This window comes from Periplaneta americana, chromosome 4 (assembly GCF_040183065.1).
Source record: "Periplaneta americana isolate PAMFEO1 chromosome 4, P.americana_PAMFEO1_priV1, whole genome shotgun sequence".
NCBI lineage: Eukaryota > Metazoa > Arthropoda > Insecta > Blattodea > Blattidae > Periplaneta > Periplaneta americana.
This window is the reverse complement of record NC_091120.1, coordinates 142440966-142513054: the sequence shown is the minus strand read 5'-3', so window position 1 is coordinate 142513054 and position 72089 is coordinate 142440966. Positions and strand designations below refer to the sequence as shown.

Genomic DNA, 72089 nt, shown 5'->3' with positions numbered 1-72089 from the left:
GTACATACTGAGTATGCGCAGAGTGTTGTAACTGTAACTTAGGATACTGAGCATTCGCAGTGTGTTGTAACTCTAACTAAGGACACTGAAATGCGCAGTGTGTTGTATCTGTAAGTTAGGATACTGAGCATTCGCAGTGTGTTGTAACTCTAACTAAGGACACTGAAATGCGCAGTGTGTTGTATCTGTAAGTTAGGATACTGAGCATTCGCAGTGTGTTGTAACTCTAACTAAGGACACTGAAATGCGCAGTGTGTTGTATCTGTAAGTTAGGATACTGAGCATTCGCAGTGTGTTGTAACTCTAACTAAGGACACTGAAATGCGCAGTGTGTTGTATCTGTAAGTTAGGATACTGAGCATTCGCAGTGTGTTGTAACTCTAACTAAGGACACTGAAATGCGCAGTGTGTTGTATCTGTAAGTTAGGATACTGAGCATTCGCAGTGTGTTGTAACTCTAACTAAGGACACAGAAATGCGCAGTGTGTTGTATCTGTAAGTTAGGATACTGAGCATGCGCAATGTATTATAACTGTAACATAGGATACCGAGCATGCGCAGTGTGTTGTAACTGTAACTTAGGATACTGAGCATGCGCAGAGTGTTCAAACTGTGACTTACGATACTTAGCATGCGCAATATATTGTAACTGTAACATAATACTGAGCATGCGATTTGTTTTAACTGTAAATTAGGATACTGAGAAAGCGCAGTGTGTTATAACTGTAACTTAGGATCCTGAGCATGCGCAGTTTGTTGTAACTGTAACTTAGGATGCTGAGCATGCGCATTGTGTTTTGATTGTAATTTAGGAATCTAAGCATGCGCACTGTGCTATAAAGTACCTGAGCATGCGCAGTGTGTTATAAATGTACCTGATCATGCGCAGTGTGTTATAAATGTACCTGAGCGTGCGCAGTGTGTTATAAATGTACCTGAGCATGCGCAGTGTTATAAATGTACCTGAGCATGCGCAGTGTGTTATAAATGTATCTGATCATGCGCAGTGTGTTATAAATGTACCTGAGCATGCGCAGTGTGTTATAACTGTAACTTAGGATCCTGAGTATGCGCAGTTTGTTGTAACTGTAACTTAGGATACTGAGCATGCGCATTGTGTTTTGATTGTAATTTAGGAAACTAAGCATGCGCACTGTGTTATAAAGTACCTGAGCATGCGCAGTGTGTTATAAATGTACTTGATCATGCGCAGTGTGTTATAAATGTACCTGAGCATGGGCAGTGTGTTATAAATGTATCTGAGCATGCGCAGTGTGTTATAAATGTATCTGAGCATGCGCAGTATGTTATAAATGTACCTGAGCATGCGCAGTGTGTTATAAATGTACTTGAGCATGCGCAGTGTGTTATAAAAGTACCTGAGTATGCGCAGTATGTTATAAATGTACCTGAGCATGCGCAGTGTGTTATAAATGTACTTGAGCATGCGCAGTGTGTTATAAAAGTACCTGAGTATGCGCAGTATGTTATAAATGTACCTGAGCATGCGCAGTGTGTTATAAATGTACCTGAGCATGCGCAATGTGTTATAAATGTACCTCAGCATGAGCAGTATGTTATAAATGTACCTGAGCATGCGCAGTATGTTATAAATATACCTGAGCATGCGCAGTGTGTTACAAATGTAGCTGAGCATGCGCAGTGTGTTATAAATGTAACTGAGCATGCGCAGTGTGTTATAAATGTACCTGATCATGCGCAGTGTGTTATAAATGTACCTGAGCATGCGCAGTGTGTTATAAATGTATCTGAGCATGCGCAATGTGTTATAAATGTACCGGAGCATGCGCAGTATGTTATAAATGTACCTGAGCATGCGCAGTATGTTATAAATGTACCTGAGCATGAGCAGTGTGTTATAAATGTACCTGAGCATGCGCAGTGTATTATAAATGTACCGGATCATGCGCAGTGTGTTATAAATGTACCTGATCATGCGCAGTGTTATAACTGTAACATGAACTACTGATCATGCGCAGTGTGTTATAGCTGTAACTGATTTTGCGCAATGTGTTGTAACTGTAACATGAACTACTGATCATGCACAGTGTGTTATGATTGTAACTTGGAATACTGAGCATGCGCAGTGTGTTAGGCTATAGCTGTGGCTGAGCATGCGCAATATATTATAACTGTTACATGAACTACTGATCATGCGCAGTGTGTTGTAATTGTAACTTAGGATACTGAGCATGCGCAGTTTGTTATAACTGTAACTGAGCATGTGCAAAGTGGTATAACTGTAACATGAACTACTTAGCATGCGCAGTGTGTTGTAACAGTAACTTAGGATGCTGAGCACGCGCAGTTTGTTATAACTGTAACTGAGCATGTGCAATGTGGTATAACTGTAACATGAACTACTGAGCATGCGCAGTGTGTTGTAACTGTAACTTAGGATACTGAGCATGCGCAGTTTGTTATAACTGTAACTGAGCATGTGCAAAGTGGTATAACTGTAACATGAACTACTTAGCATGCGCAGTGTGTTGTAATTGTAACTTAGGATACTGAGCATGCGCAGTTTATTATAACTGTAACTGAGCATGTGCAAAGTGGTATAACTGTAACATGAACTACTTAGCATGCGCAGTGTGTTGTAACTGTAACTTAGGATACTGAGCATGCGCAGTTAGTTATAAGTGTAACTTAGCATGTGCAAAGTGGTATAACTGTAACATGAACTACTTAGCATGCGCAGTGTGTTGTAACTGTAACTTAGGATACTGAGCATGCGCAGTTTGTTATAACTGTAACGGAGCATGTGCAAAGTGGTATAACTGTAACATGAACTACTTAGCATGCGCAGTGTGTTGTAATTGTAACTTAGGATACTGAGCATGCGCAGTTTATTATAACTGTAACTGAGCATGTGCAAAGTGGTATAACTGTAACATGAACTACTTAGCATGCGCAGTGTGTTGTAACTGTAACTTAGGATACTGAGCATGCGCAGTTAGTTATAAGTGTAACTTAGCATGTGCAAAGTGGTATAACTGTAACATGAACTACTTAGCATGCGCAGTGTGTTGTAACTGTAACTTAGGATACTGAGCATGCGCAGTTTGTTATAACTGTAACTGAGCATGTGCAAAGTGGTATAACTGTAACATGAACTACTTAGCATGCGCAGTGTGTTGTAACTGCAACTTAGGATACTGAGCATGCGCAGTTATTATAACTGTAACTGAGCATGTGCAAAGTGGTATAACTGTAACATGAACTACTTAGCATGTGCAGTGTGTTGTAACTGTAACTTAGGATACTGAGCATGCGCAGTTTGTTATAACTGTAACTGAGCATGTGCAAAGTGGTATAACTGTAACATGAACTACTTAGCATGCGCAGTGTGTTGTAACTGTAACTTAGGATACTGAGCATGCGCAGTTTGTTATAACTGTAACTGAGCATGTGCAAAGTGGTATAACTGTAACATGAACTACTTAGCATGCGCAGTGTGTTGTAACTGTAACTTAGGATACTGAGCATGCGCAGTTTGTTATAACTGTAACTGAGCATGTGCAATGTGGTATAACTGTAACATGAAGTACTGAGCATGCGCAGTGTGTTGTAATTGTAACTTAGGATACTGAGCATGCGCAGTTTTTATAACTGTAACTGAGCACGGGCAATGTGGTATAACTGTAACATGAACTACTGAGCATGCGCAGTGTGTTGTAATTGTAACTTAGGATACTGAGCATGCGCAGTTTGTTATAACTGTAATTGAGCATGTGCAATGTGGTATAACTGTAACATGAACTACTGAGCATGCGCAGTGTGTTGTAAGTGTAACTTAGGATACTGAGCATGCGCAGTTTGTTATAACTGTAATTGAGCATGTGCAATGTGGTATAACTGTAACATGAACTACTGAGCATGCGCAGTATGTTGTAATTGTAACAGGATATTGAGCATGCGCAGTTTGTTATAACTGTAACTGAGCATGTGCAAAGTGGTATAACTGTAACATGAACTACTTAGCATGCGCAGTGTGTTGTAACTGTAACTTGGGATACTGAGCATTCGCAGTGTGTTTATACCGGAACTTTGACTACTAATCATGCGCAGTGTATTATGAATGTAACTTGAAATACTGAGTATTTGGATATTGTAGTACACTCCTTATCCGTTTCCCCTTTTCACCTCGTTCTTATGACCACTGACATACGTAATCAATTTGGATGCATACCTCTTGAGACAACCCGCGTAGCTCTGTTACCTGTGTTATATCCAAGTAGGTGAACACTGATTTTCTACTAAATCAACATAGCAATTGAGGGGCTTAGAACAAAAAGCAGGTAAGTGACCGAAACCTAGTTTTGAGAAAATTACAGTTAAAGTTCTACATGCAATGGAATATTATACACTAGTTTGGTGAAATGATGCCCATTTAGCAGCACTGCACAGTGTGATCACTTACCTGATTTTATCCCAAAGAAACATCCTTTTGGGCTATCACAACACGCACTTACCTCATTTTTTTAATAATGTCACTTACCTGCTCTTTGTTCTAAGCCCCTCAATTGTTGTTTAGTCAACTGTCCGAAGACAGGTCTGAACATCACAAGTGATACCAAGAAAGCACTAATTATGAGGCAACTAGGCCAAGAGATAATGAAGTAGGGGTGCCAGTTCCTTTCCCTCTGATGGAGCAGTGTGTAAGTAGAGAGAATCGGGGGGGATGACTATCGGAGAAAGGTGCTTATTTCTTTGTAGTTTCACATTATCCCAAAAGAGAATGCCACGCGCATGTCTTCATGATCACTGAGACAGTTGAATGTCTATAGAGTGGAAGCTAACTCATTTTGCCGCGTGTTCTTGTTTTGAGAAGAAAAGCAAGAAAACAGTTCATTTTTCTGCTATAAAATAATTGTAAAGATATGTGAAAATGTTAATACATGCTTGAATTCGTAATAACTGTCAAACATTTGTAATGGATATTGTAGTAAATGTTCTAAAGTTTGTATTGTTAACAACCAACGACCTTGTTACGCCATCTTAGTTTGCGTCACAGCACTAGGCATCTTACCACGATGCTTGGAGAAGATGATCACTTTTTTCGGGGTAAGATGGCAACTTGTTACTAGAGTTTCATTTTTTGTTTTATTGCAGGGAATGTGTAAGCATTAACTTAAGAAACCTCCGATAGAAGTCAGTGAATTGAGGACAGTCTTCAACTTGCGATGGAACATGTTATAACAGAGGGTATGAACTGTTTTAGATCATCGCAAGCATACGGGATTCCTTAAGATGAGCGTTCACTACATCGTATCGCACTCCTCGTACGAATCGCACGCAACGGATATTTTAAGTGCAGTGCGTTCACTGTAACGGCTCCACCTCATCGCCTCATTGGATTCCCCTATCAGCTGTTTAAAACATGACGTCGTACGATATTGACATTACTGAAAACAGAGGAGTTGAGGTTAGGTCTATTAATTACGTCTGTTAGCGAATAAGAATTTGTAATTGCTTCATGCGTCTTAATTGAAGAGGAAGAAACGAAAGAAATATTGGTTACATAATATATTTGCAAGAAACGACTTGATTACTGTAATGGGAACGCCTCAAATTATATAATTCTTCGCAATTTTCTACACGCGAAATAAGTTTTCCGTCTGCCATTTTGGCGCAACACTGAACATGGCACAACATAATAGTAACAGTTGACCAATTAAAATTGATTTATTAAAGAAGGCCATGATCGCACGCATCGGAAAAGTTTCCCATCCGAGAAACGTGGACGGACTTGCCGAGAGGCGATGCGTCCGATACGATGTAGTGAACGCGGTTATATAACAATTACAGCAAAGATAGTCTTTTTCCGATCCTTACGATTCGTCCGATTCGTGCGATACGATGTAGTGAACGCTTACCTTTACAGTACCCTTAGGGGAAGGAAAGGTATAGGCGCTCACCTAAGGAAAACCATTATTTGTTTTCAAAACAATGGTCAATCTTAATACTTTATTCACAAAATGCAGACATGAACTAGTTTTCTTTACATCTGAAATAGTGTTACTTAAGAAAGTATTATATTTAGGGAACTATTAGGAAAACAATGAAAATGAGTAATGAGCGGTATTGCCCGACACTGTAGGGCAATGGCGCTCAACATAGTAAATAACATTCACGCGTATTTAGGTGCAGTGATCGCATTTATAATTATGTGATCGATCAACTCCACTGCATTCCTTGTGTGTCCAGTTTGCACATACAGTACACCGAAACCACACTTCACCATCTTCACCGAATTCTCCATATAAAGCGCAAATCTCTTCTACTTTCAGAAGAAGTGTGTTTGGATTAATGTCATCTAATTCATATCGTCACACAAATCATCTTCATCCAGTTCACCTTCTGATGTACTTTCGATTAACTTTCTTTTTGTTTTTTTTTTTTTTAATTTTCTTTGCCCTGATCTTTGATAAAGGAGCAATGGTTGATTTTGGTTTTTCAGACTTCTTAGTCTTACGTTTGTCAGCTCTGCGCTTCTCTAAGACTTCTAGTTTTTCCTTCATTGGTGGTGCTGTAAGTATCTCAATATGCTGTTTGGTATTGCTGGATCTTCTTTTACTGGTGGTTCTTGAGGGGCCAGGAATAGGTGATATTTGGGTGATTGGTATTGATTTTCTATTTTGATTTGTTTCTAGTGCAGAAGGATGCGATGGAATTTCTTGAGAGGTCGTCGGCTGTATAGAAGATATTGTGGGTAAATTCTTGTGACATATTGGCTTCACACTGGTTGATAGTAGTTGCTGACTTGTTCCTTCAATCTGATTTTCGTCGTCAATTAATGAAATAACTGAACCTTCACCTGGTGGGCTCAAATTCATTGCAGCCATAAAATCTTCATCTGAGTAAACATTTGGGTTCAAGGGCCAAATGCCACTTCTTTTGAATCCATTGGTCGCTTTTTCCACAGAAGAAACTCTACCATATGCTTGATTGAAAAGCTTTGCAATGTCGTATAGAGTGATTTTTTGAGCTGCATGAGTCTTCAAGAAAGTTTCGCATTCTTTGTTGAACGCTGATTTTAATGGTCTACAGAAGGTGAGGTCAAGGGGCTGCAATCTGTGGGAGGTATTGAAATGATGTGGATGCCTTTCTCTTTCCAAAAGGAATAAGAAGAAAGTGATGTGTGACTGCTGTGGTTGTCCATTATAAGGATAACAGGCTTATCGATGGAAGCACTGGTTTCCTTTGCAAAGTGTTATAACCAGACTGTGAAAAGTTCAGACGGCTTCCACCCATTTTTAGAGCACTTGTACAGTGATCCTGCAGGTCCATCACACTGTAGCTGAGGTGACATTCGTTGGCGCGGGAAGATAAACATCGGGGCAAGGGCGTATTTTGCGGGCTACCGGGGCTACCGGCGGTAGCCCAAGGAAATTACAAAAGAAAAAGTTTATAATATAACATAATGTAATAATTTTGTATTATTAGTTTTACCATAATAATTAAAATTAAAGTAATTGTTAGATATATTTTGTGTAATAATAGGGTCAGCGGTATCCCAAACCCTTTAACCAGTATACGCCACTGATCGGGGGAATGTAGTGTCCCGCAAACCGTAATATTCTTGTCCCTCTCCCAGCTGGTAATGGCGCCAATTTGTTTCATCTCTTTAGATGCAATAATGCTCGAAGGAGTATGGACAGTTGAGGCCTCCGTCTCGTCTACATTGTAGATCCTCGTGGCTGGAAAGTTGAATTTTGAAAACAGTGACTCAAGATTTCTATAGACTCGTTGAATTTCATCCTTATTAAATGCCAGAATACGGTTAAAGCTTTTTGATTCAGGTTTCCTTAAGCTCAATTTTGGATGCCGTCTTAGGAAACCGTAAAACCAATCTTTTCCAGCTTCCCTTTTGTCTCTGGAAAAGTTGTTTTTAATTTCATGTTTTTCTGCATATTCAAAAACTATCTTTTTGAGTTCGGAAGCTGTAATACCAAAGTATAATCTAGAAATCGTCAAAACATACTCTTCAGTTTGATTTTCTTGTTCCTCACTGAAAACACATTTTGCACCTAAAGAGGGGGCATAAGGCTTTCCCGCTTTTACTCTGTCCTTAAGTGTGCTGAAAGGGATATTGAATTGCCGAGGTGCTTGTCGAATTGATGTTCCTGAAAAAACTCCTCTAAAAGCTGTTTTTCATGGACTCCATTGTTCATGCTGCCTTATTTGTACACCTTTCTCTTTTTTCGGCATCTGTTAATAGTCGAATTACGAAGTTAATTAATAATCGAATAAATAGAGATATCGCACGTCGTTAAAATAGAAAGCATAATAATATTTAACATATTGTGTGCTTTGAATAACATTTTATTGCAGTAATATAAGAATATATGCTTAAATGGACTGTTTTCTGCAAGGAAATAACCTCACTTGGAGGGTAATACCGCTCACTTGAGCGCCACAACCCTCCGTAGCAATATTGTAATTCTTAACATGTAGCGACGAAAGAAGCTTATTACAGATGTTTATAAATATATCAATGTGAAGCTGACTATATCCCCTACATAAACATATTAATTGTTAATAATGTAAAAGGATATTTGTTCACATATCTTCAGTTTGAAATATGCGCGTTATTATAACAAAATACTAACAAAAATATTCTCGCTCACAACAACGAATGTGCCTTCCCACGGTAACCATTCAACTACTATGCACTTAGTCCAGTGTCCGCAAAATAGCCTCACCTCCTGAGCTATTGAAAATTTAAACCAAGCAGATACGCGGCGTGTTCTTAAAGTAAGTTCCGTTTTCAATTATAGCCGTCGCATCGCTGCAATCGTTATTTTGCGCATGCGTGTTTTCTTCTTCAGTCCTCAGGCAAGCTGTGCATGTAGTTTCAGAGCTTCAGTCCGTATGTGTGATTACTGTTGTCACTAGAGTTGAGCTTAAACGATATTTTCAAGTATCTGTGACAACTGTGACTGTGACAATTAAATATCTGTGACTTTTATCGGTGATTTTGTCACACCGATATTTTATATCGCTAAGTAAGCACAATATGCATGAATTATACCGATATTTTGTCACACCGATAAAAATTAACAGGAAATATTGAAGAGCAGTGCAATGTGAATACGATGTCTCTATACACGCCACACTTCAGTGGTTTATATGGGAAAATCCAACAAATAAATCATGTACATGTACCATTAACAAATAAATACTAATCTAACTTAACAGTAACATGTAAAAAGTTAACCTCATTTACCAAGAGGTTATATCGTAGTTGATTGTAGATATGGAATCAGTCGATTTTAATGTAGTTCCGTACGGAGAAATTGAGGTTATGTGATTATCCTAATCGTTTTTATTGTATATAATAGCCTATAATGGATAAATTATTTTAAATCGTGCATTAACATTATAATATTGAGTCAGAATAAAAATTATCGAAACATAAGTATTCGGAAAAACAATAGAAAATAATTACAAAACAAAACAGCTGTTCAGACAGGATTTTACACAAGATAAAGTTTTGGTAACCAATGGTATTATTATTTAAATCGTGTAATCACTATATCATTTATAATAAGATGGTGAAACTAGCGCTGAAGTAGTTTCGGCGATTTCGGATGTGAAAATCATTGCATTTATAAGGATTTTTTTTTTTTTTTTTTTTTTTTTTTTTTTTTTTTTTTTTTTTTTTTTGGTGGAGAGACAGTTGCTCGGGTTAAACTAGCGCTGAGATAGTTTCGGTGATTTCGGAAGTGAAAATCGTTGAATTTGATTGTCTGTGGAGATGTAGTTGATCGTATATCCAAGGCATAACAAATCCTAAACTAACCAAACCTGAACTTTCACAGATTCGTATATGCAAGGTTTATAAGGGGAATACGAAGGAAACTACCTCAAGGTTAGTTTAGCCAAATAAGTTGCCCATCATATTAGCCAGTTTTGTCTCGTTCGGTTTTAATTCTACAGGTACTGTTGTCGGCTTGTGAGAAATGCTTCGAAAGTTCGGAAGAGCATAACGTTCAGTGACACGGAGTGAATTAACATGATTTACGTTTGATACCCCTTATTTTCAAATGTAATTAATTATCCTATTTATATGTAAGTGTAGGCCTATTTTGAAAGTGTGCAAGGGCAATGAGAACGATTTGATGGAGCAGTGTCTGCTAGATGTCAGATCTTTTTGGAATTTATAAAATTGACAATTTTTGCTAACTAACCCATTTTATTATATTTAAAAGTTGAAAATTACTTGCAAGTTGATGATTTTAACAATATCTAGATAAATATCACTAAATATCAAGTTTAGAACACTGATTAGACCTATTAATTGGGTTGAAATAACACCCCACACGAGTACCAATGTTAGCAAGCACTGTGCGATTTCCTAAGAGTTAATAACCATAAACAACATACCGGTAATGAACTTATTACAAATAATTTTATTTGAAGTATAATTATTTTAATTAATACTACCCTGCACTGTTCGTGTTAGAGCTATACATTAAAACTGGATCATGCATAAATGAGAGAAGTACAGGTAAAGTTATTAAAATAATGTAGGCTCCTGTAACTATTCTGTTTGTAATTAATAGTATAACTAAAAAAAATATTGTTACTGTGTAAAAATTGAGTGTAAAATACTTATACATTGATATAAATTCACATTTAATATGAAAATGTGAAGATCTCGGGGGAAGATATAAAATATTTATAAAACATATAGGCCTATACAGACTAAATATGAAAACAAAATGTCAGATTCATGATTATATTATTATAATGCCGCTAATAACTTTGCAACACATCATCACTTTGAAAAAAATAATATTGAACAAAATATCACGAAAAAGTAATCAAATACCACCGCCAGATTGCTGTTATTATATCATGCGCATGCGCAAACCCACGACATAGATGAGAAAATATCAGTCGCAGACGTTGCAACGGTCACGGAGTACTGAATACGGAGCAGATTTCGATAGCGATATTTTGTCACAGATATTTTGCGTCATCAGTCACAGGTTTATCTGTGACAAAAAAATACCTGTGACAAAATATCGGTTTGTAAAATATCGGCCATCTCTAGTTGTCACGCCAGGAGAAGGCGGCTGAAGTTCTTAGACGGGGCGGAGGGGAAACAGTCGCGCATGCGCACCGCGCTGTTCACTGCAATATTCCTGTTTCACAAACATCTACTACATGTGTCTATGAGTCTTTGCGACTTTGTGAAAATAATAGTGCGGTTTTTATTGTAGTGTTTTATTAGTTTCAACAAGACAATATACCGCAAATCTTTGTATTGCTTTAGTTATCCTTTGCTTTTCGTGTTAATAATAATATAGTTAATAGAATTTATGTTATTGCATACTGTTATTTAGGTTTATAGCAGTTTTTTGTTTATTGTAAATATGTCGACAAAGAGGAAACAAGGATTGACAATCTATAGCGAAGAAAGGAATATTATTAGAAGTACAAAATAATTCTGCGATGAAGAAAAAGAACAACAGTGCCTTTGCATTCCTCTTACGAAACCTACAGCAAAGGTAGAAAAGTACTCTAATCTATCCACAAGAACAATACAGCGTATAAGGAATGAAATGAAAGACTGCACAGAAGAAAGTGCGTTGTCGACACCTGAGGGAGAAAAAAAAAACGGAAAAGTCCAGACTAGCGAAACGCAAATGGAGATGACTTCGACGGGAGATTGACAAAAAAGATATAATTGAGAATTTTTATTTGAAAAAGAAAGAGGGCCACCGGCGTAGCTCAGGAGGTAGCGCGTATGCCTGCTGATCTGCAGTTGCGCTCGGGAGTGAGTTCGATTCCCGCTTGCGCTGACTACCTGGTTGGGTTTTTTCCGAGGTTTTCCCAAGCGAATGTCAGATAATCTATGGCGAATCCTTGGTTTCATTTCGCCAAATACCATCTCGCCATCATCAATTCAATCGACACTGAAGAAGCTAGTAGTTATTACAGTGTCGTTAAATAACAAAAAAAATAGTACCAAGCTGCAACAAACTTCTACCCTTTTACAAGAGAAAACTGATTTGAAATTAAAGACAATATTAAGACGAATATTGAAGAAAAGGGATTTCAGGTGGAAGAAGTGTGCAGGAAAAAAATTAGGAAAACACTGTAAATTAGAATACGTGAAGATATCTACGGCAAATAAGAAAGCTTAGGAAAGTGGAAAAACCGATTTTGTATCTGGACGAAATGCGGATAGATAGGCCTACCAATTTAACGTTTCCCAAGTGCTGGCACGATAAAAATGTTACGGGAGTTTTGACTACCATAAATGTGTCCAGAACCCTCATTGTCCATCAGGATGGGGGCGGTGGGGCTAATGGCTTTGTTGAGAGATTCGAATTAATATACACGGCTGGAACATAAACAGACGATTGTCATTTTGAAAAATGTGATGATAGTCATAGCGACAACACCGAAGATACGGAATATTTTATGTCTGACTCCGTTCCCTTGTAGCCAAGTAAGTGGACTGAAGTTTTCAGGTCAGAGTGTAGCGTAAAGTTCCCCCGTCCCGCCTATCTACTCTCCGCGCCAACTCGTAGCGCGAAAACAGCAGTTGTGATCAGTTGAAATGTTTGAAGTGATCGAAGACCCCGCCGACTGTGAGATGCAGTCTGTTACCGTTTCTTGAATGCGAGAAACATCAAATCAGCTGACATTCATCGTCAACTTTGTGAGGTGTATGGTGATGATGCCATTAGTGATGGAATGGTCAGGAGATGGGTTAGGAAGTTCAACGAGGACAGCGTCTCTGTGCATGACGAGCAGCGTACCGGTCGGCCACCTTTGATCAATGACGATTTGGTGCGTGCTGTCGATGAAAAAATTCATGAGAACAGGAGGTTTACAATTTCTTCGCTTTCCTTGAATTTTCCACAAATGTCGCGGAGTGTTCTCTACAAAATTGTGACAGATCGATTACGATATCGAAAATTGTGCTCACGATGGGTACCCAAGATGCTCACAGAGGAACACAAAACCAAACGAGCTTCCAGTGCATTGAGCTTTCTCACACTTTACAGTGAGCAAGGCGATGAGTTTCTTGACCATATCGTGACAAATGACGAGACTTGGGTGTCTCACATGACACCTGAATCGAAGCAGCAGTCCATGGAATGGAGGCACACTGCATGGCCAAGGAAAATGAAATTCAAACAAACCATGTCAACACGCAAGATCATGTGCACTGTTTTTTTTTTGGGACAGAAAAGAAGTCCTCCTCATCGAATTCTTGCCTTGGGGTGAAACCATTAATAGAGAAACCTATTGTCAGACCTTGAAGACGCTCCGTCGCGCAATTCAGAACAAGAGACGTGGGATGCTGACCGACGGAGTTGTGTTGCTTCATGAGAAACATATTGTCAGACCTTGAAGAAGCTCCGTCGCGCAATTCAGAACAAGAGACGTGGGATGCTGACCGACAGAGTTGTGTTGCTTCATGAGAAACATATTGTCAGACCTTGAAGACGCTCCGTCGCGCAATTCAGAACAAGAGACGTGGGATGCTGACCGACAGAGTTGTGTTGCTTCATGAGAAACATATTGTCAGACCTTGAAGAAGCTCCGTCGCGCAATTCAGAACAAGAGACGTGGGATGCTGACCGACAGAGTTGTGTTGCTTCATGAGAAACATATTGTCAGACCTTGAAGACGCTCCGTCGCGCAATTCAGAACAAGAGACGTGGGATGCTGACCGACAGAGTTGTGTTGCTTCATGAGAAACATATTGTCAGACCTTGAAGAAGCTCCGTCGCGCAATTCAGAACAAGAGACATGGGATGCTGACCGACAGAGTTGTGTTGCTTCATGACAACGCTCGGCCACACACAGCTCGTGACACCCAAAATCTCATCTCGAAATTTGGCTGGGAACAAATTGACCATCCCCCCCCCCCCTACAGTCCGGATTTGGCTCCGAGTGACTTTCATCTCTTCGTGCACCTCAAGAAGTTCCTCGGTGGTCAACGTCTTGATGGCGACGATGAAGTGAAAACAGCAGTGCGGGAGTGGTTCGCATCGCAGGCGGGCGAATTCTACAATGAGGGGATAGAAAGACTTGTGCCATGACTCGATAAATGCCTCAATAATGGTGGAGATTATGTTGAGAAGTAAATGAAGTGTGGGGAATACAAGGCAACAAAAATGGTTTGTAAATATCTTCCCGTTTACTTACTACACCTTTTTGGAACTTACTTTAAGAACACGCCTCGTATATTAGCATGAGCGCGATTGCCCTCTGAGCGGTACAAAAAGCCGCCTAAAAGAATGATGACAAAAAATATACTAGATTGAATTCATTGTGTGCGAGAAGTGATTTCACGAGCCTTGCACACGGCAATAAAATATTATGTGCAAATACTTTGTTGCTAAAAAGTTATAAATGAGTGAAAAAGTGTCCATGAGCTTTAAATTAAGTCAATTTTTTTATATACATGTATCAAACCAAGTTCAGGTAAAATACATATATCAGTAAATGTGTTAATTGCATTTGTCATCTTATCCGACTATCGGGGAAAGATGCCTACAGTGCAGGTAGTCTAAGGAGAAAATCTGTATCTGTATGTTTTCTGTTTTGTACCAAAAATATGGTATCAAAATACTTTCCATTCATTGATATTTCAATATGAAATTCAAAACTAAATGAAGAGTATCTTAAATTTTCAATCAAAGCAAAAGTCCGGCATCTTCCCCCGATCCACTCTATAATGTAAAATGGTGCACAAGTTCCTGTAAGTTTATATAGACATGGATAAAGCAACACAAATATCATTTTCTTTATAAACTACTTCATACATTAAGAAAAGGTAATAAGTACACGTTGTTTACTTCATTGCAGTGTGCAATATGAAATATTTCTCCAAATTTACTGCTGTAAATGAGAGACGTGTGTCAGATAAAACTTCTCCTTTATGAAAGGTAGTTTTTACTTTACACCTTTCATATTATCCATGGACTCCTGCAGTCATTTGCATATCTCAACTGATTGAATGTTTTATGCCTTTAAATTGAATTAACATACTTGATATGTATTATATTTTATAGCTCAACTGATGAAAAATCGTTTGGATGTGTAAATGTAATAATCTGATTGCCTATGTACTGTATATTTTCAGTAGAGCCATCGATGTAGCTCAGTCGGCAGACTCGCTGGCCTGCTGTTCCGGAGCTGCGCTCGGGGCAGGATCATCGACCATGTGAGATGACAGAGCCTTCTTTAGTTACAAGCCGGGGCATGGGTAGGTTTGGCAACGCAGGGTGGAGGCGGGAGATTTTAGAGTGATATTGTGTTTGCTCATTGCTTTCGTTACACGTAACGCGTATTTTTTCAATATTACTTCATGCACAAAGGTAAGATCAAGATTCAGAGTAGTGATGTAAATTATTACGGGTTCGAAAATAGTGTTTTATTGCAATCAATTAGCTATACTTCAGAATATGGCGTAAGTAGGCTACTTACATACAAAGGCTGCCACTTAAAATAATTACAAAAAAACATGTTTTTATTGATAGTACGAAGGTAAATAAATAAAAAAGATATTCCTTACACCGAAAATAATAAAATCAATAATGCAATTAAGACGTAAATTCCTACGCAGTACTCTTAAGTTCCATTCAGTTAACAAATTTGTGGCTAGCAAATTGACAATGTTTTGCGACTTAATGGTGTTTCATCTGTGAAAGATTTAGGATATATTTTAATATTATCTTATGCGATTATCTATCGTGTTTTTCTACAAATATTTCAGATGCCTAGAAAGTGCTGTGTGCCTATGTGTCGTAGCAACTACACTTATAATTAAAAAAAAATAAATAAAAACATACTTGTTTTTTTTATTGATGGTACAAGAGATAATAAATAAATACTTAAAGAAATGTTACTTGTACCAAAAATAAATAAAATTTATTTTATTTTATTTATTTATTTATTTAATAATAACATATACATAAAAACGCTACATTAAAATACCCCGAAAGAGCAAAGCTCGTGTTCGGGGACAGTTCCGTTACATAGATACACATACTTTGTAGACAAAATACTTAAGAAAAAAGCTCACATAAAGATTGTAATAAAATTAGTAAATAATAATACTAATAATAACTGAGTGAAAAAAGAGACGATGTTTAGATTGATGGATTAATATTAAATTATTATTAGTAGTATAATTAGTGCAGGTCATGTTGACATAGTAACCAAGATAAAATAGAAAAATACACTTAGGATAGAAATAAACTTGTTTTACAATACATGGTACATAATATATATACAGGGAAGTCTGTCATATAAATTTTTTAATTCTGGATCTGAAAATTTCATTGCTTAAAGTAGTCAATTCTGGATGAAATTTTATTATCGAATTATATAGCCGTGGACCATAATTTGTACTGTGTAGTAAAGCAGCAGATGTGAAATATTTAGGTTCAACTAATTTAAGAATTTCATTTCGTCTCGTATTATGAGCATGTGGCTGAGCTACAAATTTCGTTCTATTTTTATGATAGAATTTCATTAAAGAGTATTCATAAATTTGGTCAATTCTAAAAACATTCAATTCAGAATGGATCAAATTTGTTGGATAATCCAGTCGCCTTTTCAAACAAATTTTGATTATACGTTTTTGCAACATAATTAGAGGAAAAAGAGCAGTTTTTGTAATGCCTCCCCATCCAATTATACCATATTGGATAACAGATTCAACTAGAGCCAAATAAACCAAACGTAATACGTGAGTAGGCAAGTAATGGCGAAGGTTTACAAATTTGTAAATTGTTTTACGTATTCTGTTACATAAAAAGGTGATTTGTCTATCCCATTTCAAGTGCTGATCAACAATAATTCCCAGGTATTTCACATCTACAGATTCTTTCAGGCAAGGGCATTTACAGGTTGTAGAGAGTTTACAAAATGAGTTGTGGATTATTAATTTTAAATGAGAAAGTGATTTCAATTTGTTCAATCCAGAGACTGTTAAAGAAAATGGCACCAAAGTAGTTTTAGTTATATTTAGAGATAGCAAATTTGCATCAAGCCAGTTTTTGATAAAATTTATACCTACATTGGCATGTTTATAAGTGTCCTCCCAAGTTAAACCACTGAAAATCACCACCGTATCATCAGCGTAAGAATAACAGGAGCCATTATGTACTTTCAAATCAATGTTTAATAAATCATTAATATATATTAAAAATAGAATAGGACCTAAAATTGTTCCCTGAGGGACACCTATATCAATATTTACATTTTCACTGATATTATCATCAATTTTGGTTACCTGAGTTCTTTTGTTTAAGTATGATTGAAATAACTTATGCGCAATACCCCTGACTCCTATATCAAATAATTTGTCCAGAAGTAAACGATGGTTCACCGTGTCAAAAGCTTTCCTTAAATCTAAGAAAATCCCTAAACATTTAGAACCGTTATCCAACTCCTGCATAATTTTACCAGTGACTTCAATAATTGCGTCATCCGTAGATAATTTATTTCTGAAGCCATACTGATGTTTGGAGAGAATTTCATTTTTCTCTAAGTAATTTACTAATCTGTTTTTTAAACATTTTTCTAATATCTTTGAGAAGCTAGAGAGCAAGGATATAGGTCTATAGTTATTCAGACATTTTCTTTCCCCTGACTTATGGACCGGTACAACTACAGCATTTTTCAGAGATTCTGGGAAAACTCCTTGGGTGAGACATAGATTGAATACATAAACAAGCGGTTTTAATATATGTTTAATGATAATCTTTAATGTGTTATTTGTAATTTTGTCGATTCCCGGTGAGACATTATTTTTTAAGGATTTAACAATATTATAAATTTCTTCTTCGGTTACTGGTGATAAAAACATGGAGGAAGATGCGTGCTTATTATGGCCACTGCAATAATTTTTCGTGTTAAATGCCGATTTGTTGATGTTCGATGCAATGCTATGTCCTACTTTTGAGAAATATTTATTAAATTCATTAGCTATGTCTTTTTTGTTTTTAAATATTTCTCCCTCTTCATTTAAAATCTCTGATATGATACTATTTTGGTTCACATTTACGTCTGTGGCTTCATTAATAGTTTGCCAAAATTTCCTAGGATTATTTCGATACTTCTGAAATTGAGATTGATAATACTGAGTTTTCATGTTTCTTATAATAAGAGTTAAAGTATTTCTGTATTTTTTGTAATAATTTATTAGATTTATATTATCAGGTTCTTTTCTAATATTTCTGGCTAATTTGTCTCTTATACGGATTGACTTAATGATACCTGTGGTGATCCAGGGTTTTATTTTTCTTAATTTAGAAGATACTTTAAAGTAAGATACATCTGTGCTTATGTCTATATAATTAGATATTAAATTTTGGAATACTTGAAAGCACAATTCAGCATTTTCACAGTTAAGCACGGAATCCCAATTTTCTTTTTCTATAAGCGAAATTAGCTTATTGTAATTTATGTTTCTTTTTATATGGAGAGGATACTGAGATGTATTAGAGTTTTTAATTCCAATTTCGAATAATGCAATAACTGCATAGTGGTCGGTAATAGCACTACACAAAACAGCAGGTACAAATTTCCAGTTACTCTTTGTTTTAAAAAATATGTGATCAAGGCAAGACTTAGAATCAGGCCGAGTGATAGAGTGTAAAAATTTGACAAAACCATATTCGTGTAAGATATTCATGTACCTATTGCCAGTACTGTCTAATTTGTCTTCTAGAATTTGTATGTTAATGTCTCCAACAATGATTTGATTGCTTGTGTCTTTAGAATTAAACAAAAATAGTTCAAAATTGTCTAAAAATTCATTTATACAATTGTTTGGGGATCTATATATCGCCACAATGGAGAATGGAGTATTATTACATATAAAATTAAGATGAATAGAATTACATTGTGGGATATCTACATGTACTATTGTGACATCAATATTATTTTTGCAGTAGACAACTAAACTATCGCATTTATTATATTTATTCGTTTTGACAAACTTTTTATAACCTGGTAAATCATAGCCAGAGTCATGATTTAACCAAGCCTCCGTCAATATAATGAAGTCGAAAGGATTATTAAAATTTTGCATAGTGGCACAGAATTCCAGGAAATGTTTATTTAAGCTGCGTATATTTAAGTGAAATAATTTAAAATCGTGTAAATTGTTACCAATGTAACTGTTGCAAGAGTTAAAGTCTTCCAAAACTGCTGTGCGAGTGTTATTATTAGCGGAATAATAATTTAGCTCATTTATTAGACAATCCATTGTTTAGAAATATTAACATTAAAAAGGATAACAAAAATCAGACAGTAAGACAATTACAATGTAATTAAGTCTTGGAAAGAATTTATCTTATAAGCAGGGCTCGTTTCATCCTTACGAATAAATACCTTGCAATCTCTCGTCCATACAAAACGGTACCCTTTCTGATTAGCTGCCTCTCTTGTTTTGTTTAGTAGGTCACGGGTGGCAATTGTCAAATGTTCACCAGCAGTCAGCCTCCCATCAGGTAGCAAAGGGTTGATCCTTTGTAGCGGAATTCCTGGGCCTTCTGGGTGTTTCCGTACTTTCGCAATACCCTATTCCAATCAATTAACCATTATGTGGCTAGTAAATTGACAATGTTTTGCCGCTTAATGTTGTTTCACCTCTGACATGAAAGGTGTAGGATATCATATGCATTTTAATTTCATGTGATTATGTCGTGCTTTTCTATAAATATTTCAGATGTCCAGGAAGCCAATTTTAGCTTGAACCTGGCCAGTCACCATAACAATACTGTTATCCTAAATTATTTGTTATAAACTTTTTAAAATATAATTTTAAATAAATATAACTACAGAAAACAAGCTAAGAATGTGAATTATGCAAATAGGCCTAAAATAAAATGTAAACAGAAGAAACTATTGACATTCCTATTATAATAAAAGTATGAGGATGTAAATACAGTTAAGCCAAGTAAAACAATCTATGAAAAAATGAAAACACATCCCTTCAACATAATACGCAACAAAACGCAACATTATCTATTAAGTACATGTATGTATCAATTAGCGTAAACTCAGTGGACTTTAAATCCTGTAAATACCAAGTGGGTGAATGTAGAGTATCCAACGCCCACTGAACGAATATTTCACTTTTATCACTGCCAATGTTGCGCTATAATCGTATATGCAAGGTAGGCTATAACAAAAACCTAAACTAACCAAACCTAACCTGTCAAAGAAACAACAAGTTATACTAAATATGTGTAAAATTGGCCTATGTCTCTATAGTGGGCGGGACATAAGTAACATTGACCAAACCAACAAAGTGATTATATGCATATACAAATTATAGATATTTCTGACGTATAGCAGGCATTCCGAATCTTCAACAAAACTGCAACATTTATGGGATCACAAAACAGCTGTTTACAATGGACTTTGAAAACCAACGGCGTAACTTTATTGATATAGCAGGCGAGACCCAACAATTTGACTAGAATTCTGATACACACAAATCACAAATAAGAATATAAAAATGTGGTTATACAATATTTAATAGAATAGTCAATTACTTTGTCATCCATAACCGTAAAAATTCCCAAACACTGCAACCATTTTATTTTCATTTATTGTCTTGTTTTTTTATCACCAACACGCATTTAGTTTATAATACATCAACAATTAACGTTTGGTACGACCGCAAACATAATTCCATCGACACACACTTATATTGTAACATTAATTTACATTGGAAATCGGCATTAGCACAAACACGTGTACTGTACGGTCAGCCTCCGGGTGACAGATAATTACAGTGTTGCCGACGTATGGCCCCGGCTTGTAACTAAAGAAGGCTCTGGAGATGATCAAGAGCAGGGAGCATGCGCGGCCAACTCAAGCACTGCCATTTATACTGTGTTGCCAACAGGACGGAAATTACGTCAGCGGACGGGTAAAAATTGGCTTTGACGGGTGACGGATTTTCTGGTGAAAATTACGATTTACATCGTATTCTGACTTTTTTTAGTTGCTGTCATTTTTAATTGTTTAATTTTTGAGGGAGCGTAGACGAACCCAGCACATCAACTGTAGAACAAGAGGCAGACGAGGTGGATGTATTATAATTATTTTAATTAAGATTGGTAAGGAAGTTGCGTTAATATTTGCTTTTATTTGTATATAGATATATTCAGTGAGTCTTATTTCTTTTTAATTTTGACTGATTCTGACGGATTTTCAGGTATTTAGACTTACTTACGGGGATACAGTATATGTGTTGGCAACACTGGAATCATATCTTATTCATGCGAGTAACTGGAATGCAGTGTTGCCAACTGGACGGAAATTCCGTCGAAACTGACGGAATTTCAACGTAACGGAAGGGAAAAAAATGGCTTTGACGGGTGACGGATTTTATGACGGAAATTACGATTTACATCGTCTTTTGACTTTTTTCGCTGCTGTCATTTTAATTACTTAATTTTTGAGGGAACGCAGACCAACCCAGTACATCAAGTGCAGAAATAGAGACAGAAGATGTGGATGAATTATTATTTCAATCAAGATTGGTAAGTAAGTTGTGTTAAAATTTGCTTTTTATTTGTATATAGATATGAATGGATACATATATTTTTTTATTTTGACGGATTCTGACTGATTTTCAAGTGTTAGACTGACGGGGATACAATGTATGTGTTGGCAACACTGCTGGGATGTTGTTATTCGAAATTCGTATTCTGTTTGTGTATATTTAAGTGTGAATATAAGAATATGGTACGCAAATGTTGCGTACCTGTCTCTAAAAGCAATTATTTAACTGGTTCGAAAGTCAGTGTATTTTTATTCCCTAAGGACGAAGATTTACGCCGGAAATTAACACGGCGCTACATCGAGATAATTTTCTCCAAAGTAAATGTGAGGTAAGTATGTAGGATTAGCTGGTGATTAATGTACGAGTAAATATAATAAGTATAAGTAATGTCAGATGCGTATATAATATTGTACAAACATAATTTAAAACACCTATCTTGTAAATAATAGTATTTCAGTATGTATCGCCAACCTCTAAATTAGTTAAGAGGTTATGTAACATCAAGACGTGATATATTGTATTTTGAAACCCAGAATATTGAAAACAAGCATCAGTGTATGATTCGAAAACTGGGAGATTATGAACAACAATTACCTATAACGTCCCCGCCTTAAGAAAGGTAAGTTGCAGTTTGTACAAAAAGACACTAATTAGGCTAGATAAGCTATAATAGATTAATTTGTTAGTACAGTATTGTGACTTGCTTACATTCTCAAAGATTCAAAATTATCGTTTTGCTCCAGATTTGAGTTATGACCTCAACACTAATGAGACACATTATTTACTGTTGTTAATGTTGCTTACATTCTATAAACCATCAATAAATAGCAATAGCATAAGTTCTTTAGACCATTTCTCCCCTTCGTCCCAATGCTGCAATTTTTGCACACAATTGTATATAAACAATGTCGCCAACATAAGAAACAACTCGTCAAAAGTAATGCTAATATGTAATAATCAGGGAACGGATTTATATGGACTAAAAATATATGAAATATGTAAATATATATGTAGTTATTTTTACCAAAATATGGAATTAAATATGGATTTTTACCAAAATATGGAATTAAATATGGACTTAAAATTATAAAAAAATGACTATGTACGTTAAATATTGGTACATTTTAATCAAACTAAACAAAAAATATAATGGACGTACCTTATCTTCCAATGTAGTTTCAACAAAACACAATTTTTATTGTCTGTTACCATAACAATAGGTTACAAACATTTCTTTCAAGTGCTGAAAAGTGAATCTTCTTCTATTGTCTCTGAGGATAGATTTATACTGACTAAAAGAGCGTTCGACGTCACAAGAAGTAACTGGTACATAATTCAATTTCACAATGTCTGCTGGGGATAAGTCCAAGTTAATCTTCACTGTTGATTCACCACTCATCACAGCAACAACCTTTTGTAGTTCTTCATATCCAGGGTTTTTTGAAAGTACAGTGTCCACCTTAGCTCTTACTGCATCTGCAACTTTACCTCTACCACGATTCAGTTGTTCCACAGTACTATTTATAATTTCAAAACTTTCAGATAGTGAAAGGTGCCTATTTTGGAGACTTTTGAGCGTTTTTATGATGCATGAAAATGTATGCTGAATGTGAGCTAAGTCATTCTTCACACTTATGTCACAGGTAACTGTTTTCGCAGTATCAATTGAGACTGCATCTTCAGAGTCCAATGCAAGGAGAACATTGTTAATAGAGTCTATATGTTCGGCATAATATTCAACTGCTTCTAGCCATGTACCCCATCTAGTTAAAATTGGCTTTGGTGGCAATGGAATTTCAGGGTACATTTCTTTCAACACGTTAACTCTACTGGGAGCTTTGAGAAATACTTTTTTCACTGATGAAATCAACAAATCTACTTTAGGGAAATTGTCTCTGACCACTTCTGCCACACGATGAAATGCATGCGCCACACAAGTAAAATGAGTCAATTTAGGATATACAACAGATAATGCTTGTCCAGCTTTGACCATATAAGGGGCAGCATCGCTAATAAAGAATAACACATTATCGTACATAATACCCTTTGGCCACAGGATACCCATAGCTTCGTTGAACAGTTTAACTATAGTTTTGTTATTGCACTTTTCTAGAACATCACAATGTAAAAGAATTCGTTCAGAATATTGTTCACTTAACAAACCGATAACTACATTACCAACAAGTCTACCTTCTTTGTCGGGAGTCTCATCAATGGAAACCCAAATTGAACTATCTTTAATTTCATCTCTTATCTTCTGTATTGTCTCATCGTAGATGGATGGAGCATACGTCTTCCTAAGTGTTGACTCATCCGGGATTGTATGTTGAGTATATTTTTCAAGGAATTCCCTGAAGACCTTATTCTTTAGTTTGTAGAGAGGAATATCAGCAGAGATGAGAGAACGGCACAGGTCGATGTTAAACTCAGATCTTACATTCGATGTTGTTGGTTGTGTTAAAAACAATTGTCTCTGCTTGGAATTTAGTTGTTTGTTGGCCTGATGTTTACTAGTTGTAATGTGTTGTTGCACCAGGAACTTTTGTGTAGATGATACTGCACACTGACACAAATTACAAAATAATATTTTATTGTCAGTTGATAAACCATCTTCTTTAAATTCTGAAATGTAACTTGTTAGTTTTGATTTTAAATTGACTGAATGACGTACTTTTGGCATATTTACCGTCTTTATAGTATGATTTACAAAACTGAACCTATGTGTACTCTGACTGGTATTTAACTGTTGAGCTGCACAACTGAAGTCTGTTAAAAATTTTAAATTAAATTAATACAGTTTTGTAACTTACTTTCCCATTGTTGATAGGACTGCTAATTTTCAAATAACTCTGATGTTAAAGGGATTACTGAACATGTGTTTAAATCTCTATTGTTGAAATGTATTTTTAAAAGTTAATGGAATTTTGTTTTGTTTTATTGTTAAACCTAATATAATATGGACTGTTTTATATGAAATATGGAAAATATATGGAAATTAACGAAAATATGTACTAAACTCTAAAATATGGAAAAATATGGAAAATAAAAGTAGGATTTTTCAACCCTACACATTGTGAAACATAAAGATAATGCAAAATATAAATTATATTAGCTTTATAAGTAAATATGTATTTACATATAAATCCTTTCCCTGGTAATAATCCTCTAAATACTAAATTCGGTAGGAAACGAAGGTTTAGATTTGTTTGTTATGGTTTTTAGAGCTTGTTCTCATTCGAATAATCTGATAACAAGTAATGATAGATGAATTATAGGAATTTTTTCCGCGCCCTACATTAATTTCAAACTGGCATGGTATAGTTGCTTCTGTTAGTAACGCACGAAAAGGCAACATGGCGGATGTCAGTGGGAAATGGTCTAGATTTTCTCCAAAGGCTTCACCATAATCTGACATAGTTTTCATATGAAAAATTTATTTCAGACGCTGCGCCTTGAAAACTTCCTGACTGTCCTTGATATATTTCTGAAGCAATATCATCCAGGGAGAATCCTGATGATCCTAGGGAACGTCTAGAAAACAATTTCCTTAAAGCTTCAATGGAGGAGAGTTTGATTATAATAAACAAATGGAAATGATATTGTTTAATTATTTAAATGAACTTACTTTTAAATTGAAATTGGACAGTGGGGTATTTGTGAGGAAAGATACCTATCTGTGCTTGTTATTATGTGTCCGTGTGGACACTAGCCTTCTCTGCCAAACATCTCCAATTATCACCCTTTCAAACAATGCCTTACCATCCCATTTTATTACATTAAGATCAGACTCTGCATAATAATGTATATCAATCTTCACCGAAAATGTTAGCCGTATTGAATTGAATAGGCCACGTGAAACTATTATTTGTTGATGGTGTGGCATTAGAATAGTATGGAGACTTAAGATGGAAATTACAGCCCTGTGAATGTGTTGCAGGAGTTGGGAAGTCATCCAGGGAGGCCAGACTTGGAAGCAGAGGATATTCACAAGAAAGCCACGAAGAATTTAGAATAAACAAGAAGATAAGAAGAAAGATTATGGAGGTACTTATAATCCAGAAAGCAATAAGAAAATGTTTTCAGTGTGTGGTTATGTTTAGCATAATATAAAATTTCAAGGCAATTTTTATTTATTTCTATTGTGAGTGTGACATTAATTTTTCATCATATTGTTCTTTTTTGGCTCTATTGCCTGGTGATTGGGACAATTTACCTGAATCACTTTTTTTCGTGGTTTTCCCTCAACCCATTACAAGCAAATACAGGGTAATTTCGCTGCTGGTCTCTAGACTCATTTTGCTGGCATTGTCACCTTCATTTTACTCAGACTTATATGAACATCACAGTTGATAAAGGATAACAAAGTAAACCATTTTTTGAAAAAAATGTACTGGCTGGGTGGACCTTAGCATTTTCTATTATACACCTCCAATTATTATTCTTGCACTTTGTGTCTTACCACCCTGTTTTATAACAGAAAACGTGATTCTACACAGTACATCCATCTTTACGGAACATGTTGTTGTTGTTTTCTAATGCCAGGCATTTGACAAAGTCATTTGACCTCTTGCACTCCAATATTTTTCAAAGATATTATCATGACCAGCCACTGAAGCACAGATTTTGAGGCTCTTTATGGAACATTTGAGCAGTGTTGAATGCAATAGGACACCTTAAACTATTAATTGTTGGTGGAGAGGCAGCAGAATAGAATGGTGACTTAAGCTGGAAATTACAGCGGTGTGAATATGTTGCAGGACTTGGGAAATCATCCAGGGAGGCCAAACTTGGAAGCAGAGAATGCTTACAAGAAAGCCACGGATAAGAAGAAAGATTCTGGAGGTGCTGATGATCCAGAATACGAGAACAAAATGTTTTCTCCGTGTAGTTGTGAGAACTATAAAACTTGAACACAATTTCTTTAATTTTCGTTGTAGCTTATCTACTTGTAACTGTGAAATTAATTTTCGTTTTTCATTATTCTTCTCTATGTCTACTGTGCATGTGTACCGTAGCTTCCCCTGCCATATGCTTCGAATTACCCCTCTTCTAAGCCTTCTCTCACCATTCTGTTTTATTACAGCAGGACAAGTTTCCAAAACAGTACTGAATGCAAAGAACCCTTGAGACTATTAATTAATTTATATTCATTCATTCATTCACTCACTTATTTCTTTATTTATTTACTTATTTATTCATTCATTCATTGTCTTATTTATTTCTTTATTGACTGATTTATTTATTTATTTATTTATTTATTCATTCATTCATTCTCTTATTTATTTCTTTATTGACTGATTTGTTTATTTATTCATTCATCCATTGATTCACCCACCCATCACCATCCATCGATTCACCCATACATCTATTTATTTGTTCGGCTGGTAGAGTTATGGTCTTCAGGCCTACTCTTCCACTCAAGCAGAACTAAGTAGTACAAATAATATAATAAACTAATATAAATACAATGAAACGATTATTGTAATGGCACAAAAAGATTCAAGTGAAGCATTTAACATAAGATATAAGCTACACAAAGAAGTAAATAATATTATTCAGTAATTGACTATACTGAGCCTACTAATTACACACAAATAGTAAAATTAATAGAGAAAAGAGATACGCCCCTTTATCAGTGAATAAGCCACAGAAGGAATTTTTTACGAAGCATACAAAATGTCAAGACATCTTACTGCCTATACTACATCCTAAATAATGTTATGCATGTTCTAATTGAATTGCTCATTACCAACACAATCTTTAATCTGTGCCATGACAACATAAAAGAAAAATTACTATTCTTTCTTTCGTGGAATCTGTGCTGATAAAAAAATCATGATCAGTCCGTATTGAACAACCCTCGTATGTATATATGTGTGTGTGTATGGATTATAATGTACGATGATAAACCTAGAACATTCATATCATTACTGTTATTCCATAACTTCCTAAATCCGAACACTACTGAAATCGAGGTTATAGGCTTAATGGTTGCAAAATATCGATCCTCAATGGTTATAGAAAACGAACAATATATTTTCCGCAAATGATAAAATACAAAACTAAGTACCATGGCAGCGGAAGAAGCTGAATTATCTCATACGATTAGTCAAGACAAATCTTGAACAACATCGCCTGCAGTCGTATCAGTTTTACTTATCATCTCTATCTGAAGCTGATAATACTCTTTGGTACGCTACAAAGCGTATTCTACGCGAGCCAACAGTCATCCCGACACTTCGTTTAGACTATCAAATAGCCACAGACACAGAGTCGAAATGTAATTTGCTTGCATCTCGTTATGAACATGTATTCATCCCAAACGAGAATAAAAATGAACAGACTACCTCTGAATTAGAAAAAGAACTTATAGAAAATATTAATAAACCGACTGTGCCAGAGAAAATTTCCTATACTACTCCACAAGAATTGTCTCACTTCATTCAAAGGCTTCCAAATAAAAAATCTCCAGGCCATGATCTTATACCCAACATTGTACTAAAGAAGCTCGCCAACAAAGCTCTTACTTACTTGATGATGATTTTCAATGCTGCCCTTTTAATTGGGTACTTTCCTCGAGCCTGGAAGCTTGCTGAAATCATTGTTTTTCATAAGCCTAACAAACCTAAGCACTTGTCATCAAGTTATCGACCTATTAGCTTACTGCCCACGCTATCGAAATTGTTTGAGAAGGTTATTCATCATCGCATTTGTAAATTCACGTTCCAAAACAAGATAATACCAGATTTTCAGTTTGGCTTTCGTCCAAAACATTCTACAACACACCAATTGCAAAGAATCACTGAATCCATTATAAAAGGCTTTGAAGAAAAACAGTATACTGCCGCTGTGTTTCTGGATATTGCCCAAGCATTTGATACTGTTTGGCATGATGGTTTAATGCTAAAATTATATAGAATTGGCTTTCCTGACTATCTCACACGCATCGTAAAAAGTTTTTTATCTGAGCGTCATTTCTCAGTACGTATAGATGGCATTAAATCAATGCTTCGTCCAGTTTTAGCCGGAGTACCACAAGGATCTATACTGTCACCACTTCTCTTCAATATCTTCACATATGACATTCCAAGTTTACAACCGTCACATATAGCTATGTATGCTGATGATACAGTTCTCTTTTATTCTCATAGTAACCTAAATACTGCAATCAGCACTCTTCAGACATCCTTACAGGAGCTGTCTAAATGGTTCTCTGACTGGAGATTACTACTCAACATTACCAAGACAGAAGCTAAAATCTTCTCTTTAAGACCTATTCATAATCCACCTCCTTTGGTTCTTCTAAATGAACAAGTTACATGGCTCTCTAGTCAAGAAGCTGTCAAATATTTGGGAATATTATTAGACACGAAACTTACATGGAATGCCCATATAACTCGCATTGTTACACTAACCTCTTCTAGAATTCGAAAATTATACCCTTTGGTTAATAGACGTTCACAAATTGGATTGGACTGTTCAATGCTACTCTACACCTCGCTTGTACGACCTCTTTTAACTTATGCAGCGCCAGTATGGGGGACTGCAAATAAGACTCACATGCATCGCCTACAAGTTCTCTGAACAAGTTCCTGCGTACTGCAACAAATGCCCCCTGGTTTGTAAGAAATCAACAACTGCATCAAGAATTGGGAATTCTTCCACTAGAACAGTACATCCATTCAATGTCAAAATCTTTCTTCAACAAACTTCCTGGTGTTCCTGGAGCTGTGACATATAACATTGGAGCAAGATCTTGTCAGCCATCTCGACTTAAAAGGAAACTCCCTCAAGACATCCTTCTTAGTGATACTGACGACTCTTCATAAATTTAACACAGAAAATCATCATATTTTTATTCACAGAATTCACAAAATTAATTAGAGGAGCCTTTAGAGCCAACCTCAGCATGATATTCTGCATGTGATATTCCATACCAGTGGTCTGTATAGCAAGTTTGCTGGTCGACCAATATTAAACATAAAAAAAAAACTAAGTACAATACCGTACATTCGAATGATAGACATCTGTTAACAAAACCTCGTATAATTAATGTTTAGGTATACAAGAGTTTTGGTGCTTTAGTCTGTTAACACAAATCTGGTAAATGGTCACTGCGAGGTTCTGGCAGTTATATTTTGTGAAGCATTTGTTTACGATCCGTTAATATTTTTGTTCTTACTGAAAAGCATGTTTTGTGAAGTTACGAGGTTTTGGAATATCAGCGACGATATGGACTTACTGTACTACTCCCAGAATTGCAGTTAGACGTGAGCGGTGAATGGCCAGCACGTTTTGTCTATAGTCTTCTCATCCAGGAACAGGTTTGTCGTATATCTAAGACAAAGGCTTCCTGGGTTTACTTCTCTTCTGAAGGAAGCCATGCTCAGGACTTGATCACACTTACCTTCATCCAGGTTTGAACCTGCAAGTCTCAGATTCAGTGGCAGGCAAGGTAACTGCTAGCAAAATTATATATGAGGAGGCGAGACCTGACATGTGGACAGTGAGAGAAAGAAAAGAATGAGATATCAGAAAGAGAGTTTGTTTCAGGATGGTTAATATTATACGAATCTATTGACACGGAAGTTTATCTCAGACTGAAACCTGTCTTCCCCCTCCGTACCCATTGGTGACATAGCCACGGTGAATGATAAGATCACAGGACAGGTCTTGCCTCCTCTGCTGTACCTGAACAGAAAACCAGAGTGAATGAAGTGAGCAGAAATAGATGGACAGAATTAAACAAGTTCAGCTGGACATGGGCGTGGTTCAGAGTATTTACGCTGTTATTTTCCGTTTTATCCAATAGTTCACAGTAGGCTCTGGCCTAAGGAGACGGTTTTATATTTCCAGTTTCATTTGAAAAGACTTGAGCTAGACATTCCAGGGGTTCAGGATCGTGCAAAAGTGCTACTAACTTGATACCCAAGTGATCTGAAAGATTTCCTTGTCGATGAATGCCTTCACTAAAGGTATGATCACACATCGCTACTTTTGCAGCGCTGCAGTACAAAAAACTGCGCAACTCTTGTACTGCGACGTGTGAACAACGGTGCAACCCAAAAAGTAGTGGCTGCCGAACCTGCTGCCTGCTACTTTTACATGCTGCGTGCAACTTAAAAGTAGCGACGTGTGAACAGGGTTCTCAGGGTTACAGTCGCAGCATTTTTGATATCAGTTTTGTTGAAACTTTTGCTGCAGTTGCAACCAGTGTTACCACCCAAATGTGACAATGATACTTTTATTGCTTGGATATATTTTAATGTTAAATGTGATGAAAATAAATTATTTGTAACAGTTATTAAATACACAACACAGTCTGAGCATAATTGGTGACGATATAATTCATTTTTTAAATTTTCCGTAGCGTCGTTCCAAACAGGAGGGTTGCCAACATTAATTACGTGCATATGCTGTTGGTTATCATTTAAGTATATAGGCATTTTTAAAAGCTTTATAGTAAAAATAATGTCAATTTCTGAATACTAGATACGACAGAAAAGCAAATAATAGATAAGGAAGCTTTCACATGAGTTTCTTAATAATGTGAACATAACCACAAAATGTATATTGAGAAGTCAATACGGAGATGGAAATCTGCAGCATGACTGCAGCTGCAAAAGTAGCGCCTTGCGTGTGAACAGACTCGCAACCTCCAGTTGCAACTTTTGCAGCACTCGGGTTGCGCAGCACGAAAAGTAGCGTGCAGCGCGCTACTTTTGGCTTACATGTGAACATGGCACGCAACTTTTGCAGCTGCAGTATAAAAGTAGCGCTGCAAAAGTAGCGACGTGTGACCGTACCTTAACGTGGTCATCTGTTATCACAAACTGATAAACAAGCACATCACTAGAACTTAGTCGTTTTATTAGGCAGAAAGATCTTCAAATTGTATATACAGTACCAATGTGGAATTTGCTCTGCGCATGTTTCTATGCATGGCTCTTAGTAATGTCTTGATGAACAGCATCTGCGGCTCAAGTGTGAGTGTGCTGGTCTTCCATCCAGATAGCCTGGATTCGATCCCCATGATGGTGGACAAAGCAGACGTTGCAGAGAGTTTCTTCTCGGGGTATTCCCATTTCCACCAACACTCTTCACCTCCCCTCATTTTATAGACTGGGATAAAGTCTCGGGGGTACTAAGGATTTCTGATGCTGACATAGGAAGGACTTGGCACTCCGGGCCCCTGGGACTTATCAGGCTACACGTCTATCAGACTCTATGTAGAGTGTCGGCATTCAATGATGATAACCCGGGTTCGAATCCCATTGGGTCCACATGGACAGTGACTGTGTCTCGTGGTAGGCTTTTGAGGGGCACCCTCATTTTCCCTACTAGCATCTCACCATTGCTTCATTGATCGTCATGATCATACAGTGCTGTGTAGATTGCTCGCCATGCTGCACTCAGTCAATGTCATACAGACAGAAAGGAAGAAGGCTTGGGTGAATGACGCAAAGTACTCTGCCATTGGATTAAAATCCTTAACAACTTTTGTTATCACTGTGCATAAACCAAATGTGCTTATATTTCTATGTTTTTTTTTTTTTTTATGGAGGAGGCCCTGAAGGCTTGCACTGCGACTGAGGCTTAGACCGTGTCTCAAAGCTACATTGTCTAAAAAGCCGGATGTGACGTCAGAAGTCACGATCCAAATCTACATAGTGCATAACAATCAAATTCGTAGTCGCTAGTAAACGAAAATGCTTGCTTGATTGATGACTTGTTCACTAAACAAACATGGATACCTCATCAGCAATTGGGATTATGAAATCTGAAGATGTTTTGAAAGTAAAATAATGTAGATATAATGTAGAATAACACGTTAACTTTCACATTGACATTGTTAGTACTTTCTTTACAATGTTTTAAACATTACTGTAATATATTAAGCCCTTATCTTTTCCACATAACTTATAATGAAACTGCATTAGGACACTGCCTTCTTAATTCAGTGCTGCAACATGATGTCATGGTTTTTAGAAAAATAGTCTATGGAGAAGACCGTGTTTCAAGCATACATGTCCAAAGCTTCCTAGTGTGTAGTTTACAAGTCACCTAGTTGCTAGTCGCTATTGTGTAGTATGGATTTCAGCTTTGAGACATAGTTTTACTATGCTTATCTTCTTTGATAGGGATGATTGTTTTATTTTTTTAAGTCCGTAGGATAATATTCCTATACATATCATGATTCACTATTTGATACCATCTGTCAATTCAGCTGCACATCACCCAGTTCCAACGAAAGCTCCTGCATACCCCTGGGACTTCTGCAGCCTCCTCAGATTGATGACATTTTTGTGGAAGTCACGGTACTACATCCTACTGCATCCTCTGTCAACCTGAAACTATTGAAAGACGATGAAGTTTAAATTAATGACGGCGAAATGAAACTGAGGTCTAACACCGAAAATTACCCTGCAATTCTGCTTCAAATGGTTGAGAGGGAAAATCTCGGAGTAAAAAACACAACCAAGTATTTTGTTCCAATCAGGATTTGAACCCAGGCCCACTCGTTTCACAGTCAGACATGCTAACCGTTATTCCACAGTGGTGGACTACTTATATGTACTAAATTAGCATTAAAGATGATCTTGTTTATTTTTATTCCAAGTCTGGGCAGTGCTCAAATGACAAACGAACCTACACCAGTTAATACTAATAAATTATATTATAAATACTAGGCGTGTTCTTAAAGTAAGTACCGTTTTCAATTATAGCCGTCACATCGCTGCAATCATTATTTGGGGCATGCGTGTTTTCTTCTTCAGTCCTCAGGCAAGCTGTGCATGCAGTTTCAGAGCTTCAGTCTGTGTGTGTGGTTAGTTGTGATCAGTTGAAATGTTTAAAGTGATCGAGCACCCCTGCCGACTGTGAGATGCGGTCTGTTATCCGTTTCTTGAATGTGAGAAACATCAAACCAGCTGACATTCATCGTTAACTTTGTGAGGTGTATGGTGATGATGCCATTAGTGATGGAATGGTCAGGAGATGGGTTAGGAAGTTCAACGAGGGCCGCATCTCTGTGCATGACGAGCAGCATACCGGTCGGCCATCTTTGATCAATGACGATTTGGTGCGTGCTGTCGATGAAAATATTCATGAGGACAGGGACAAATTAACCATCCCCCCTACAGCCCGGATTTGGCTCCGAGTGACTTTCATCTCTTCCTGCACCTCAAGAAGTTCCTCGGTGGTCAACGTTTTGATGGCGACGATGAAGTGAAAACAGCAGTGCGGGAGTGGTTCGCATCGCAGGCGGGCGAATTCTACAATGAGGGGATAGAAAGACCATTGCCACGACTCGATAAATGCCTCAGTAATGGTGGAGATTATGTTGAGAAGTAATTGAAGTGTGGGGAATACAATGCAACAAAAATGGTTTGTAAATATCTTCCCGTTTACTTACTACACCCTTTTGGAATTTACTTTAAGAACACACCTCGTATTTGCGTTGACCAGTAATAATGTAATCACATAACACAGTAACCGGCATGTTCCGTGCTCTGTAACGTCATACCACGGAGCCACCACACTCTTTGCTCGGGAAACTTTGCATACTGAGCACAGCGAGGAGAGAAGGTTCAACTGAACAGTGGTGGTATGGCGCCTATGCAATGACAGAGCGCGATCCATTCGTCTGAGGTAGTATGGGAACAGCACAATTACAATACATTTGTACGAAAACAAAACTGTACATCCGTGATAAATCAATGTAACAAAATATTTTGGTTTGTAATCAAATTTAATATACTTATAATAATATGAAGCGTTCGCATTATGTAAATGAGGCTCCGAAAGTGCTATAAATATACAAATATAGAAATAAATAATTTAAGCACTACTACAACACTTTGTCTACTCGGAAACTTGAAAACAGTTCATGTGTTTTTAACAGACATTTTCCTACACAATATACAGATTGAACTATCTAGGCCCTAACTTGGTGAGTAGTATGCAAAGTATATTTCAACTTTTGAAACACACCATCACTTTGTGTTACTATCGTGCCCAAGCTAAATGCTTTGTCGAGATCAAACTGTGTTATGGAGTATGGAGGAATGGTGAAGTGTTTGATTTGTGGCAAGCTGTTTCAGCATGTAAAGAAATTCAATATACAATGCCATTATTCTGTACGCCACACAAATGATTATGACAAATATGGGGGAGAATATCGACAAATACTGGTGCAGCAATTGAAAGATAAATTGTTAAGTGAAGCTAGGGAACACACTGTCAGTGAATCAATGGTAAGCTAAAGGCTTAAGGTATAGGATTTCACTAGCCATTGCAAAGAACATACATTCTTTTAATGACGGGGAATTTGCCAAGAATGTTGCCATCATGACCGCAGAGTAGTTATTCCCTAGCAAAATACAGGAATGTGATTCCATCAATTTATCTCCAAGTACTGTCGTATCATTGCTGCACTGACGCCACTGCGCTGGTGCATGTTATACGACTCAACTGCTCACTCTTCCAAGCTCTTGAGGCCTGACTGGCTCTTACGTCATAACTGCAGCTTCTGCCGGCCACTGACATAACAATTTCAAAGTCGGGGGGGGGGGGGGAGCGCAAGGAAAAGAACTGCCCACAGTATTAAGTTCTGCCACTTGAACGCAAATTAAAAATGAGAGAGAGCTGTCACTGTTCTGCATCGCACAAAAATGAAAAAATTAACGAATAAATGAAAGAATGAACTACTTGAAGGCTATTAGAAGGAGAATATAAAGGTACATAGTAGTTGCGTAATAAAATAATAAAACAAATAGATTGAACAGTGAATTAATGTACAACAGCACCATAATAACTATGTAACAAAACATAACAAACGCATTCACGTTAACTGGGAACTGGTATGTACAATACAATGAGCAGACCGAATAGGCGAACAACCAGCAACAACAGTACTACATCACAACACAGAACGGGTCGTGATTTGTTGCCATAGCGACTGTGGTAACCAAACACTTTACTTCATTGAAGTCAGATTGAAATGCATCTGTAGCAATCTTTCCTCTGTGTCCAGATGCATTTAAACTGTTAACTGATAATGATACTACACTGTCCTCAATTGCAGGTCCTCCTGAACTGCCATGAAGACGTCACAGAAAAAGTGCAAGACAAGGGACAGATATCCAGTACCATGGAATCAAGATAAATCTCTGTCAACACCAGGAATTCAACCACGGATGCTTGCTTAGGAACTAGAAATGCTGTCTGCTGAGCCATAACTGTAGACTATTATAGTTTTTTTTGCCGAATTGTTATTTAACTTCCTGTTTTTGTACATAATAAATAATATATGTGCGAGAAAATAGCCTATTTATTGTACTCGTCCTCCCTGTCTTCCAATCATGCAGAAAATTGTCAACTTTGTTTTGGATAACTCTCTTTCTGCTAGGCTACCAACACTAAAAAAACTAACAAAGTACAAAATCAACGTCACATAGATCTTCGAAACATTACTGTAATTTTGTATAGCAGTTCATAAATTTCAATATTATTGGCAGATTGGCGTATAAATATTCTGTCACTTTTATAGGTATTGGCAAAAGCATCACAAACTAGTTCTTTCCAATAAATATTCTTTATATTGGAGTAGTATGAAACGAACATCTTGCCATAAGACCAGTATTATTACGCAGGGTTGCCGAGAAGGGGGGGGGGCAAAGGGGGCGAGTGCATATGGGCCCGTCAGTTTAAGTGAGTCTGATTACTTTTTAATATCATGAATAATTATTCGAAGATACATACGGGGTACTATAAAATTTTGTAAGAACATTTGTTACATAAATTTGACATATTAACTCAACAATAGTAGAATTAATACAAATTACCACTTCATATGTAAATATTTGACTTTTATATAATAGAACATCGGTTTCCCGCATTAACGTTCACCGACACGACAATCGAGGGCCCGACATTTGCCTGAACTATCTTCCCGTCACTTGTACCAAACACGTTCAATTATTTATTGGCTTATCCTTTTTAACTACCAACCCTCCGCTGGCCCACCGCAATATGTTAGTGGACTCTCCCAAACCGAAGTCGAAGGATACGTTTCCTTTTCAGTACATTGCATGTTCCGTCTCAAAACTTTCGTCTTTTCGTTCTCGTTTGTGTAGCAAATTCTGTTTATTAGTATTACCGGTTATAGTTTAACTGCACAACGGACAAGTACAGGCATAAGTCGGGAGCTGAGAAGCACAAGGAGAGACAGAAAAAATTTGAAGATATTAATAAGGGTGCTAAACTGAGTGAAAAATATTATGGAGACATTAACAATGAGATCAGAGATGAGCCGAAAAATTTAAAATCAATTCATGTTTCTAATTTAGGGCCAACCCCACTGAAACCTATGAATCTCCTAAATAGTCTGAGGGAATTAAAACTGGACAGTTTATTTCCAAATATTTGTATAACCATTACAATATTCTATAAAATTCTTGTGACAGTTGCTGATGCTGAAAGATCCTTCGGCAAAATGAAGAAAATAAAAAATGTATTCAGATAAACAATGTGTCAAGAACGACTGAGTAACCTTGGCTCCTTAGTATGGAGAGCGATCTTGCTAGGTCTTTAAATTTTGATGATATAATTGATGATTTTGCATCGGTGAAGTCAAGGAGAGTTGTTTGTTGATGTCGGACTGCAAGTTAGAAATTACAGGTGTTTAGGAATAATGTTTTATGAATAGAATATATTGCGCTAATGTGAAGTTTTGCTAAAAGTTTTCAATGTAATAAAAGTGTATATTTTTAAGTTCGTATCTGTGTATGGGGTTATCTCTTATTTATTTTGCAAATATTTATTATGGTTAGAATAACTGGTAACTTGTAATTGTTAATTTTTTCAAGGGGGGTCCGAGTACAATATTGCATAGGGGCCCATAAATTCTGTTGGTGGCCCTGTTATTACGTATACGAGTATGTGCATTAAGCTTTGAGGAAATTATTCATTAAGTATAATAGTAACTAAGCTTTGAGGAAATTATTCATTAAGTATAATAGTAACTTTAGATACTAATCTCGTAATCAGTTTTCATAAATTAAAACTTAGTAATTTACCAACACTCATTGAAGGCAACTCTCCCTCACATTTAGATATATGGGTCAGTTTGTTAGCTTCCTCAGAACTTTGTTTTTTTGCACTTGGTCAGTTTTCATTTTGACTGTATCAATTACAGACAGCAAAAGAATAATCCCAGGATTCAATATTCATTGTTCACTAACCAATATTTAGTATGCAATATAAAGTTCTCTAGAAAAAAATACCTCTACATATTCTATACTTAGATCTCAGTACCGGTATAAAATATTCAGTACAATGTGTTCATCAGATGATTACAATAGAGCAATTCCACGAAAATGTCATACTGAGGTGAATTTCTTGAAATTGATGTAGGACTATTTTTGTTGAAGAAATATGTTTCTTTATACTTTAAATTGCCTTATTTCGTAAGATAATGTTTAAAATACTCTTTCTTTCAGTCTGTAACTTGCTGCAGATCTTGTCATATTCCAAACACTTAAAAAAACACGTATAGATACATATGTTTCGTGTCTCAATTTGGACGTGTAAATTTGTTTTATTTCGAGCCGTCTTTTTAGTATACTATATTTTGGTCTTTCCTTGAAGTAAATATGAAATTATTTGAAGTATCCTAAGATCCTAAATAACTTAAAATCATTATAATTATTTGTACTGTAAGTTACGGTCAGTCCGTCACAATAAACATACAAAAACTCTTCTACACAGCACAATAATTGACAGATTAAAATTTCCTTTGGTATTCTGCGTTATTACTACATCACCAATAAAAAAGTATTAGAACATTTTCTTCTAAAGTGATTTCGTTTTCCTCGACGGCATTGTGAGTGACTGACATGTCGCTCTCTCAGCTGTTACGCTGTTCATTCTCACAGCGTACTTAGTTACTTGGAAGGCCTAGGTGAAGTTACACGTGAATTGGTGTTAAGTGTGCAGTAATTACACCTGAAAAGAGCAAAATGAGATCCAGGCAGCTCATTGGAGCAATGAGCAGGTCTCAGTATTTACTGCTGTTGCCTGGTTTAAACAGGAAGGTGACAGGGAAGTTCAGAAGAAATCCTCTGCATTAGTGTCAGATTATGTAGCACACGACAAATATCCAGTGGATATTTGTCTACGAAAAGTGTTTTCGGAAATTTTGGCGATTCTTCCGAACATTGAGGTGGTAAAAATATTTTCATATAAAGCTGCGAGTCATTTTAAACAGAAGTATACATTGAGCAATGTGACATTGCTTGCTCGCATATTTGGATTTAACATAGAATGGAACTTCTTTCAGTTATATCATGACAAAGGGGCTGTGGATGTGATTGCAGGCCAAGTAAAAAGGATGGCATGGATGGCTGCGAAATCGGAGAAGATACAAAGCGCTACAGAATTTTGTAACATTGTGAGCAATAAAAAATTCCAAATTATTGTTCAAGAGGTAACACAGATTGAGGTAGGCGAAGGAAAGAAGTATCTCGAAAAACGATTTGAACATCTTGCACCTATTCCGTCAACTCATGGAGTTCATTACGTGAAAGTGTTAGATCTCTATGTCATAGAATATGCACAACCGTCTTGTGAACAATCAGTGCGAAAGATCCACAGGTTCCGAGTGTGAAAAGAAAATAAAGTTTGTTCAGATAACAAGTGACATATTGACAGTGTTCCTGCAGTACATACTTGTTACACTAAATAAGTGAGTCAACGAGTGCAGTGCAATGCTTCTACGTGTTTAATTCCAATGGTTCAAACTCAATATAAAAATAGAACTCATCATTCTAATCTATTATTATGAACATAATATATAACAGCCATAGGCATGGGAAATATAAACTGTGATCTGCGTCACCTTATCGTAATCGATAAGGAGGTCAGTGCCAGAGTGTTAGGAACGCGCTTGAATAATGTAACATACTGTCTTACGCTGGGGAGTTGATGCCATATAGAGTGATAAAAGCTGTCAAGGTTGCTGTGACACTCTTATAGTCCTAAAATTAAACACCAATCCGTATGGCTGGTATATACAGTATTTAATCACAAAGAAAGAACTATATATGTTATTAAGTAGGCCTATGTAATACTTGTAACTGCATTATTTTCTGTCATTTAAGATGCATGGTTAAGCAAACTAATTTTTATATTCTGGAAAACATATTACTCATTTAAATTAATCGTTATGTTAATTTACTACTTATCAAGTTTCATATTATTTTGTAATATTTACGATTCCGTAAGTGCAACTTTATTTTAAAATTCAGAGATGTCAGTCAGTTACAGAATGAGGTCAGTCAGTTACACATCACTTTTTCGGCCATAACTCCATTACTAATCGTGGTTTGGAGGTTGTTTTCAACTTAAACTGAAGATTACAATTTCCTTTCCGAACTATATTTTGCAAAATTGTATCAGGAATGACAATTCAGAGAAATCTGTGGAGAACAATGTTCACCCGAAGAGAGAGTTGACATTTATGTCAGTCAGTTACACACACTTTGGACGTAAATAAATAGTATACTTTTTCTATTAAAGACGTTTATTTTTATATGTATCTTAAGTGTACACTTTCATCTATCAAATCCTGCGGTGAAACAGTCTAATTTCAACCCATTATACAATTTAGGCAGACATTTTGCTGTCAAAGTGTGCTGTAAATGTCAGTCAGTTACACGTGGAATTGCTCAATATATCTCACTAATTACTCCATAAAATGTTACTGCTTCAAGTTTCTGATACACAGACTCTTAAAAGCGTCACTCCATTGCAGCTCAAATAAGTGGCTACAAGTACTACTACTGTATGCAATAAAATGGCTATGATTTATAGTTGGTAAAATTGGTATTGCAGAACATTAAGCCTGTTATGCTGAAAGAAGTGAGTGTATCTTACCTGATAAAACTCCTTCCCGTTATTATAATGTAGTCATCCCACTGTCTGGCGGTCCAGCCTTCATGCATCTGAAGGAAACAACCCAAATGAATGCTCTGGCCACTTCACTATACTGCTGTCACACACCCCTCTGGTGCAGCAATCTACAAAAACAAATTTGTTATTGAGAAAATACAATTTAATTAAATAAAAAGGTAGTACTTACTTATGGCTTTTAAGGAACCCAGAAGTTCATTGCCGCCCTCACATAAGCCCGCCATTGGTCCTTATCCTGAGCAAGATTAATCCAGTCTCTATCCTATCTCCCTCAAATCCATTTGAATATTATTTTCCCATCTAGTCTCGGCCTACCCAAAGGTTTTTACCCCTCCAACCTCCCAATTAAAGTCTATGCATTTCTGGATTCGTCCGTACATGCTACATGCCCTGCCCATCTCAAACATCTGGATTTAATGTTCCTAATTACGTCAGGTGAAGAATACAATGCGTGCAGTTCTGCATTGTGTAACATTTCCCATTTTCCTGTAATTTCATCCATCTTAGCCCCAAATATTTTCCTAAGAAACTTATTCTCAAACATCCTTAATCTCTGTTCCTCTCTCAAAGGAAGAGTTCAAGTTATAAAAACAGAACATTAAGCCTTAGTATAGTGGTAAAAAAATGGCTGGCTGGAATCTTCTAAGACTCAAAAAAATGAATTTCCGCATATGCAGGAAGATTTCATCTGAGTTTACAAGAGAATATGTTTTAAATGATTATGTCTTAATACATTTTACAATCTAAATATTCCTAATTTTCAATAATCCAACATTCGATATTGTAAAAAAGCTGAACAGTCGTTCAAAATATCAATACACTGGCTGTTGTACTTGGTTCGAAATGCAACACTACAGAGTGGCTAAGAGACAGAGTTTTGGCTCTGTAATCTTTTCGTCATTAGTTCGAATCAGTATTGTGACAGAATTACTTCATTCTATTTTTTAGTATATCTATTAATATAATCGTATTTATTCATTTTACCTACGAACCTTCTAAACGTACCATATTTATGTCAGTTATAATGCAGCAAATGGATTTTGGTTTTGCGAACTGAGTTCAGTACCAGTACATGAATTATTGTCTGTAATGTTTCCTACAACTTAATATGATTTAATTTACATAATTAAATAGTGAAATAACACTAAGCTGCCGTAAGCACGATTTCTTTTTTAAATTTATGTCTTTAAACGTTTATTGTGTAGTAGCAGGATTCATATCATAATGATGAAAAGCATGAACTAAAACACGTTGGATTTTTTAAGGGTAAGTTAGGTAATGTGCCTTGTAGGCACTGACGTAGGAAAGTAAGAAATATACCCGTACAGGATGAACCATAAGTAATGTCATTAATTTCAAGGGGTTATTCTTTGAGATGTTTCAAACAAAAAAGTTTAATACAATTTTGCTCATTTTTACTTCCTTTTCGAGAAAAAAATTATTTCATATGAAACATTTCATAGTGTATTTTGGGAAAACTATTGAATTAATTCTCGATATGCTCAGTCAATTTAAGAGAGCAGCGTATTATGATGATAAGTGATTGAAAAAATACACAACAACTGCTTTTAAGGGCAATTTGATTTCTTGTATGTAAGTTTACGAGTTACTACTTTAAAAATTGAAGTGGGAGAGGACTATTTCTATTGGCTGAAGAAAATGCTTTTAGTACGACAAACGCAGATTTTTTGAATCACTAATTAGATTTGTATAATGTAAAATAAGCTTTTCTTGTTGTCTATGTTGACCGAATACATAAGTAAAATGAAATCGAAGAGTTTAAAATTATTATTATTAATTTAGTTCGTTTTTTTACAGAATATTTAATTAATATTAAATCGAACAGTTTAAAAATAATATTTTTAATTTAGTTCCTTTAATGTAGAATAAGCCTATCGTATTTTTTCCCCCTTTACAGTTTATATGTTTTAAAATTTTGTTTTTATAACGTGACATAAGCATCATTATTGTTAACTTTCTCTAGAATATTCAATTGAAATGCAGGAGTAGAAATATGTCTTGATTTTTTTCAAGTTGTTCTGAAATAAGTGTATCTTATTGTCTGCGTTTTCTGAACATTTAATTAAAATTAGGTTGTAGAGTTTATTTTAAATTTTCCAAGATTTTATTTAACGTGAAAATAGCGGTGTTCATTCTCTGTTCTCTAACACAGATTAAACACAGAAATTAAATGGTATATCATCTGATTTTTCCAGTTTAAAAACAATGTACGGTACATGACAATGACCTTTAACTTCCCTGTTCACTACAAGCCAAGTGAAGGGGTTGTTCAGAGCAACACAGCCTTACATGCACTCCCTGCTGATTATACAGCATTCCACGACCTCGTAACTCACGTATTTTAAAATGCACGTTTTTCTGGAAAACTATTCAAAATACAGCAAAATGTATTCGGCTTTTTTGTTGCCACTTACTAAAGGAATCATCCAGCAGAATTAATGATATCACGGTTCACCCCGTGTGTGTGTCTATATATATTATATATATACTAGTGGCTTGAGCAGCAAATGCTGCAATCTAAGTTCATTAGACGTTCGAATAAAAATTTTTCAAATTTATTTTCAATGAAGAATAACAGACATTTTGAAAGTTATTTGCTTCCATAATAATGAAACATACTCCTTATGAATGTTTTTTTAATGCCAAGTACTTTTTCTTGAACCTATCGACCTTCAGTTTTTGAGTTTCAACGCGAAAACGCAAGTAATAATGTCAGGACGATCAGTGGATTTTTCATGTGGAAGTAAAGTAATAGCTGTTTCAGGTCATTGTGGATTATAGCTGAAAGTAGAAAAAGTCAGGTTTGCTATGCTTCTGAACAATAGACATAGCATCTTGGTATAGCTGCTGCATGTAGAGCTTGAAATGTAGAGGGTAAAATCATTTTATCCTGCTAAGAGACCTTGCTGAAATGATCGGGAGACTACAAAATTTTGTAGCCCTCTTATTTTATCAGTAATACGTTTTGGTCTTTCCTTAGGAACTGTAATTTTTGCGCTCTCTCGAGCCAATACTGAAGATAATGATGCATATAAATATATACAACACACCACCATTAAGTTATGAAAAAGACCCAACCCCACTTGATTAACCACTTCCCTTATTATCCCAAGTTAACTCGGGTTGCTAACATGTGTCAAAATTTATTAACCCGAGTTAACTCGTTTGAGTACCATTGTCTATTTCATAGTGATTTTTTAAGTATGTAAGAAAATTAGTGATGTACAGTGATTCTGCAATATAAATGACCTCTTTACGAAAATAAAAAAATATGACACTTTTTTTCACAAAACTGGTAAAATATATAGTAAGGGAAGAGGTTAATAACTAAAAATATTTGATTTTTAATAACAACATTATTATCTTATGTAAGTTTTGCAGTTTATACTATATAGCCGCCACTCTGTAAATTATAGAAACGAAGATCTAATTTAAGATATTCTCTACATCTACTTATATAACACCAAAACGTTTCACTTTCGTATCATCAATACAGCATTAATATGTGTAATTAATTACAAATAGTCACATCATGGCATTAACTATAATAATATTTAATTTGTAATGGTAATAATGTCATCAAACCACCTCAAGTTTTGTAGATTTTAATATCCAATACACAGCTGTACTCAGAAAATTACACACCCCAGAATCAGAGCTGCAAATTATTTTTAGTAAGTCTTGAAGTTTTTAATAACTAATTGAATTTTAGCTCTAATATGTCAGCAATCCTGCAGGTCATGGCCTTCGTGTAACAGCCTATTGTTTATTGTAGTGTGTGTGTTTTTTTTTTTTTTTTTTTTTTTGAAATTCAATTAGTTCTCAAAACTGACGAAAGCTGGATTTTGGAAAATGGGAAAGTTATGTCGGAAAACTAACGCTTCACAGAAAGTTACTATTTTTCTGAAAATCCTTGGATGCCAAGCTTCAAAATAACGGGTCATTCATTAAAATCCGTTCAGCCGTTTTCCCGTAATTTCCATTACCAGTTCAAATTTTATATATATATATATAAACTAATCGTGGCACAAAACAAAACATCATCTTCTAACTGAAATAAAAACCGTTCAAAACAACATAAAGAAAACACATTTTTAGTTGGAAGTTCATCTATCATGCAATTGTGTGACTTCCCACAATCCCTGGGACATGAACCATACTACAGCTCTATTTGAAATTAAATTTGATCTTTCTGTCAGGGCATAGTAAGTATTCTGAATTAGCTGCCATAATTCATCAGTGATCCGACCATTTTTTCTTGGGATGACTGTACAACAGCAGCAGCAGCAGCAACAACAACAACAACAACAATAATAATAATAATAATAATAATAACAAGAATGTACTATTAAGAGGACTGTTTTTGACTACAATTAATTGGTATACTACATATAGAGTGACCTGTGAGTAATGTTATTAATTTCAGAGGAGCTTCCTTTTCGAGATAAAAATTCTTTTATGTGAAACATTTCATAGCATGTTTTGGAAAGTCATTGATCTAATTCCCAATATCGTCAGTCACTTTAAGAGAGCAGTGTATTATGACAATAAATTATTGAAAGAATTTTAGTTTTCTCCTTTAAATATGCAAAAATTTGATCCGAACAAATGTAACATTTCACAATTCCTTTTCAAAACGAAAAGTTACATTTGTTCGGATCAAATTTATGCAATTTTAATGACGAAACCAAAATTCTTTCGATCGTTTATTATCATAATACACTGTTCTCTTAAATTGATTGAGCATATTGGGAATGAAATCAATGGCTTTCCCAAAGCATACCATGAAATGTTTCATATAAAACAATTTTTATCTTGAAAAAGAATAAAAAACGAGCAAAATTGTATTAAGCTTTTTGTTTGAAATATCTCAAAGAATAACTCCCTAAAACTAATGACATTACTTACAGTTCACCCTGTATATATAAAGCACATGAGGATATCCCATCAATGTTGCTATTGTTATTTATCCAACTGTGTGAAGGCCGGTTACACACTATACTGAGAAATGTGTAATCTGACATGTGTGCCGAGAAATTCGTGAAATCGAAAGCACTGTTTTAAATGGAACGTCACACACTACAGTGAGTCTCTCGTTCACCTCACACGAGGTAAACACATTTCTCACTCTGATCGCTAGCCCAGCGAATTTTTCAAGACACATTCGATCTCTGTCAACGATTACACACAGATATCAGGAAAATATTTTTCAGCTGTTTTAAATTCAGAAAAGATAGCAAAATTGTTCGAATATGTCAGGTTGGCCATTGAAATTTTTCGGTGTCATACAAATAAGTATGACACACGAGACGATGACTATAATAATAGTAAATTGAAGACCTCGCCGGAATGTGAAGCACAGGAACGCCATTTCATAATTTCAATTAAGAAACATGCCAAACGAATTATCTTTGCACCAAAAAGCGGAAGATCCCTGGACCAAAAATACACAAATTCAATCTTCTAACACGATTTTTTTGTTTGAATACTTTCGTTTTATAGTTTATTTCAGCTATTTTAAAAAGGTAATAAGTGGCGTTCCTGTAATTCACAATTACCAAAGGAATGTAACATAAAATTATGAAAATATGTGATGTAGGTAGGAAAAGAAATTTTAAAGCATTTATTTTATAACAATAAATTATTGAACTCAATGGCTGAATAAACTTTTATCCCTGTTTAGTGAAATGATTGTGATAGTAAATATAGCATTAATGAAATATATGCTCCTGAAATAATTTTCCTTTCCACTGAAACATGAATTTACAGTTCTGTTGGTTATGTCCTTATTCCGGAGAGGTATTCAAATAAAAGAAGAATTCTGGAAGCAGATATCAACCAATTTAATCAGACATTAATTAGGTTAGGTTTCTGATTTGCAATGCCAATCAAATGAAATGCCAATGAAATTATGACTTCATTATCACATAATACTTAACAATGAAAAAATATGATTTTATATTAGATATTAATGTTCGTGCTGGAACTATTGCGTCATGTTGATAATTTTGCCAAATATTTTGGGTGTCATGAAAGAAGCTCCATCACCTCCTGTATTATGAACACACTGTCATAGTTACTGAAGGCCGTGAAAAAAAATTGAAAAACACATAGTTCCAGAGCCACTTTCGCATCAAAGAGTCTGTCAAATACACTTATTGCAGTTTTATGCAATATAAATCTTTTTCTTTTCATGCCAATGAAGTAACAATCAAAACTGAACTTCTCAAAGAAAATAAACATAAGTTATATTTCATTAATTCATGTTTTGCATCACGAAATTATTTAAACTACTTACCTTTTTAGTGTTATTAAACTGTTGGTTGTTTGATCCACTGCTAAATTTTTATTAAGAAATTGGATGATTTATAAGGTTCAAACTATAGGCTACAACATAATTAACATACAAAAAACACAATTATTTTTATATTAACATTTTATTTATATTATTCTGAGAATATGAATATTTCATTTTTATCTGTACAATGAACTGCATTTACAATACTGTACCATTTGTATAGAGTCCGAGGATTAGGAAGAGCTGTATCAAATTCTTTAACAAAGTTAAAGGGGAAAAAAAAATTAATTGTTACCGGTACGTTTTCATCACACTGTTTCTTTTGCTTCTTACCATTAACCTTTCATATGTCTCTTGAGAAGAGATACAAAAGTCTTTGAAATGGAACGTGACATATCACAAAACTCGTATTCAAACAAGGTTTTCTGTTTCACAGTTTCCAACACATGTTTCAAATCACCCATTGATTTCACCACTCGCCATTTATACTGTTGCAATGTCTATTCTCTTTTTATACACAAAACTATCCTTTCCTTAACTTCCTTATTCTTCTTCGACACAACCCGAATTTCATTTTCAGTATCAGCTTCCAATGACATAATGGAGGTCCCAACTTAGTCTACAACTGTCACAGTAGAGAGAAGGAGAGAAAGATTTCAGCAAACTTCCATTTTACTTTTCTTCTTTCCTGAAAATAATAATTCATATAACATAACAAGTCTACTTTATACACAGTAGCAAATAGATATACCAATATTATTATGGTTAACTATCAGTGTAATGCTCTTCTAACTTTTATACAGACAACCAGTGTACGAAATGACAGCCACTTCAGGGTGCAAATATATACAGCAAGCCCCCTTTTTGATACACATATGATAAAGTCGTATGATCCATATCCTCCTCCCTGAAGTGACTGGAAAAAATTGTGCTGCAATGACAACACGAGGTGTCCGAACACCTTTAACCTCAGGATCCTTTGGAAAGTTGTAATACAAGTTAAATTTAAATATTAATAAACTACAGACGACTCCGGATATTGACGTATATAATGTCATTAGTCTCTCATACATACCTATGACAGGTTATTCCAGGTAAGTTCTTGGACTCCTTATTTCCTCTGCCATATAGCACACCGGATCGACATATTTAAATTTATCAAAATATTACTAAAAAAATTTAAAACAACACAACTACACCATGAAAATATGATAGGTTAAATTAAGATGGCTACCACGCGACACTGGCAACTATTTTCTATTCTGTACTCTTTGGTTCGATTACACATTTCTCGGCGCTGTATGGACAATGCTATCTCGCCTCGCTCGCGCATTTCTCGGCACACATTTCACATTACACATCTCTTGGTATAGTGTGTAACCGACCCAAATATCTTTAGAAATGGAATTACTTCACAAATGTAATTTTCTAGGGGACACCTCAACTTTTGTACTCGCTGGCTGCTGTTATTTCATAGCGATATGCACTTTACAGCAATATCTCAACTTCTATCTATTTACTAATCCCTCGTTATATTGATATACTGTACATCTAATCTGTGATATTAATGTTACGATGCGAGTTCAGATTAGCGAGATAGAACTTAGACATATAATTCACTATCGCGTATTCTTTCCCGTATATCTTACTTACTTACTGGCTTTTAAGGAACCCGGAGGTTCATTGCTGCCCTCACATAAGCCCTCCATTGGTCCCTATCCTGAGCAAAATTAATCCATTCTCTATCATCATATCCCACATCCCTCAAATCCATTTTAATATTATCTTCCCATCTACATCTCGGCCTCCCTAAAGGTATTTTTCCCTCCGGCCTCCCAACTAACACTCTACATGCATTTCTGGATTCACCCATACGTGCTACATGCCCTGCCCATCTCAAACGTCTGGATTTAATGTTCCTAATTATGTCAGGTGAAGAATACAATGCATGCAGTTCTGTGTTGTGTAACTTTCTCCATTCTCCTGTAACTTCATCCCTCTTAGCCCCAAATATTTTCCTAAGAATCTTATTCTCAAACACCCGTAGTCTCTGTTCCTCTCTCAAAGTGAGAGTCCAAGTTTCACAACCATACAGAACAATCAGTAATATAACTGTTTTATAAATTTTAACTTTCAGATTTTTCGACAGCAGAGTGGATGATAAAAGTTTCTCAACCGAATAATAATAGGCATTTCCCATATTTATTCTGTGTTTAATTTCCTTCCGAGTATCATTTACATTTGTTACTGTTGCTCCCAGATATTTGAACTTCTCCACCTCTTCAAAAGATAAATTTTCAATTTTTATATTTCCATTTCGTACAATATTCTGGTCACGAGACATAATCATATACTTTGTCTTTTCGGGATTTACTTCCAAACCTATCTCTTTACTTGCTTCCAGTAAAATTCTCGTGTTTTCCCTAATCGTTTGTGGATTTTCTCCTAACATATTCACGTCATCCGCATAGACAAGCAGCTGATGTAACCTGTTCAATTCCAAACCCTCTCTGTTATCCTGGACTTTCCTAATGGCATACTCTAGAGCAAAGTTAAAAAGTAAAGGTGATAGTGCATCTCCTTGCTTTAGCCCACAGTGAATTGGAAACGCATCTGACAGAAACTGACCTATACGAACTCTGCTGTACATTTCACTGAGACACATTTTAATTAATCGAACTAGTTTCTTGGGAATACCAAATTCAATAAGAATATCATATAAAACTTCTCTCTTAACCGAGTATTCTTTCCTGTATTACCCACATTTATTAGTTGCACTAATTTTGAATTATTTTCATTCATTTATAACTACTGCTTATATTTATTTGCATTTCAAATCACTTCCATAACCTTCACTAATCAGAATTAACAACATACTCTATCAACTCTGTAAATACAATAGACACGACCATAGGTAAACAAACAAAACATGATGGATTGCCTACATGTAAATAATAAATCTTGGTGGCTGTCATTTCGAACACTGGTTGTCAATACAAAATAGTACAGTCACGCTGACTCATATTTCTAAAAGATATGACAATAACTTAAAATGTAAATAAATGTAAGCACGTCAATAATAACGCGAATAAATGTTTACAATATGCAAAACAGTAAGCCATAGCGGTAAACACATTAAAACTCTATCTCCATCTGACTTCATAGTTCCCCAGATCCCTTCTCTCAAAATGTTCTGCGTAATTTTTACACTGTTTTATTACATAGTTCTAGTAAGTTTGTTACTGTGGCTATGTAAATATGTACGTAGCGAATGCAGTCAATTAATACCTCACAAGACTTCCATAATCTTACTTAACGTAATCATGGTTACATAAGACAGCTGACAATGAACACTTTTCCTTTTCAAATCTTTATACTGCGATTCACAGTGGATGTGGATTCACTGACACAAAACTTTTGGTGCCGTTCTTCTCATCGCTGTCAACTATTGCAAGTTACGAACTTTAATTCATTACCGAAAGCATATCAAGCGACACACCCATGGCTAATTGCTTTAAAGTAGTATCAACCACTGCTATCATCTGGTACACATCACAAAACTGTAATCAAGGCTGGGAAGTATTTGAAATACATGTATTTGAAATACATTTGTATTTTGTAATTTGTAAGGATTTTCGAAAGTATTTTGTATTTAAATACATAAAATTGATGTATTTTGTATTTCAAATACTCAAAATACTTTTTTCTTCTTCTTGTCCTTCAAGTTTTGGATTTGGATTTGAAGAATGAACTTTTGTCTTATTTGCCTGCCCATTTCAGATGTGCTAGCCATACACTTAGTTTTCTTGCCACAACTGATTTCCTTAATGCCATAAAGAAATCTCCAGCAGCATCAAGGATCCATCACCCAACACTTGCTAAATGTTCAGCATTATGAAATGCGTCTAGGAGACCCAAATCCTCAGAAATTATATCAGATGTCTTGAAATATTCATTAAAGTTTCCTTGCCCAACTCAATGGAATTCTCAAATATTGCAATTCAAACATGATATAAACAGTATATGTGAAAAACTGGGCTTGCCAACCTTCAAAGATGTTAAGTTTCAGTAGCTTGAAGAATATTGTGCAGTTCTGAAACCCATTGCTGTAGCCCTTGATTTAATGCAAAATGAGAAGACCTGCTATTACGGCCAACTTTTGTCCACATTAATTTCCCTCAAAAACAGATTAAATATTCTGTTATTTAGCAATCTACGCCATGTATTCCAAGTAACTCCAATCCTAATAAGTTCGCTTTCATCAAGAATTAAAGCGATGTTTGATCTGACCCTAGAAGCAAATTGAGCTATTTTAGCAGCTTACTTCCAGCCATCATTGAAGATGAGATGGCTACCTGACACTGCCTCACCAATGATAAGAAGAGGACACAGAATATGTGCGTGAAATCAGCTGAGCAGTTCTCTGCTACACCTTTGGTCAGTTCAGATGATGAAAACAATTTTTGTGTTTTCAATTCAAGTACAACAGACTTTGAAAAGCAAAAAGAAAAGAACTTATCTACTGCGGAGTATGAGCTCATACAATTCTTCAATGGCAAAGTGACAACCCTGTGGACTCTAGAGAATTACCCAACAGTGAAACAAGCTTTATAAAGTATAATACAAGTTTGTGTTCCTCTGTGCCTGTAGAAAGACTGTTCTGTTTTGCAAGATTTATTCAATCACCAGCAAGAGGATCCTTATCTGATAAACTTCTTGAGAAACTGTTTTTTTTAAGGGAGCATATGTAGCATAATTTCATTGCCGACTGGGAAAAGGAAGAATGTTCAGTTACAGTGTTTATATAAAACTTCGAAATAAAACTACTTTTAATGTTAATATAATATTTTAGATTTTCAGCAATATTCTTATTTCTTTAGGCCTACATACTGTATCGAGTATTTGAAATACAAATGTATTTTGCTTAATTTTTTAAAAGTATTTTGTATTTGTATTTCAAATACAATTTTTTTAAGTATTTTGTATTTGTATTTGAAATACTTGGATGTCAGTATTTTGCCCAGCCCTGACTGTAATTAACTTCTTTATATTATCTCGATACTCAACAATATATAATTCTCATGTCCTGCTCACACATACACGTCGCCGATCGTTTGATTGTTTCCAATCTGTAATGTTTCATAGCATGTTACTTATTTACCTCCCGATATTGTTACGTACGTTTTTATTTCAGTAGTATTTGCGGTTTTTTGTCATAAAGAAATGGATATTTTTTTTCAGCAAATTAATCGATTTTTCACAATCTCTTTCAATTCCTAACCTCTAAAGAAGTTAAGATGCACAGATTGGCTATATAAAAACACAGCCGACTGTTATGTCACCAATTCAGCCTCTAACGGAAAGAGCCGAGCGTCCATCCAACAACTTTCGACTCTGGCCAACTCGTTGGTGTACAACAAACACTCATTACGAGGATGAGTCAAAAAGTAACCTCCATGTATAAATAAAAAATCAGACTCACATAGTAGATCGTAGTACTACATAAATATACAGTACAGAACTTAGTTGATTACTTTTTAATTTTTCCTTGTAATCTATCACAATCCATCTTATCACCGTTCAAACAACATGCTACAAGTAAGCACATCAACAACACATTACTCAGTAATAAGTCACCAGAGATCACAGGTTCTTATACCAAAACACTCAGCCAACATCCCTCAACAACCTGTGAAAGTTTGTCTGTAGAGTTCTGGTTCACCCTGTATAACAGGAACACTTGCATTGAACGTAGTGGGGACTATGTTGAAAAGTGATCAAGTATTTGGAGTCTTATTGTACATATTCAAACAAACTCCCAGTCAACTATCCATTTCGGATATGAGATCAAACATATCAGTCATATAACTGTGAGAAAGACAATGGACTGTTTTCGTGATAGACAGGGACATTGCTTGGATGTGAATGATTTTCACTTTGAGCATCTGTTAAGTTAGGTTAGTGAAAGTGTTTTGTTTACTTTCGTGACCTATTCAACTTGATTTTACACATGGGTACTTATTTGCCTCAACTTTGGACTCCACAAAACAAGTGTAATACATAGTTCAAATTTCTACGTATTCATATGTAAAATTTAATGGACATTCGAAATATGTCAATTTTATATAGGTTGCCATTTAAAAAATAAGTTCACTGTCACATCCTGTATGCCTGAATAACTTTTTTCGATGACTGGTATCTAATTGTCTGGTTTATCTGTAACAACTTTTGTATAATTTTTTTAAATAAAATTAGAATTTAAGAAGTTGCTAGCAATATTCCATACTTATTGTTCACTCTCTATATATAACATACGTACATACATTATATCTAGGCTGCAAAAGGGTATCTGTCGGATACAGGGGGGAGAGCCATTAATCCTTCCCATTGAAGGCTTTAAGGAACCAACCTGGACAAATACCCAATGTCCCATCCCTACCTTCCCGTGGTGCAGCTGTTAGTAAGCATAATTTTACGAGCTGAACTAAAGGGAGGGGCTACTCATCCATTGGCACTGGTCAGCTTGATGAGTTATTGACTGAATTTGGTATAATTTTCCTCTATCCAATACCTAATTCCCTCTTTACCCTTTCCTATCCAGTCCTCTGACTGAACTCTTACTTTCTTCGATCCCGACGGCATTAGAGCATTCGAGGCCTAGGGGTTCATTTCCCTTTCCTTCCTCCTCTTTCTACTTTTCTATTCCTAGTGCTGACCTGCTATGGCACTAAAATCGTCCTCCAGTGGCTTAAGGAGGGAAAGCTGGTAATCAACAAGATCTCCCAGCTAGGTCCAATGGACTCGTCGACCAACAGCAGGTGTGGTCCTCCAGACATTCTGGGGGGTTGTGTGTAAATGAAGTAGCCACCAAAACGTTAAAATACGGTGTTCACTTAAATCGGCTACAACTTGCCATTTAACTCCAATATGAAATGAGTACCATTAAGGTAAAATTATCCGGAGGTAAAATAGTCCCCCAATCGGATCTCCGGGCGGGGACTACTTTAATGGTACAGAATCAACTAAACATCTTACAATGGAATGCAGGCAGTATAACATCAGCCAAGAAGACTGAACTAGCCAATATACTCTCAGATAATAATATAGATATCTTCCTTATTCAAGAAGCAAACCTTAATGCTGACCAATTAAAATATTTTAATTTTAAAGGTTTTAATATGAAACTGTTACCCAAAGGTAGACAGATCAGTAGTGGAATTCTCGCAGGTACATCAAAGAAATTAATTACAAATTTTCAAATCATAAAAGAAATGGATAATCAAGACAAATTAGAACTAATAAAAATTGAAGTATGGAAAAATCAACATTATTTCAAAATCTACAGTGCCTATAACCCACCTAATAATCCCCTTGATCTAACTTTGTTTGATATACAACCTAAAACTATCATAATTGGTGACTTTAACGCCCACTCTCAACTTTGGGGCTACGATAATGTAAACCAACCTGGAAAAATGATCATGGACCTCCTAAATACTACAACTGCAGAACTTGTCTACAGAAAAGAAGATCCCCCTATTTTCATTCATTATTCTGGTTCTGGTGCAAATCCAGACTTATTACTAGTAACATCAGATATCCATCACGAAACCAAGAAAAAAATAATTGAAGACCCTGGATCTGGCCATAGAGTCATCATTGCTTCTATCCATCTCCACCAAAACCGAAGAAAAGAACCCTACAATAACAAAACAACATGGAACTTTAAGAAAGCGAATTGGAAACTATTTACAACAGAACTCGATGAACACCTCAAGGTCAACACAGCACTAATGGAAAATACAAACTCAGATAGATTTAACAAATATTTCTGTGAATCTCTTCTTAAAATTGCAAAAAAAGCACATTCCACGAGGCAAACCAAAAAAATACACCCCATTCTGGACAGAAAACCTGAATTTATTGAAACACGATAGAGATAAAGCAAGAACCAAAGCAGAACATAGCAAAACACCAGAAGATACTCAAGATTGGAGGAAGAAGACTGCCATTCTTAAAAAAGCAATCATAACAGCAAAAAAGAACAGTTTCAATAAATTTCTTGAAAATATTAATTACAGAAGCAATAGCGCTAAAACATATAAATTTCTGAAGAATATTTCCAATACACAGGAAAATACTAGCCAACCTATTATTCATAATCACAAAACACTAACAGATAGTAGAGATATAGCAAACGCATTTAATAAACACTACTCAAACTCTCACAGATTACATCCCAATATCAAAAAAACTGACAAATTTATCAAAAGAGAATTACATAAAAATAATAAAAACAATATTACTAGTACAAAACCTGAAATATTTCATCAAAATTTTACTTCCAAAGCAGTGGCGGTGCGTCAATAAGAGCACAAGAGCACGTGAACACCTTGTTTCCATTAATGCACGACTAGTTTTATTATTTAATACCGTATTGGCGTAGTGGGGATGTATAATATCAGGATCGAGTATTTTAAACTTCCCGCATCTTGCATAAACTTCTTATGTAAACTTGGCAACATCCGTTCACGTACAAGCCGTGCTCTTTTCAAGAAGGTTACAGAAATTTCACGCATGCGCGGGAGAAAATTGTCTTTCGCTGGCCGCTTATGACTCGTCAAGAGCACAAAGCATTAAGTGAACAGTGAATCTATCCTACAGATGGCAGGTGCATCGATGCCTATCGTTTACGTGCTATATATCGAGGAGAAAAGTCTGTATTTTAGCCTGCAGGTGTCAGCATCTCACTGTCGGAACGTTTACTTTATGTTGATGTGTGTACAGTGCTGCTACGAGAGTGTAGTTTGTGAATTACTATACTTCAGTTTTGGCATATAGCATAGTTTGGCTTTCAAACACGTGCTGGCTGAATATGATGGTGGTATGAATTTAAATATCTATATGGTGGTGTATATTATTTAAGAATAATATTTATTGGCATGTATTTATAGTAATCAATCTATGCGAATGGGATTACAGTACTGGTATAGGCTATAGTGTATCAGTGTGTTGTGAATCAAAATACAGTATATTACGGAACACACGCTTTTGTAAATTGTTTTATGTATTAATTTTTAACAGACGCAAACAATGAACTCTGTTCAAGTAATTTTGAAGAGTAAATAACTGGGTAAACTGGCTTTCCAGGAAAAATTGGAAATAAAAAGACTAGGTTTCATTATTATTATTATTATTATATGTTGTTTTGAATTTATATACGGTTTTTTCGACAGTGAAACATTGGAATCATGACATTTCATATTAGGCTAAAAACGTACGATTTCAAATTCTCTTCGATTTTGGAACACAAAATTGTGAACACACATAATATTTTATCACGAGCCGCCACTGTTCCAAAGAATTAACTCTAGCTATACAAAATTTAAAAACCAAGAAATCTCCTGGCCCCGACAACATTCATTCCGAATTTTTTAAACATCTGGGGGAAAACGCCAAGTCTGTACTTTTATCCATTTTCAATTTATCATGGAACATCTTAATTCCTGCAGCTTGGAAAAAAGCAATCATTGTACCAATTCACAAAAAAGGGAAACCTGCTCACGATGTTAATAGTAATCGACCAATAGCACTATTAAGCATGATAGCAAAAACCATGGAGTCCATGATCTCCAACATATTAACTTGGTATTTAGAATCCCAAAATCTTTTATCACCAAGACAAGCCGGTTTTCGACAACTACACTCTACCAATGAACAAGTCATACACCTCGGCCAAGAAACAAAAGACAGTTTTAACAAGAAAGAAGATACCTTGGCAATATTTATTGACTTTCAGTTAGCATATGACTCTGTTTGGAGAAATAAATTATTACTAAAACTCCAGAAATTAGGTATCTCCAGCAATATGTTCAGATGGATATCAGAATTCCTTAGTCAAAGATTCATTGCCACTAAATTCAATAACTCACTTTCTAGTTACATACAAACATATCGAGGTCTACCTCAAGGCGCTGTCCTCAGCACAACTTTATTCAATATTTATATAAATGACTGACCCTCCCTATTAGAGGAATCAAACATGAAAACAGCACTATTTGCAGATGGTATAGTTTTGTGGACTTCTGGATCTTACAGACATAGAGACAAAATTCAAAATTCTGCTCTTAAAGCTCTAAATCAACTACATGAATGGAATACATCAAATTTGATGACACTCAATTTAAGCAAAAGTAACTACCAAATATTTTCACTCGGTAAAAAAGAAAGAGAATTCAATATCCAATACAATGGCCAACACCTTCCTAGGACTTATGAATCCAATTATCTTAGAGTTATTTTCGATAGTAAGTTAACAAGGAGAAACCATTTGAAATACATTTCTGAAAAAGCTCGTAAAAGATTCTCCCTTCTAAAAAGACTAGCAGGAAAGAAATGGGGATGTTTTAGGAATACTTTGAACACTACATACAAAATGTTTATACAGCCAGTGCTGACATACTGTGGAGAAATTTTAATTACTTCACCTTTCATAAACGAAACAGAACGTGTTCAAAACCAAGCTCTCAGGCTCATCACTGGTGGAATCAAAACAACTCCAACAGATTCTATGAGATTCCTCACTAATATTAACAGCATCAAAATGATAATAGAAGAAAAAGCACTGATTCAATATGAAAAACTTATCAGATTACCAGGAAACAATTGGCATTCATACAGTCCTCTCCGTAGATTAAAAACTCAAAAAAGTTTCATATCCATGGTTCAAGAATTAAAACAGAAAATCAACGTCCCAAATTTAAAAGAAAACTTACAAATTAAACCAAACCCTTTAACACTATTAAATATAGAGTATAATCTAAATTTAACACAAGAAATACTGAAATCAGAAGTAAACACTGAAATAATGAAACAATTGTCTTTAGAGACAATTAATATTAGGTACCCTCCACAAAATTGGCTTCATTTATACACCGATGGATCCTTGATCTCCAGGGAACAAGGTGCAGGTGCAGGTGTTACGTGCTAACTCTTCTCACTTTATAGATCTCTTGGATATGGAACAACAAGTTTTGATGGAGAAATCACTGCAATAAATGAAAGTCTCAGGAATTTTCTCTGCCACAACAATAAATTTAGAAAATGCAGTTATATTGTCAGACTCCAAAGCAGCTATTCTATCAATAGTCTCTAGACACACACCTTCATCTCAAATAGCAGAAATAAATAAAATGCTCTCTCAACTAATAACACTCAATAAAAGAATTGTATTCCAATGGATACCATCCCATTGTGGAATCCTGGGAAACGAGAATGCGGATGCTTTAGCAAAGAAGGGCAGCACTGCTACTTACAGACCTGTTACTAAATCTATGTATTACTCTGTGAAGAGATTTATTAAATCTACATACTTAGACTTCAAAAAACAAAATTTGATAACTCAATCCCAAGGGAAAAAATGGAACTCTCTGCATCAAAATCCACAGTTAATTCCCCATTTACCACGAAAATCGTCTGTAGCTGCATTTAGATTGGCAACAGGCCGTGATTGTTTGGCCAAACACCTGCATAGAATTGGAATATATCAGTCCCCTAACTGTCCATTGTGCAACTCAAACCAAGAAATGGATTCGGAACACCTCAAAATCTGTGCTTCAGTGGCTGGTCATGATAATATCTTTGAAAAATATTGGAGTGCAAGAGGTCAAATGACTTTATTGTCAAACGCCTGGCATTAGAAAACAACAACAACATTATATCCAGCCGTCATGTCATATTCAGTATACATTATACAATTTCAAATGATATCCAACAGTTAATAATAATTATTCATTTTAAAAAACAATCTTACATTAGACCAGCTTAAATCTTCAACACTGTATATATTAGAATGGAAAATTTCAACATTCTCAATAAGTTAATACAGTGAAACCTCTCATTTATGGACATCGAAGGGATGTAACAATCTGTCCGCATCTGGGAGGTGTCCTTTATTGGGAGAGAGGCTCCCCAATCTAACAGTAAACTTATATGCATTATGTATCCCTTCACGCTTTAAATGAAATGTATTACTGTAGTTCAATTCTAAATACAGTATCCTACAGTAAATTCTTCGCAACTCTGAACTACAGTAGATAAGACTGCAAAAGGAAAATACAATACTGTGCCATGCAATTTTATTCTAGGTCTACAGTTATGCAGTACTGTAATTTACAGCTTTCAACTTAACCTTTACATTCAGGTGCCATGTCTCTCGAAACAGAACAAGTGATTGAAGTGAAGAGAATAATCTTACTAACCCGATCATGTGTCGAATACAATTTCACGATCGCGGAAACCTGGACCCATCAGACAGGTTAAATTTAATGACTTTGTTTATCCACCCGCTTCCAGCTAACAAGGGGTAGCCGGCTGGGCTAGTGATAGCCTACGAGATCCTTTTTGTCTTCTTTCATGTTAAGGAATTTCTGTACTAAATTTTCCATTTTTGTAACACATTAGGTCTTGAAATCCAAATTCTGTCCGCAGTCAGGAGGTAAAGCAAGCTATAGGACTGTGAAACAGCTGTTGGTGTCCATGTCTGAGTGTGTCCATAAACGAGAGTTAAATTTATCATTATTTCTATATTATTTCAGTTGGGACATAAAATCTGTCCGTATATGAGGAGTGTCCGTATCTTGGGGATGTCCGTAAAGAGAGGTTTCACTGCACTACATTAAAAAGAAGACCTCTGCCATTGGTTGATTAGCAATTATCTTTCTCCCTTCCTATGCAGGCAGTAAACTTTATCTTCATAAGCAATTAGATGTTGAGTTTAATACAGTCAACAACGTATTTTTACTCTCTATCTAATTCGGACTGATACAACTATAGGTATCTGTAGCAATCTTTCCTCTGTATCCAGATGTTGCTGAGCTCACTGGAATATTGAGGGCGAAGGGGGGGGGGAGGGCACCAGGAAGAGGACTGGGCCACGAGCAACATCTCTACAATTGCTGTGTTTTCGTGTGGGAGAACGATCTGTAGTCAGCTATTAGCGTGAAAGAAGTTTTGGATGGGTTTACATAGAATCTATTTGTTCTGAAACACACACAACATTCTTCCTGCGATCTTGTGCCGCCATTTTCATGGGGGCATATGTGGATTGGGTAATGTTATGGATTACGGGAGCTGAGCCATGTATCGATAGCACTCATGACCAATGGCTACTCAAGGCCGGAGATAAAGATAGCCATACGACCTAAAGTAACACTGACTATGCGGTTTCAAGAACAAGAGACTAAGAAGGGCACGGTCTTCCTACCATATTTAAAGAATGTGACAGACCGTATCAGCAGGGTACTGAAAGGACATGAAGTGGAAACGACCTTCCTGCCGACTAAGCAAATCAGGAGCATGCTAAGGTCATCCAAGGACATACGAGATAAGCTGCTGTCTGCCAGAGTTTATACGATTCCTTGTTCGTGTGGGAAGGTCTACATCGGTACTACACAGCGGAGCGTCAGTACAAGACTGACAGAACACAACAGGAATTGCCGCCTAGGACAGATTGACAAATCGGCGGTGGCAGCACATGCTTACCAAGAGGGTGATCATAACATACGATTTAAGGACACGGACATCTTGAGCATGACGACACACTTCTTCCCCTATCTACATAGAGAAGCGATCGAAATCTATAAACATGATAGCAACTTTAATCGCAAGGAAGAAAGTGTAAAACTAAATAAATGTTGGTACCCGGTTCTACTCCTCATGCTGACCTGTTTGACCGACAAGTATACTACGAAATAACTGCCAATACTCAGACCTACTTCACGAACATAAAAAATAATGACGCACCGCCAATTTGACATGCAAGTTTGGCTGAAATAAAATGGCAAATTGGTTACTTGCCAAACAAGAAAGCCGCAGGACCGGATGGTATTCAAGCTGAAATTATTAAAGAACTTTCTAAAAAAAAGCTATTAAAATCTTAACAGACATTATAAATGCTACCCTCCAGACAGGGTATTTTCCACAGATTTGGAAACACTTGCACATTATTCAAATTCCAAAACCTGGAAAGAATAATAGTGATCCATTAAACTACAGACCAATTAGTCTTTTAAATCTACTAGGTAAACTGGCCGAAAAAATAATTCTGAAACGACTCAAAGCTGAAATGAAAAGTAAAGACTTTCTTAGGAATGAGCACTTTGGCTTTCGAGCTGGTCACTCGTGCACCCATCAACTTCTTCGCACTACGGAGTTCATTACAAAGGCTTTTAATACAAACCACTCGGTGGCTGCCGTGTTTCTTGATTACATGCAAGCATTTGACCAAGTATGGTTCCAGGGTCTTCTGTATAAATTAATTAATCAAAACTTCAATCCAAATATCATTCGATTAAAAATTACTTATCAGATCGCACGTTTCAGGTGAAAATCTTGGACGTCCTTTCGGAAAAAAAAAGAATATACACGCCGGTGTGCCTCAGGGCAGTGTATTAGGACCTACACTCTTTCAAATTTATATAAACGACCTACCATTCAACGGGGATCACAACAGCTTGCTTGGGCTGTTTGCCGACGACTGTGCTTTTATGGTGTCGTCATTTAAACCTTAAGTGGCCGCTAATAAATTGCAGAGATTCTTAAACCAATTGGTACCATGGTTACGTAAGTGGCGAATTAAACTAAATGTACTCAAAACCCAAGCCATAGTCTTCACAAAGAGGAAAAAATTTTTACATGTTAATCATCCCAAACTAGAGATTAACGGATCACAGATCGAGTGGAAAATGACAGCGAAATATCTGGGCATTACACTCGACAACAGACTTAACTTTTCGACTCATATTGATGGGAAACTGAGACAAGCCCATGCTAGCATGGTCCGACTGTATCCTTTACTAAATAAAAGCAGGAATCTAAATCTGAAAGCTGGCATAACATTATATAAAAGTCTAATTAGGCCAACCATAATGTATGCCTGTCCAGCGTGGGGCATGCGCCGGTTAAATACTTAAAAAAATATTCAAGTCTTTCAAAATAAAATTTTAAGGCTAATTTCGGGGCTGCCTTATGAGACTCCGGTACGCTTGATCCATAGAGAACTAAAAATACGGACAGTGAAGGAATTTATTTCTGATTCCGCTTTTCGTACATACTCTAAAAGTTATAGCCATGAGAACAAATTAATATCTAGTTTAGGCAATTACAATCCGAGCTTAGACAAACACATAAGACCCAAATGCGTCCTAAACATGTTAGCATGGAACGACAACGTCCCCCATGACGTATATGAACAACTACCAGTGGGGTATCAGTGATATTGATGCCTTTCTAAAATAAATGTGACCACTATCTCAAATGCCACAGGATCAGTTGTATCAGGTATGCCGAGAAGAGTTTTGCGACCTCGAATACCACACCACTAATGATGTCTGCTGCGGGAGCAGACGAAACGTCTGGTAGAAACTCAACCAACAGACCACGGCCTCTCAGCCTGGAAAACGAATCTAGATCTATAATTACTTTATTATACTAGACTATCCCGAATTGCAGGCCTTCCTGAATTTGTGGTCAGCACAATTCAGATCTACCATGAAGACGTCACAGAAAAAGTGCAAGACAAGGAACAGAACTTCAGTCCCAGGAATTGAGCCGTGACACATTTTTTTTTTAATTCCATATCTGTACAATAAATAACACTACAGAGTGAACCGCAATTAATGCCATTAATTTCAGGGGATATTTCAAACAAAAAAGTTTTATAAAAAACATTTCATAACATATTTTGGGAAAGCAATTGATTTCATTCCCAATATGCTCAGTCAATTTAAGAGAGCAGTGTATTATGATAATAAATGATGGGAAGATTACTTTTCTCCTTCAAATTCGCACAAATTTGATCCGAACAAATGTCACATTGTAAAATTCCTTTGCATAATGAAGAGTTACATTTGTTCCGATCAAATTTCTTCACATTTAAATAACAAAACTAAAATTCTTTATATCATTAATTAGGCATAATACACTCCTCTCATAAACTGAGTATATTGAGAATTAAATCGATGCATTTTCCAAAGCATGCTCTAAAATGTTTCATATAAAACAATTTTTATCTCTGAAACGAAGTAAAATCGTATTAAACGTTTTCGTTTCAATTATCTCAAAGAATATCCCCCTAATTACATTACTTACGGTTCACCATGTATATATGCCAGAACAAAACCTACATATTGCACTCGATCTTTCAATCATACAAAAAAATTTAAATTTCAGTTGCATAACACTCCTTTCCAACAGGCTACCAACAATGCACAAAATCAATGCCACATAGATCTTAGAAACTTTACTGTAATTTTATGTAGCAATTTATAATTTTCAATACTACTGACAGATTTTCGCATTAATATTCTCCTACTTTGTAAGTATTTGTGTAACTCTATCACACATTACTTCTTTCCCAGAAATGTTCCTTATAGTAGTGTGGTATGGAAGGAACATCTTCCTACAAGTTTATAAGTATAATAGTAACTGTAACCTTAATATGCAGTGAATAGGGACGAATTTTTATTATATTTTATTTGTTTGTCTCAAAGAATAAGTATAACAATGAGTGTGTTTATTTGTTCGCTATTTACGAATAAAAACACAAACACTCTTATTATTATATTTAGTCTTTGGCACAAATAAAAAATAGCAAAAGTTAGTTACTATTGACCCCATATTATGGTAAATCTAAACTTTATTATACGAGAAAAGTGCCAACCCTGATCGAAGGCAACTCTCAAAAGAACTCTCACAGAAGTCAGTAGAACAAAAGAGAATTGTATCGCCTATGGTGAAGTTATTTTGGAGAATTACGTAATACAAATTTTCAATATAATGAAAGTGAATAAAATCAAGGTTGAAGTTAGGTTAATGTATACTTCATATTTTAAAATGCAATAACCATTTTATTTTAAGGTTATAACATGTCCAGAAGGAAAGAGTCTGAAGAACTTATAGGCCTACATCAAGAAAGAAAAGGCTTTCATTACAGAGCAGCTTACAATAAGCAGAGGTTAATATGTACAGACAATTAAAGACTGAAGCAGAATAGGAAAATATCTGTCAAACCAAAGCGGCTCTAATGACAAGAATTGCAAATCTCTTGTAATTAGGCCTACCTGTTTTCATAGATATTTGACAGGATCAGTACAGATCTTATTCCATAAGGATGCATCCATGATAGTGTGTTAAAAATATTTACACATAATTTAACATACGAAGACTTTTCTGTAACCTAATCTAATGCAACTTTTTTACAAACTAATGCATGTGGTTGAGTTTACATGCAAATGAATTTTCAGAAATTTTAAGCTTACTTAGAACTACAAGTCCCAAATAAAGTAAAGTCCCATCACTGACAAACTTTGGTATATATAAAAATATTCTTGTTAGAAATTAAGCAAAAAAAAATATGTATTCAGTAACACAGAAGAATATTTTCATTATTGTCCTAAGTACTTCAGTGTATTACCATAATCTTTAAGGCTATAGGAATAATTAAAAAGGAGCATATTATATGTTTACTTGTTCCAGATATTGTTACACCATAGGCACGTATGTATAAGAAGCATTAAATTGGACTCTCACTTTGAGAGGGGAACAGAGGTTAAGGATGTTCGAGTGTAAGGTTCTTACGAAAATATTTGGGACTAACAAGGAGAGGACACACTCTGTATATCACCGAATGAAATAAGATTGTGTGAGATGAAAGTACAAGACGTACTGTTTAAAGTCATGCCTGGTATGGGTGGCCAATGACCCTTCGTTTTGGAAATATTGGCTATTGTTTGTGACATACTTCCATTAGGTGCCTAATAGGGAAGCATTAGACTGTGTAAAAGTGTAGCTCATATGGATGGATGTTGAGTTGTTATCCAGGCAACCTGAGTTCGAACCTTAACTGGTCCTGTATTTTTTTTCTTTTAATAATGATTAATAATGTGATCACAGTAATCTATTTACATATATCATATTTCTCAATGTATTGAACGCTTCATTATGTTTTAAACAAATTACTAATTAACTAACATTGTATTGTAAAGGACAAACAAGGAAATATTGCTCATGTAGGCAGGTCACTGGTGTCTGTTCTATTTCTATTCCACTTCATTTTGTGCATGATTCATTATGATAAATGTCATAAAAACACACAAAACATACATATTTCCTGCACCATGCACAGCAAATGAAAGAAGGTTGTCCACAGTCACACACATTCTTTCGCACTTCTGCTGCGAAACAGACATCTTTCACATTCACAAACACTTCTCGTTCGTTTATTAATTTTGATGCATACCACGCATATTTCAACATGGCTTTGAATATAGGAGCTGACAACTGAAAGTGAATTAAGGAGTGAATTTTGAGGGCATCCTTCCTTGAAGCAATTTGTCGTACAGTTTGTAAAACGAAAGAGCTATTTTGCAAATATTTGATAAAAATCTTCATCTGTCTAAAAAAATTAACATCGCAGGACTGGGATAATCCAGTACATTTGGATGAAATCACTTTAAGGTTGCAGGTTACTTCATTTTTTTCATTTGTAAATATTTCATCATACAAAGAAGGATTTACCTGCCCTTCCCACGAGTCCAGAATTAGAAGAAATGTGCGCTCTTTCACATATGTCTATATTACTTTCTCCAGGTATTGCTTATGGAGTTGAGATGTCAGCTTTCCTGATGAAGAATGTGTTACACATATAATAACAAGTCCACACCTGTGGAGTAACGGTCAGCGCGTCTGGCTGCGAAACCAGGTGGCCCGGGTTCGAATCCCGGTCGGGGCAAGTTACCTGGTTGAGGTTTTTTCCGGGGTTTTCCCTCAACCCAATAGGAGAAAATGCTGGGTAACTTTCGGCGCTGGACCCCGGACTCATTTCACCGGCATTATCACCTTCATATCATTCAGATGCTAAATAACCTAGATGTTGATACAGCATCGTAAAATAACCCAATAAAATAAAAAATATAATAACAACATCAACAACAACAATAATAATAATAATAATAATAATAATAGCAAGTTTTAAAAACATGAGAAGGCCTTAGGATTCGAACTGGGGTTGCCTGGATGACAACTCAGCATCCAACCATATGAGCTACGCTGTTACATAGTCTAATGCTTCCCTATTAGGCACGTAATGGAAGTATGTCACAAACAATAGCCAATATTTCCAAAACGGTGAGTCATTGGCCACCCATACCAGGTATGACTTTAAATAGTACTTCTTGTACTTTCATCTCACACAATCTTATTTAATTCGGTGACATACAGAGCGTGTCCTCTCCTTGTGAGAGGGATGAAGTTACAGGAAAATGGAGAAAGTTACTCAACACACAACTGCAAGCATTGTATTCTTCACCTGACATAATTAAATCCAGATGTTTGATGTGGGCAGGGTATGTACCACGAATGAGTGAGTCCACAACTGCACATAGAATTAGTTGAAAGACCTTTGGATAGGCCAAGACGTAGATAATATTTTGAGGAGCTGGAATATGATGCTAGGGTCTGAATTAATATTGCTCAGGATAGGGACAAATGGCAGGTTTATGTGAGGACAGCAATGAATTTCTGGGTACCTTAAAAGCCATTCGTAAGTAAATAAATAAATATAATCTTCATACTTTTATTACAGCATTCATACAATGCAGTAGAAATAATTATTACCAAATCTGAAAAGGGGCATGCGCTGTCTACACCAGGGAAAAACAAGAAATATCCACAATCTGTAATCGGCATCAGATGATTTTTCCAAGGAAGTTATTGCAAGATTTGTATATGATAGATTGAATCGAGATGAAGAAAATTATGGCAGTGACTTTTTTTTTTTTCATTTTAATAAGTTAAAAGACTGTAGACTTTACACTTATAATTACTTCTTATTTATCACTACTGGTACTATTTTCATTTCTGTTCAGGAAAAAAGAGTAACAGTCATGCTGGTGCTGGGCCATGTAACGATACATACTTCATTTGAAGGATCACATTTGTCATTAAGGACAATTTTGAAGAAAATTTGGTTTAAATTAAAAAAAGAGGGCAATCTCACATAATAGAAAGTAAAAATATTAATTTTAAGAGAATATGTGAGAAATATGAAAAGTGAGGGTCCAAAGTCTGTTGTTTTTCTGGATGAAACGTGGATTTTTATGAATGGCAGCCTTTATTACAATATCTTAAGATAGTAAAGGGAATAAATGTTATAACTAGGGAGTGGATTTTTATGTGCTAAAAAATTTAAATATATTTATTTTTATATGTTAAAAAGTACGAAAATATTTGCTAAAAATAAAAAAAATATATTTATTTTAAATATGATGAAAATACCTTACTTAGCTTGAAAAAAAAATGTTAGGCCTACTAGATACTCACCAACCACACTTGAGTCCTAGTAGTTGGCCGAGAATTGCAGTAAACAACAAAGGTCAATTCCAAATTCTCCATCACAAATGCATGCCGATTATCTCTGAATAACGACTTATACTGTGAAAACGATCTTTCCACATCACAGGACGTCAGACGTGCATATTTAAAGAGAGGAATGTCACAAACACATACACTGTCAATTTCACCTACAGGCACACCCTCTGATACTTGAGCAACTTTACACATTTTTTTTATATCCACTGTTTTTCCCAAACACATTCTGGAATTTGTCCCTTAGTAATTGTGCTTCTGAACCTGGTAGCGAGTCTAGTTTAATTTCCTTGGCATGCACCTCCCTGTTTCAGACAACAGGTTCTTGGATGTTTCGAGTTTTTTATGGTGTCACACAAAAAGCTTAAATTTGCTAATAGGAAAGCCAAATCGTTTTTTAAATAACCATCTTTCAGTATATCTTGAAGGATATCGATTGACGAAGCCTGATAATAGGGAATCACAACAAGATATACTGCCTCTCGATAGACATTAAGCGAGCAGCGAGAGATTTGTTTAAATTAAATAATGTTCATACCCGAGCTCTAAGAGCTCTTATCTGTTGTGTTTCACAAACAAAGCGTGGAATGAAATCATCTTCAGCAACAATAAACATTCCTAATTACGTGTTGCAAGATCTCTCCTCCTTGTCTATGTTAATTTATTCTCTAATAATAACACTGATATACTGTCTAGCAGTTCTCAGAACTTGTGGTGATACTATTACGAAAATGGATCACGGATACACCACAGAGCGCTTAGAAACACGAAGCAACCAAGAATTCTTAAAAAGATAACGTACTTCTGAGTGATATAATTGATTTAGTTTTAAAATATTTAAAAGTTCTTGTAAAGAAATTATTTAAGTAAAAAAAAAAAAAAACTCTAAGATTTATGTGTTTATAATAGATTTCCTGAAAATATGTATTTACATAATTTTTTTGTGAAAATTTGTGTTTTTATGTGAAATAAAATTCGGGTTTTAAACTTGAAACTTCATGTTCGGAATTTTTATCTTTGTTAATTGTGTTTTATCACACGCAAAAAGAATATTTAATTACATAGGAATCCACTCCTTAGTTATAACATTATTAATTCCATGTATATTTCATAGACTGCAACACATTCATGGAGCAAACCAGTATCATTGGTGGTAAGGTTCAAGGAGTCATGCATGCATCGACCTGCTGTGCAAGGAAGACTGGTCATTGTACAAGCTGGAACCTGGTAAAGTAACTACAATACTATTAAACTATATATAGTGTAGTAACTTTTATTATGTATTCTATCTAGAATCTAAATATATTGTCTCTTTTATAGATGCAGATTTAACTTTTTGCATCCAATTTGAAGACTGGCCAAGATTACTATGGTGTCATGAATACATTCCAGAAGTGGGTGGAAAAGTAGCTTATTGTGGGTTGAGAAATTTAGGTCCTTCGATTATTATTATGGATAATGCTTTCTACCACAATAAAATTGCAGAGTAGAAACCCACAACAAAAGGAGAGGAGATCAGTTAATGGTAAATATAATTTCTATAGAATCTGAGTAATGAACTGTGATGTTAAGTTGCATTATTTATGTTTAAATGTGAATTTTGTAGACATGGCTGAGACAGAATGGAGTACCACTGCCAGACAATGCAAACAGGAATAAACAACACTTGAAAAGGTGATTCTCTGAATGTAAGTAATTCATAAGTAAAATATTTTTTTTTGGTCTAATGGTGGTTGATCGACTGTTTGTCATTCAGCCATATGAAGTGAGTTGTGTAGACCAATTTATCAACACAATCAATGCCCAAGATGTGTCATAGGAGGCTGGTCTTCGAATACACCAACCTCTCCACCATCCATGCCATGAGGGTTACCATTTTGCAAGACATACAGAAGGACAGGTGCATCAGAGGCCACCGCTAATTTAAGAAAAGTGAAAATATCTCTGATGATCAGACACCTCATATCAAAACCCACTATTCTTTTAACAAAATATGATATGCCTACAGATAGATTGTTGTACATTCAAATACAAGGATGCTAGACGATCTCATCACTGATAATTTCAAGTTGTGTTTTTTCTGTTGCGTAGGACTTAACAACAGAGTTTCACTTCCAAGAGATTAGCTATCGTGGTGTTCCAAGAAGCCAGTGAGTCTTATTTCGTCATTGGTCTCTTCGGATACACTAACCTCTCCGGGATCCATTTTGCACAATGACTTGCAGCTGGACAGACACATCAGAGGCCGCCATTAATTCAGAGGAAAGTGAACATGTCTGATAATGAGATGTATTGTATTAGTACCACTATTTCTTTCACAAAATATGATATACAGTAGTTAGATTGCTATACCTTCAAAAGCAAAGAATTCTGTGAGGGTGGTATTTTGCTTCAAAACTTGCCAAACCCTAGAGATAGATTGCACTGAAAGTTTGGCTTATTTTCAACATTTCTGTTTCAAAGCCTGATGTCATATTTTTAGATACCAGTACAATGTTATTTACGCAGTATTAATTTTCACGCTGTGTACTATATAATATATTTTTGATTCTAATTTTAATTCCCCCCTCCTTTTTCTACTGATATTTACATGATTAATTGTCCAGTCCAGTGTTTCACCATAATGTCCACTATAATTCCACTAAAAAGTAATTCAGTTATTCTTATCAGCATCTCCATAATGTCTTCTTATCCTCTTGTTCATTCTCAATTCTCTGTAGCTTTCTTGTAAACATGACCTGCCTCCAAGTCTGGTCCTGCCTGGATAATTTCCCAAGATCTGCAACATATTCACATGGCTATAATTTCATTCTTCGTCAACACGCAATTCTAATTTCTTGCTCTCAAAAATATTAGGGGTCCTTTTCGAATCAGTGCTGCTAAGATTTTCGGTGGAGGTTGAATACAACTACACCAAATTCGTAGCATACATGAAATCAATGAAAGGGACAGAGAAAATGTATAGCAAACAATTGAATACTACAATGTAAGATCATAATACATTCACAAATTAAGACTGATAGAATATATGACGTGAATGAAGGACCCCTGGGTACTGGAGAAAATGTGGAGAGGGGAACTTCCTCTGGGAGACAAAAAACTAATGCTGGTCAAGGACAACATGCGTGTAGTCTAGAGCCACATCTTGATGTGATAAAACAGAATTGAAAGCCAAGGAATGGAAGAGAAAAAATGGAGGCACACAGCAGAGGCTAACTTCCACCCCGGGAAGTAGAGCCATAAAAGAAGAATAAGAAGAAAAATGAATTTCAGAGTATAGGCACAGTCTAGTATATACAGTCACGAAGCTCAATACTTAATAAATATGCATCCATAGATAGTTGCTAACCACCAGGATCGCTACTATCGCCTCATCACAGACCCTTTCCCTAGCAGACGATGAAATGTATTATACTGTCGATATCCTGTTCTTATGAAAAAATTAACACATTCCTTTCACTATTGAAATATGAAACACATAAGGTTTATATATTATTTTCATAAAGTATATGTTATATTTTATAAACTCACCTTCCTGGACCTTTCGGAAGAAGGATAACTCTGATCTCTTTTTCTTACAATTTACAAACGTCTCCTTGTCCCATAATATTATTCAAATTATTGTATTTTAGCCATTTACAGTTATTACAACCGATAATGAACATTTCACAGTTCATTCAACTTTTCACAACAATGCCAAATACGGCACAATCAATACCTTTTCGAGTTAGACCAGGCAGTAATGTATGTTCGGGTTTTCTATTTCAGTGTATGGAGCTCAGTGAAATATTATATTATAACTTTATTGCGTATCATTGCTAAGTTTTATTTAGTATAATGTGTCCATAAGTTCCGTTTACTTCTTGTTGCATAATATGTTGCAGAAATAATTACAAAACAGTGTTATTTTAATGTGACGAGAATTTTACATGTTAACATAATCTGTTAACATTTCAAGTTTAGAATGGAAGCTATCTTGAGGTTTAATAAACACTGAAATCATGATCGTTCCTACCATAGTATGTTGGCTTCTCTAACTGAGCTGTTATGTCTACCCATGCTTTCTGACCAAGATGTGCTCTAGTTTTCCTACGTCTGTTTTCCAAAGTTTCCCATTTAAGTTCTTTTATCGTATCGTTTCCATCTTCTCTTTTACCTTTAACAAATTTAGCTGCCCTATACTGGATTCTTTCTAAGGAATTTATCTGATATATTCTATAGGGATCCCAACATGTAGTTCCATATTCCATTAACGGTCGCACTAATGTTAGATATGCTATTTCCCTCGATTTGGGGCTAGCCTTTTTCAAGATTCTCATAATAAAGTGAAGTGCCCTCCATGCTTTACCCGTAACATTATCAACATGCTCTCCCCATGAAAGTTTGGAGTTTAAATACACTCCTAGGTATTTACAACATTGTTCTTCCAGAATTACAACACCACTATTTATTTATTTATTTAGCTAATAATTGTAACATAAAATATAATATATACAGACAAAATTTTAGCTCGCCCCTGAAAGAGTAGAACTCGTGCTCAGGGGCAGATTCCTGAATTCGTAATTAAGACTAGTTTCCTCTCGGGTTTTACAAAATGTTACAGATTTACTTTTAGAACCATTTATTTTCATCCTTTGCATTAACGCCCAGTTATAAATTTTATTCCAGTCTGTTTCAATAGCATCCACATCTGAATTATTTCTAATCTTTCTATAGATAATGCAGTCGTCTGAAAATAGCCTCACATTTGATGTAAAATTCTGGCATTAGTCATTTACGTAT

At 35.6% G+C, this 72089-nt stretch overlaps 1 long non-coding RNA gene across 1 annotated transcript; it reads left to right on the top strand.

Moving 5' to 3' along the window:
- Positions 1-21690: 21690 nt before the first annotated feature.
- Positions 21691-35935, top strand: LOC138698237 (uncharacterized). Its single transcript, XR_011331782.1, has 4 exons — positions 21691-21920; positions 25530-25636; positions 26350-26482; positions 35679-35935. It is a non-coding gene; the product is annotated as an uncharacterized lncRNA (long non-coding RNA).
- The last annotated feature ends 36154 nt before the right edge of the window (positions 35936-72089 follow it).